Source organism: Podarcis erhardii (assembly GCF_964252035.2).
Source record: "Podarcis erhardii genome assembly, chromosome: 9".
In the NCBI taxonomy this organism is placed as follows: domain Eukaryota; kingdom Metazoa; phylum Chordata; class Lepidosauria; order Squamata; family Lacertidae; genus Podarcis; species Podarcis erhardii.
Window position 1 is genome coordinate 32,381,126 of NC_138512.1, and position 72,089 is coordinate 32,453,214.

General features: G+C 40.3%; 1 protein-coding gene and 1 long non-coding RNA gene across 5 annotated transcripts; one reads left to right on the plus strand and one right to left on the minus strand.

Annotated features, from left to right (window-relative positions):
• The first annotated feature begins 5,643 nt into the window (after positions 1-5,643).
• VEGFC (vascular endothelial growth factor C) lies at positions 5,644-47,842 on the plus strand. 3 transcript variants are annotated; one of them, XM_081875406.1, is made up of 7 exons: positions 5,644-6,497; positions 30,169-30,388; positions 35,400-35,590; positions 37,884-38,035; positions 39,258-39,367; positions 39,594-39,927; positions 45,249-47,842. In XM_081875406.1, the coding sequence occupies exons 1-7, from the start codon at positions 6,351-6,353 to the stop codon at positions 45,361-45,363; spliced, it is 1,269 nt and encodes a 422-aa protein (XP_081731532.1). In that variant the 5' UTR covers positions 5,644-6,350; the 3' UTR covers positions 45,364-47,842. The 3 variants fall into 3 exon arrangements, with proteins under 3 accessions (XP_081731532.1, XP_081731531.1, XP_081731533.1); XM_081875405.1 differs by having other exon boundaries at positions 5,645-6,497; positions 30,166-30,388; XM_081875407.1 differs by lacking the exon at positions 5,644-6,497 and adding an exon at positions 8,987-9,040.
• LOC309349495 lies at positions 40,116-45,242 on the minus strand. 2 transcript variants are annotated; one of them, XR_014159969.1, is made up of 3 exons: positions 44,589-45,242; positions 41,169-41,605; positions 40,116-40,988 (listed from the first exon to the last, which is right to left on the minus strand). It is a non-coding gene; the product is annotated as an uncharacterized lncRNA (long non-coding RNA). The 2 variants fall into 2 exon arrangements; XR_014159970.1 differs by having other exon boundaries at positions 41,133-41,605.
• Positions 47,843-72,089: the final 24,247 nt, after the last annotated feature.

A 72,089-nucleotide genomic window follows, 5' to 3' on the forward strand; every position in this document is an offset into this window, starting at 1 on the left:
GTCAGTTGCATGTTCTGCATGGAGTTGCACTTTCTTTGAAGCAGTAGGTAGGTACGTAGCTTAGGGTTGCTCCTGCATCCATATTTCTGACTGTAGGCCCAAGTGGCTTCAGTGGCTAGAATTGCCTTCTGCTAGCTGGTGTGACAGTTATGGCTGCTCCTGGTTCAGGATAGCATTGCTTGCCAGGCATTGGTAGCCTCTCAATTGAATGACTGAAATGTGCTCTATATGGAGATTCCCTTCAGTTTGGTTCAGAAGCCGCAGCTAGTGCAGAATGAAGCAGCAAGGCTACTGAAGGGGTGTGGTATTGAAAGAACGTGCCAACTATGCTGAAAAAGCTGTATTGGATGCCAGTATGCTACAAGTCCATGTTTAAGATCTTGCTATTGGCATACAAAGCCCTGAACAACTTGGATTTAGGTTACCATCAGGAACACCATAGATTATCTATCCTTGGCTGCTAACTTCAGTCCTTGGGAAAGACACTCTCAGTAGCACTGTATGCTCCCAAAGTTCATCTTATATGTCTAAGTCTAGGGCCTTTAGTGTGGTGGCACCTTCAGTCTGAAATGCATTTCTAATGAACATCAGACATGCAGCTAAAGTATTGTCATTTAGGTATCTGCTTAAAACTCATCCTTTCATCCAGGCTTTCCCTGAGGGATGATCCTGCTCTTGCAGAGGAAAATTACCGTTCAATTTTGAATGTTGCTTATCTTTCTGTGAACTGCAGAAAAGATAACAGAAAGAAGAACTCCAGTTGTGCACAGGGTTTATTGTTATCATTTATTATTTCAAATTTATTACCTGCCCTTCCTCCACACTGAAAGTCCAGGGCAGCTCACAATAATAAAAACATTCTCTTTCATGGACATACATCCTGGTCTGGTCTTTACATTTCACCTACTGTTACTCCCATTGTCCAGGAGACAATACAGTGCTTAGTTTTTGATGTGGCTGGCCTCTTTTGAGTGCGGCTGTCGACAAAACTGCAATCAAAACTCCAGTTGTGCTCATGTTTCATTCTATGAATACATGTTCTGGCTTTGGATTCCAGTTTTACTTTCCTTGATAGTCTTGATCCAAAAAGTGAACCAATGTGAAATGAATCTTATGGATAGTGAGAAACACAAATACAACTAGATTTCAATACCACCAAACAACATAATATAGTTTATAAAGTGGAAAGGGAATAAGAAAAGTGAAAAATAACTGCTGTAATCTCCTGACCTAAGGTTTGGATTTAGTGCAATGCTTAGTAATTAAGCAGATATTCTAAAGGTATTTGTGCTTGATGTCCTGTTTTTCCAATATTAGAAGTGCTAGTGGGGGTGGGAACTTTTAAGTCAGTAATTTGTATGTTTGAAGAACAGCATGGCAAGAGTTATAAAATGTTATAGGAGATGTGTTGTTATATTGACTTCAAATATTTTCTCTGTGGAATCTGGAGCTATTTATATCACTGTATGGTTCTGATTATACATGACAGAGATTGTACACGTCCTTTCAGTAAAAAGAGGTACACATCAAGCTTTTGTTTTATTGCATTTATCCAGGAGTTCTGATTCTATACTGTAGCACTATGTTAAAAAGAAGAAGAAGAAGCAAAAAGCCGGCTTTCAGGAAATTAAACCAACTTTTCAAGAAGCATACTGAAATGTGTGCAATGCTTGCATCTCTAAGGAAAACCCCTTATTTGCAGGCATTTCCATATTTGCAAGTAACAAGGTTTTAGCCTGCTCTGTGATAGAAAAATCAGGATCAGTTGCCTGCAACTCATTACAAACAATGCAAAATTGGATCAGATAGTGTCCTCAGCTGGCCTAGATATTTCTAATTGCTGAGTGCCTAACACACACAAACCTGTGGAGCCTGCTTATAGTGGTACTGTTGAAGGCCACTCTGAAAAGACATTTTAAAAGCAGACGTGGGCAACTTGTTTTGTACAAGGTAAAGTATTTTTTATTTTACTTTTTTAAAAAAGGTAAAGGACCCCTGGATGGTTAAGTTCAGTCAAAGGCAACTATGGGGTTGTGGCGCTCATCTTGTTTTCAGGCTGAGGGAGCCAGTGTTTGTCCACAGACAGCTTTCTGGTATTTTATTGCACTTTTAAATATGTAAACTAAGCCTTGAAAACTCTTTATGTATGTAACTGCAAGTAGGGGATAAAGAGGATAAAAATAATTTAAGCCTTCTTTGTACTTCCCTTTTTGCATAAGGTGCTTTTGAAGGAATGGGGTTCCAATAAGGCTACACTTTGAAATTGTGATGTCAAAAATTGTTAAATTTTTGAGCGATGATGTCTAAAAACACATTTTTAAAAAGTAAAAGATGGAATTCCACCAAGAACTTGCAGCCCACATAAAATTACCTCAGGGGCTATATGTTGCCTGTTTCTGCTTTAAAGTTTTCAAATGGAACCTTTAAAAACCTTGGCTTACCCAGATGATTAGCACTCTGTGTAGTAAACCTCAAGAAGAGTGTTACTTTTCAAAAAGTTACAAAAGAATGTTTCCAAGTGGCAATTTCTTCAGCTAGCAACAATGTAGGGAACTGCCTTAAAGAATAATGATCTGTGTTGGGGTGGAGAAGGTTAAATTTGCCATAGATGTTCATATATTGTGCCATCTGCAGCAGCAGTCAACTTGAGAACATATTAATGCTGGATGTCAGGCATTCTGAATTAACCCAACTTACTCTCAGGATCCCCTATCTAGATTCCGGATCCTGAAAATGGCATGGTGGGTCAAATGGGAATAAGGCCTAATAGGCCAAGTTTGGCCTGCAGGCTGGAGATTTCCTGCCTGTGATCTAGAAGTACCTTAACAATATTTCCCACTTAGGGAACAACTTTAGGAAACTTTTTAAATTGTCCCCTAAGGGGCAATACAATCAAAACAGTCAACAAGAATATCCTAGTCATTGTGGTACAATGTAAGCATGCTGTCTTATCTGGATTAGGATAATCATTATGAAACTCAAATGAGACTCTAGCATTATTGTGTGTAACAAAAGTAAAATAACACCAACTGCTTCTTCTTTAAGACTTTTATACTTTCAGTATTTAGTCTCATGTGTTTTGCAGTGGGAAGTCAAGGAGCACAGTACTAATTGTGTCACTAAGGTCAATAAATTTCTTCATATCCCACCCCTGCCCTTCAAGCTCATGTTTCCTTATTTCTTTGCCCATCTGACATATCCTATCATTGATGTATCCTGCTTCTGAAATGGCCTTGTGTTTCAACAACCATTTTCTGTCTTTATGCATTTGTGCGAAATGTGGCCATATCAGGTATGTCTAGACAGCACAGAGGAATGTGCTTGACAGATGTACCTTGTACGAAACACATCAATTAAAAGGCTTGGATTTTAGTAGCAGTACTTAAAGATTCTATTGACAGAACTCTTGAAAATGTTCTATTTAGGACTCACTTGTGCTAAGTGTAGTTATCACAGCATATGCAATGCTTTTTAGAAATGTGCTTATCTGGTTTTAGCAACCACAGAGCCTGTGTATTGCTGAATCCCACTTGCATTCTTAAAATAAGTTTATGCAGACCTTGCAGTGGCCTTGTGAACTATGTTGAGCACAATCATAAACTAATGTACAGTGCAGTTGCCTTTAGAGATAGGCAACATAATTTGTCCTAGCTGTAGTCGCCGAAATATTTTCAAGAGCAGCCCTACGTAGGGTGCATTGCAATGCTCAGCTTGGAGCTAAACAAAACATGAGTGAACAAACCCTTACAATCAAGGAAGGTTAGTAGCTTATATATCAGATCTAATAGTCTGCTTTCCAAATCTTTTGCCTCATAGATAAGGTGAGTTAAGAGTATATAATTATGAAGCCTGAGACATGTTGCCCTGCTAGTGTTTTCCAGCAAATTAAGATGCTTGGTTAAGTACAGCACATAGAATTTTTTTCCCAAGCATTTCAGTAAATTGTGATTTAGGTTGTAATTTTCATGCACAGGAACAAAGCTGTTTCTAGTGTGTATGTACAGTGCCATGTCTTGTAATGAGATGTTTTGTGAGCTTCATCCTTCTAGAGTATTACAGTAAATAACAGGTTGATGGTGTGTGTTTGCTTTTTGATGCTACTATAGATTTAAGGCTAATTGCATTGGAATGAGAGGTCTTTAGCTCTCCCCCCCCCATAAAATATTTGAGTAGGCCAGGGCCCCCCAAAGTTGATGGACATCGCCATTCAAATAGTGTGTGTGCACCGCATCATGTAGGTGGGACTTACCTGACCCCTCCCCAATATTTTATTTTAAGTTGGCACCCCTGCCTTTACCTCTTAAGAAATTCAGACTGGCCTTGTTGTCCTGCAGATGACAGGTGAAGACTTTTTATTATTATTCTGGCAGGCTTTTGGGAACTGACTCCTTTCAATGAAAGGGCTCTTAATGGTGTGTTGTGTGCTGTTCGTTGTTTTTTTAACTATACATATTTTTACCTTTTGTTTTAATTCCATCAATAGCTCAATTACTTTTTCACGATAACCTTTTATGTTTTTAGCTCTGCCTGTTTAATTTGTATTTGTTTCCATTTTTGTGAGCCGCCTTGATTATGCGGGGGGAGGCGGGATATAAACAAAGAATAGCCAAAGAATGAGCTGAATAGTGCTCCAAGTTTGTGGTCCCCAGCTAGTGGCAATTCAGAGGTAGCTTAGGGCCATGATGCCTAGCAGCCAGTTGCACCTAGAGATGGAAAAACTTGAAGGACAAGTTTTGATAGGAGATGAAGGAAACACAGTACAGTGGTACCTCGGGTTAAGAACTTAATTCGTTCTGGAGGTCTGTTCTTAACCTGAAACTGTTCTTAACCTGAAGCACCACTTTGGCTAATGGGGCCTCCTGCTGCTGCGCTGCCGCCGTGCAATTTCTGTTCTTATCCTGAAGCAAAGTTCTTAAACCGAGGTAATATTTCTGGGTTAGCAGAATCTGTAACCTGAAGCGTATGTAACCCGAGGTACCACTGTATTTAGGCTTCTCTCTGGACGGCAAGCGGGTAACTGCTGGCGCATTTTCTCCTATAGGCAGCGCCTTGAGTACCATTCTCCAACCATTTCTCCCACAGGGTGGGTGGAAGGAAAGTATGCATTGAGCCACCTCGGCTCGTCTGCTTATCATTTCTGCAAAAAGCCTTCCACGGCAGTGGCGTAGGGTGGGTTGTCAGCAAGTAATTTGCGCCCCCTAACCCTAAACCCCAGATGTTGCGCCCGGTGCGGCCGCCCCCCCCCCCTGCACCCCCCACGCCACGCCCCTGTTCCACGGCATCATGCGTGGAAGAAGGCACCGCAGAGCCCACAGCCAGCCCTGCGCTCACCCGCCGCTCTGCCAAAGCGCGGGAAAGCGAGGCAACAGGTCTGGAGCCTCGGGCAGCGCCGCGCGAGGCGCAGTTGCTCGAACCAAGCGCGCGCGCGCGCCTCCGGCTTTCCGGCAGGCTTCCCCGAGGGGGGCCAGCAACGCGCGCGCGCGCGCCTCCCGTCTCACATTTCCACCACGTCTTCTTTCTTGGAAAGGGCTTTTGCGAGGCGAGCGGCTACTTGTGGAAAAATGTAACCGAAGGGGAGGAAGGAGAAGAGCTGAGCAGGCGGCGACGGGCTGTGTGTGTGTGTGGAGGAAAAGGAGGGACACACACACACACCCACACCCACACCCACCCCCGTCCGTCCCGGGCGCCCTCGGTCCTTTCCTTCCTTCCTTCCCTCCCTTTCCTTCCTTCGCCAGCCACTCAGTCTCTCCAAGGTACAGGCAGAGGGCGCTTTAGCCATGCCCGCCCCCTGCGGTTGCTGCTGCTGCTGCTGCTGCCGCTGCCGCTCCGCTCCACGCGCTGAGGAGGCGCCCGCTGCCCGGCCCCTGCTGCTGCCGCCGCTGCCACTGACAGACGCCCGGGGAAGCGGCGAGGAGACGGAGCCGCGCCGCTGCCCCTCGCCGCCTTCGTCCCTCCTTGGCATATAGCCCCCGGGGGGGCTGGCGGCTGCAGAGGAAACTTCTCTCCCCCCCCTCCCCTTACTACCCTCAACTGGCCCGGGACCTCCTTCGACCTCCTCGTGCTCCTGAGGGAGCCCGCTTCGGATGTCCGGTTTCCTGGTGCCTTTTTTTTAATTATTATTTGAACCTGACCAACTCCGAGTAACTCGTCGGAGCAGGAGCGCGCGAGCGCGCGAGCGAGCGCCTGGGCCGGCGAAGGGGAGGGGGGCTCGTGCGCACCTTTCCTCTCTCCATCCTGGGGAAGTTGCCGCTTCGCTGCTGCCTGGGAGAGAGCCGCCGGGCCTGGCTCGGAGCCGCGCGGCGTTGCCCACGCGCTGCCTTCCCGGCTCCCGCCCCGCCGCGCTCTGCACAATGCACTTGCTGGGCTTCTTCTCTCTGGGTTGCTATCTGGCTGCGGGCGCGGTGGTGCTGCTGGGAGCTCGGGAGCCCGCGACGGCCGCTGCCTATGAATCCGGCCAGGGCTACTATGAAGAGGAGCCCGACGTGGGGGATGCCAAGGTAAGCAGCCCTTCCCGGCCCGGCCGCAGACCGCCGGGACTTCGCTTCGCTCCGGCTCCCCGAGCGTCATGTGACCCGAGCGCTTGGTTGGTGCAGATGCAGCGCCCCTCGAGAAGTGCGTGCATACCAGCGCTCAGAAAACCAGGGTGCTCGAAACAGAGAGGGAAAGGTGCATTCCCACCTCCCTCCACCCCTCTTCCAATGCAAGGCGGGTGGGAAGCGGTATTTCTGTCCCACCATAGGTATTTTTAGGCTGGTCAGAAATTCTCCAGATTAACATGCAATACACTGTGTGTTTATCACTTGTCTGGGATTGGTTGTTGCATTTAGGCAGAACGCTTAAGGATTCTATGAAAGTTTTGTCTTCTGAAGTTTTAGGCAGCCAATATGGCTATATGGGGGAATTATTGGTTTGTTTTTGTTGTTGCTTTTGTTTTCTTGTGTATTTTGTGTTCTCATTTTGTGTTTTTCTGTTGTGACCTGCCCGGGGATCTTCAGATGAAGGGTAGTATACAAATTTATTAAATAAATAAAACAATAATAATTGCTTCTGGGCTAAGGGTTTGGACACAATGACTTCTGGTCATTCCTGTCTTTGCGATGAGCTTATAAAGGTGATTCCTAGCATGCAGAATTAATTGGCCCCCGAGGATCAGTTGTTTATCCTGTTATCTTTTGCTTGCACAGGGCTCTAAGTACTGTACAGACAGATAAGAACTCAGAGCACCATTGCTTCCCAGGGAAGTCATGTTAGTTTACAAACTAGTCAAAGGACAGGCTTGGTCTGGGGAATGCAGTATTAGTGCCTCCCTACTAGAAGTGGTTCACTGACTGTATGCATTCCTAGCTTCTTTATCAAGGGCAAAGCTGTGGAAAGCAAGGAGGTCTGTGTCCTTGGAGTGAAACGTGTGTGTTCTCGAAACTTTCCAGTGTGATCTGACTAGCTGCTGGCTAAAATCTTTAAAAGCCTTTTGGAAGACCGGTGTGCATGGCAGTGTAACTGCAGCGTAAATCCACAAAGAGAAATAATTGCATTAGAATGTCTTCCTATTTTCTAAAGCTCTGTGGTGGTATTTATGAAAGTCGTAATTTCTAAAGAGCAACGTGGTTTCAGGAAATTAACTTGACCTTTGACGGTGCTGCCTGGATAATTCTCATTTGACAGCATTAACTTTAAACATAGGGCATACATAGTCTTTTCATGTTTGTAGAATACATGAATAACATCAGAAATAGCAAACTCAGAGGTTTTTATAGAAGATATCAGTTATGGATATGTTGTCTACCTCTGTCTGCATTATTTGCATTGCAAGGATACCATGTTTTGCAAAGGAACCTAAAACTGTTTATAAAAGAAAGTTTCTTTGCACATTGCATCTCCCTTTTAATGGGTTATTTCCACAACAATCTGGACATTTCAGACTGGTGCTGACAGTTTTAAAATATAACAGCTGATCCCCACACACTGTAGGATAAAAGCTGGCTTGCTGTGTGTCTCCCCCACCCCCAATTTCTAATGTGTGAACACAGAACAAGTCCAATTGGTAATCACTTTAATTTGATTAAAGCTAATATATGCCAATACTGTAGCAAAACTGAAAGGCAGACATATTTCTCACTTGGTTTTACCTCATGCAAATCAGTTGACAAAGGCTTATTATTATGACGACCTTTAGTTTGCAAGTTATGTTCGGTAATAATAGTTTCCACAGTGTATTGAGCATACACTCACAGGAAACAGTTTGGTGAAAGATGAATGGTGTGGAACAAAGTATGTGCTTTCTGCATTTATTGCATCTTTGAAGTCTTAAACCTCCACCACCACCTCTGTAGATACTCCACCACAGTCTGCTCTGTGTTTTACTGAAGTATCATGACTCTGTGAGAAACCTGGGACAATAAAGCAAAGGAAGTGAAGAGTATGTGAGACTGGAAAGACAATGAACAGTGGATATCGAGGAGGTTATATATTTTTGTTTTGGGGGTGAGCACCTGTGCTCCGTGTGTGTGTGTGTGTGTGTGTGTATAGGCATGCATGAGGAGGGGGAGGGAATTAAACACACATTCCAAGTTTTTATAGGACATTTTTCCCCTCTTACCTTTGCTGTCCATGAGCATGAATAATATCATTGACCTAAGTAGAACTGCTCAAGTAAGAACAGTTGGAAGGATTTGGTCCCTGTTGATCCTGTGTGGTGAAAGAATGCTAAAAGGAAATTCTTGAAGGAATTAAAATATGATTCGATAACTAAACTGTAGGTAAACATTTCAAGGAAAGTACGATTGCGGACCCACACACATTATTCCCCACCCTGGTGGGTGAAAGGCAAGACCGACAACAGGTGTAAACAAACTGCACAAGACTCCGCCCCCAACCTGCCCATGATTGGGCAGTTTAATTTTAAGGGTGGCCGGCTTTCACACCATCCCTTGCAGCCGGCCAGGGTAATTCCCCAACGGCTAGCCACCATGTGAGAACATTATGCCCCAGGGAGCTGTGAGTGATGGTGGTGGGCTGCAAATGCCGCCCACCCTGGGACCAGGTGAGCAGCCATTATGGTGTAATTTTTTTCAGTTCAGATAAAAATGAGTACTCTAGAGCCGAGTCTGACTGTTTGAAATTGTGATTTCCTTAGCTTTTCCTCGTTCAAGCCATATTTTTAGTTGAAATAGGACTGAAAATTTTGTTTCCATTTGTGTTAATAGATTCTATATTGTCTATTAGGATTTAAAGTGGTGGTGTTGAGGAAGCTTCAAGTGGACAGCAGCTTTTTTAATACAAAGATGCGTGGGTATCATGGACCTGTTTTTCTAGGTGTTATGCCATAAACTTATGGAAATAGTATAACATTGGTTGGTTTTCCTAACATTTCAAAGACATGTGGAAGAAAGGTGGCTCCTTATGCACCAGAACAGTCATGTCTTCCTATTTAACCTCTAACTTTTGGAAACCTGAGGTAGCACAAGTAGTTCTTATGGGGCTATGGTGGGAGCACAGGTGGAAGAGGAGACACTTAGCTCCTACTGTTGAGTATCTCAACTGGTGTCAAGCCAACCTGTTGGCTGTTATTCATTTTTTATACTTCCGTCCCCTTATACGTCCTTAAGAAAGCACAGAACAGTTTGACATGAAGCTTCCACTGATGGTTGATCCAGGAAACGATCAGGTCCATGCTTTATTGGCTTCAACAATGGCATAGCAACAGGTGCTTCCAGACCAATCACTGGGTGTTTTCTTTCTCACCTTAAGTTGTTCCATTCCTTTGAAGCAGAATCCCCCTCTAGCTTATTTGCATGGGTGTATGACTCCTATTGGTTTTAGGTTAAATTAAAGAAACTTTCATCCAGCTCTGTTCTGTATTAAAAGGAGGGGAAAACTGTAGGTAGTTGTTGATTTTGAGTTCTGTCTTTTCTATTGTCCTGAGTCAATCAATCAATCTCCTTTATTGGCATAATAAGAGTGTGTCATATACATGGATCAGAACACAGTACGGATAGCGAAACATAGTAGGAGGTACTTTAGGATAAAACTGTTCAGATGTCGTGAGATACAAAAGTGGCTCTTAGGACCTATGATGGTGTAATTTCATGGGTCATTCAAAAAATCTCGCACGTTCTCCACAATGTCATTCCTACAATTATTCGGGATACCCTGGAAGAGTCAGTGCGATAGATTCCCCTCCTTCAATAAGGGGGCCAGATACTTATCATACATTTTTGCATAAAATGGGCAATGAAATAAAATGTGTGTGATGGATTTGACCTGTTTTGTTCCACAAGAGCAGTAGATTTCAGTATATGGGGTTTTCAAGAATCTACCTTGCGAAACTGCAGGCAGCAAAACATTAAATCTTGTGAGGGAAGAAGCTCTGCGTCGGTGGGGCTCATAAAGGTGATGTAAAAATGGAGTATCCTGGCCAAATGAGGGTCAAATTCCTAAACCTAATGGGGAAAAGGTTTTATTGGCTGTGCTGCTAAGGGTTTGGAATTCAATCTCTAGAATTCTACTCTTGATTGTCTGGAATGCTTCCAATTGTGGGAGCATAAGCAGTGACTCGAGTGATACGCCACAGGTTCTGATTTTGCTCTCAGTGCGAGCTAACCATGCCACCAGCATATGGAAAATTGAAGAAGACAGATCAGACTTGAAATGTAGGCGGAGCCAGAATTTTATAGTGGTGAGCCACGCTGTGGTTTCCAGAAGCCCTTGGCCAGTTTCCAGACACATGGCTTCATACGGCACATAATTTAGCATTGTCCTGAGTCTTTATGGCTCACTCTGCAGAGAAGGGGATCTATTGTTTGAATAGATGTGTACACATCAAAGACTGAGAAAAACAACTGGACACATGGGTTCGCTGGCTGCGGAGCTATGCGAGTCCTGTTTGTTTGTACATACAAGAGTGTGCATAATACGAGTGTGGGGTGGCTACAGCCACACCACTGGCATGAGGACCATTGACCAAGGGTGAATGTGGCCTTCGGGCCAAAAACTGTTAGCCACCCCTGGTTTAAAGAGATTATAAAACATATAATCAAACATGTCATTCAACTTGTAATTGTTATATTACAGTGGGGCTATTTTTGACCTTGTCCTCTATGCATCTTGCATCTACTTTTCTTTGGGTTGTTGTTAATTTTGTTAGGCTAATATTGCAGTCCAAGACACTTTCCGGGAAATTAGTCTTCTTGTACCCTGTGTGATTTGTTTTTGAGTAAATATGCTCCATATTTGCCATGTGTTTACTAACAGAGTACTCTTAACCCCCTGATCCCTGGTCCTGGGTAGAGTTGAGGTATGATGGAGGTGTCTTTCCACTGACCTCTAGTGGTGGTAGGGTGGGCTCCAATATTACAGAGCTTCCTGGACTGGAGCTGACATAGCACATATACCAGCTCACCCTGCGTGGGGTAAGTGGCAAGGCTAATGATATGTCACTTAACCTGCTGCTCTGCTCTCTCCAGCCAGGGTTTAGGATATTTCTGCCTGTCTTAGGGTAAACATTTGGGGGAGTGGCAGACCTGATGGCAGGGTATAAATTGATAGACCGATAAATAAGTACCTACATTTATGATCATCTGGCCTTCAAAATCCTAAAAACTTGGAGTTGGAAGGAGGGAACCATCATCTGCTAGGAATATATATATTAGTTCACTTTTAAATTTATTATGTGTGAGTACACCTGTTCACAACTCAGTATGATGGGTTTCATATACAGAAAAGCAAAACCTGGCCAAGTATACGAGGCTTAAGACAAATACTACTCTTTTCCAACTGATTTGCTTCACTGATTATAATGGAGGATGGAATTTAGAGTGCTCTGCAGTCTCTTTCTAGAAACTGCTCTATTAGCATGCCCATGCATGGGCTTACACTTAAGGAAACTTGCTCATCCATGAAGACATAGATACTATAATGCCAGCACTAGAAGCCTTGGACCCAACCCCAGTGCAACAACATCTGTGAGCAAAGCAACATGTGGAAGTCACTGATAAGGTTGGAGCAGGACAAGCAGTGTCCCTGTAGTACAGCATACCAAGCAATATTTAAATAGTCCTGAAGGTTCTTCCTTGGTGCTCATATTTTGATGTTACTGTAGAGACAGACCATTCTATTAGCACTTTAAAAAAAATCTTAATGTTTAATATAATGTAGCTTTTATTTTACACATCTTAATTTGCAGTAACGGAGTCACATGTGAGCAGGCCAAATCATATGTGATACAACCTGTTCCGTTCCTTGCTTCTTTCCGCTTATTGTTATAAAGATTGAGAAGTAGTATTTTTAGGCTGTTTCTTGATGTAAAGTATAGAAAGTATAATCATTAATAAACTTGTGTGAGAAATAAAGGGCAGAGTAATCCTATGGAGGTCAGGGAGAGGCAGTTCCTAAACCTTTCTGGTCTTGCACTGGTCAAGGCAGAAGGTTAGGGTTGGCTTATCTTCAGTGGAAGGGAAAATAACAAGCACCAGGTCCAGGGCCACTGCAGCTTTTCATCCCATGTTGGAGATGCCAGGGAAATGGGGTGGATTTAGATTCTGTGCATCCACCCTCAGCACTCCTCTTTTCATTGTCTTCTGCCATCAGAGCAACGGTGGTGGAGCTTTCCACCACTGCAAGAAAGAGGCCCATGGCAGTGAAACTCCTCTGTCCAAGAACTCCATTTCTACCAGTGGATGGTGAGGTTCGTAGCTTCAAGTGCACCCTCAGCCATTCTGTCTGGGAGCTTAAAATAGCTGCCTTGATTAGGCTTGTTTCTGGCATGCTATACAGATAATCTATTTGTTATTTCTGTTAATCTTTGAAAATGCAAACATTGCTGAGCAGACAACCAGTGTGGAGGCTCCCAGTTTCAAATGCCAGCAAACTTCCATTAAAACATTATGGGGCAAGTTATGCTCTTAGTTATTTTAAGTATATTCATTGATTCTGTTATAATACGATCCTTCGGAAGCCAAAACGTTTGGGTCCTATGGCCAATGTGAGCAATTATATTATATTACTTTGCTTTGGAATGTTATGAGCGTTTAGAAGAACTTCTGTTCAAATGCCTGCAACTATTTGCCCTGCCTGTCCCTGATCCCTTCCCAAGGGCCCACTAACCAACTTAAATTAGTTTCCACCAAGGGCGTCTTGCAGGGGAGATGCATTTTGAGCAATTAGATGCAGTGTTTGCCAAATATAAACCCCGCTTTGGGGTGCATGTAAAGATGCTTATGCATTCATATTTCTTATTTACACCATCAGTTTCAATATTCTGTTTTATTTTCTTTGGAATGTATAGGTCACCTAGTCCAACAAAGCCCTACACTAGGAATGTGGCACTCCAGGTCTTTCTGCCTGGTGCCTAGGACTCTGCTCAAGTCCCATCCACTCCCTAGTCTGCACCACTCACTAAATATAAAAATATCGGGCTACACTTATCAGAGCAATTGCACATTGCATTAGAGCCCAGGAAATGTGAACTTTTTTCTGTGTTGCCCAGTCCAGATCACACAGTACTTTCCTAAAATCTCATTAATTAATTGTTAACCACCAAGAATTCAGGCTCTGGAATCAGTTGCACGTTTACCTCTTCTCTGTCATTCATGAACCCTTGTGAAACATCCATTATCAGTTTTTGGTTGCAACACCCTAATTGTTCCTCTCGCCAACTTATTCTTTATGATTATTATTTATTTACAGAGCATACCACTGTACATTGAAGTTACAGAATCAGATAAGAGTTAGATAATTATATAACATAGGCAGGTTCCTGCCACAAAAGGGTTTACAACTTAGAATAAATCCTTTTGTATTTCCTATACAATAACTTACACAAACATGTACACACACCAGGTTTTACCTAAAATAGCATTTCCAACTTACATCATTTCTAGGTTGCCGCATCTTTATTAGCTTTCAGAAGTTTGGTACCTAGGGCTTTCCCTGTCCTTGTGCAAAAAACCTGCTGAAACAGTACTTCCTGACTCATACTCTTTTGCCACACGAGTACCCCCTGGTGGCCATTCAAGACATAATGGCTGCATTTGAGATGCATCTTAGAGCAGAATATGGTTTTGGGAAACACTATTACTAATTGTTACACCTGTGTTTCTTATAGTAGATGTGTGCAGTGCAGATGTCGTATATGTTTGCATCTTAAAACTCTCATCTACACATACCTGGGAACAGGATAGTGGACCAGATGGACTCTTGGTCTGATCCAGCAGGGTGGTTCTCACATCCTTAAATCTAACTGTTGGGAGGGTTTTTGTCATAAGCTTTCTTATGTACTATATTTGTGATTCCACCCCCAAAAAAGTATCCTGTAAAAAAGCAGGACACTGCTTAATAACTCCAGACACCTCTGTACACATTTCAGAATGAAATTCCCTCTTGTTTTTTGGCTAAATATTGAACAGATATTTTGGCTTTATCCTTGATTTGTGTCATAGTGTAACTTTTTTACTCGTTTCATCATTCTGGAATGTAGCAGTTACAAGAGAAGTTGCTGTTTTGGTTCCAGAGAAGGGGGAGGGCAGAGAGAGAGAGAGAGAGATCCAAAACTGTTTGGATAGTTAGTTTTATTGGATCAACTGTGTTGCTAGATTGCTAGGAACCTCTACTGCATTGCACTGTGTTTCTTTGTCCAAGAAGATATAGCACAGCACAGCACAATGCAGTGGTGGCTGCCAATTCTGGCTTTCTTTCCAACTGTTGGCCAAATGTGTGTGTAACAGAGAGGGGGGGGGCAGGCTGCAAGCACAGCCATGATAGTGCTGTGCAGCGTTTATCTTGGCAGAAAGCACAGCAAAGTACTATGGTGGTTGCCAGTTTGGCTTGAAAGGGCAATATTAGGCTCCCAAAATAGGTATCAGGTGCAGTGGCTCAAATGCAGCTAGCTGGTGGCAATTGGCTAAAGAAGGTGAAATAGTTTAGAACAATGAAGCTGATATCCCTTAGTAGCAAGGTTGTTCTGTAATATTTCACTTATGCCAGTGTGGATAGTTTGCTAATTGTTGAAATTCAAAAGTATCTCTGTGTTTACAACTGAAAACTATCATAACATAAAATGGTATCCTTATTAACACAATTTCCATGTGCTATATCATGTCAGCAGTTTTTAATACTGGAGGTATTAAATAATTAATTAAATTAATTAAACTATTAATTAAGATAGTAATTACTGTTACAGGGTACTCTGTTTTGCTATCCCCTGCCCCATTTTGTGTTGGATATAGTGTAATGGGTGGTGTGTGTGTTTTTGCTGTTACAAGGCTGCCTAACTTATAACCAGGAAGTCAAACACAGTCCATTAACTGCTGTAGTTGTTACAGAAAGCAACACAGTTGAACTTAATTTATGACTGAAGCCAATATTAAAGCTACTGTGTGATAATTTAGTCTGCCTCAATTTTCGGAATCATGTCCTCTTGTTCTGCAGCCACTTGTAATATGCATCATTGTTGTTGATGCACAGCTGCAAGGATGACTCCCTGAATAGATTAAGAAACGGAGCAAGGTATGAATCGGAAATGGATGGTCAAGGGCATAAGAACCCCAACAGGAGTGCATACATCTTTTGTGTCATGATTGGGTTTGCTCAGGGAGGTGCAGTGTTTCTCTAGCCAGCATGGCGTAGTGGTTTAGAGCGGTGGACTCGTAATCTGGTGAACCGGGTTCGCGTCCCCGCTCCTCCACATGCAGCTGCTGGGTGACCTTGGGCTAGTCACACTTCTCTGAAGTCTCTCAGCCCCACTCACCTCACAGAGTGTTTGTTGTGGGGGAGGAAGGGAAAGGAGAATGTTAGCCGCTTTGAGACTCCTTAAAGGGAGTGAAAGGTGGGATATCAAGTCCAAACTCCTCCTCCTCCTCCTCCTCCTCCTCCTCCTCTTCTTCTTCTATACTGCTGTTGCAGACTGAGAATTATTCTCAGAAGTATACATCTAGTGCTCATGATTACAAAGAAGGTTTAAAAATATAAAAATACTGGATTTGCCTTATACCAAATCAGACCATTGATCTGTCTAGCTCAGTGTTGGCAGCATCTTTCTAGGATTGTAGACAGGTGTGGTGTTGTTGTTGTTATTTTTACACCTACCTAGAATCTACTGAGTCTGGGCTTTTGTGTGCAAAGCAACCAATAGTAATGTGTGTGGTGGAGCACAAAGCTTCCTTCTTAACATTGGCATCACTTCTACTTACACGGATGTGGTTGGGTGCACTGTTGGGAATGTCAGATTGGTGGCAGCATTCATGCTGTTATACTGACATGGTCCCTATCTCCCTGCCACACTGCCCCAGCTCTGTCCAGTTAAGCACTTTAACTTCTTAATTTTGCAGAATGTAAATTTATATATACACATATACAATGATTTTCATTATTTAGTGAAAATCTCAATGAACTGACCGGTATCTGAAATGTATTCTTCTGCCTGTGCATTAGGATCGTTGGCAGAGGCCCTCTTATCTGTCCCAAACTCCTCTTTTGTTGGAGGAAGGGATAGAGCCTTTTATGGATTCTGAGGTAGATCTAGGCTCTAGAGTATCTTGCCCAGGGAGTGTCATCTTGCCCCATCCACGATGACTTTCCACCATAGTATAAAAGCCTTCCCTTTTAAGAAGGCCTTCAGCGTGTGAGTAGTGGTAGGGGAACCTGTAGCCCTTCAGAGATACTCATGACATGAAGTTCACTGGGTGGCTTACAATAAATAAGGTTGCTGACTACAGTTTCAATCATCCCTGATGTTAGGCCATGCTAGCTGAGGCTAATGTAGCCCAACAATATCTAGAAAATCACAGCTGTGATAGAATAGCCAGACTTCTTTTGCTTTTACTGTGACCCTCCAGTGTTTTAGTAGTTTATATAATTTCTCTTATTTTATTTCTATTTAGCTGCCTTGGGTTTTTTAAAATAAAAGCTGGCATAGAAATGTTTAAATAAATAGTCATTTTTAGCTTTGTTCAAATGGTTAAAAAGAATGTGTGACATTCCAGCCCTTTGTGATTTTTTCTTTACCACATTAATGGAAATTTGATGTGTAAATTAATTGCATCCCGCCAACTGAGGTTACTTTTCCATTATGGTTCTCTGAGCTGAACAGGTTGCATACACCAACCCAGATGTTCAATATAAATAAAAGTTGCTTTGAAATGTTATGATTTTAAGTTCCTTTATATCACATTGTATATGTTTTGTCAGCTGACTGTTTATACTTAGCAGTACTGTGTACTTCTAAAACAACTGAAATATAGCTCAGACAAGCAGTTCCTTGCAGCTTTGATAGACATTTTGCCTTGAACTGGAAGTTCCGAAAACTGCACTGGAAAGTAAAGCCTATATCAGCTTTTCCCAAAGACATTTTTTCCATAACAGCCATTTGAGACTATAGTGCTCCTAAAACTAGAACAGAATTTATAAAACAGGCTTTTATAAATTTTTAACTTTAATTAATTATCCTTTGTCTCAAAAGATGTGAAAAATAAGAGGTAGATTTGAACTTAGTACATTAGTTTTGATAATTTGTTTTCTTTTTCTTAAGCAATAAGTCTTTGTTAATAAATCATTATCTTAAATTGCTGGAGTGTGGGTAGAATGAGATTTTAGTGATGTATGTAAGCTTAGAGCTATGTAGTTCTGACTTACCCCTTGCTGTAAACTCACTGGTTGGACCTCATCCTGAATATTGTATCTTGTTATTGACATATTGGATATCATGAACTGAAATTAAAGCAGAAAGGTGGGGGATGTTAATAAGAAAACCTTTCTCACAAGGAGTTTGGTAAGCCAGTTCTTCCTTGGCTGTGTGCTTTACCCAGGGACACAGATCTGTCCTCTCATAAAGACATAGAAACTCTCATTTTTTCACATGTGTTTATGCATAAGATATACTTTTTCTATGTGCCCTTCAAAAAGTAACATGTGGCATGATGTTGACTTACAGAGGGTAGTTGTAAGTGCTTTTGATTGTGGCTGGCAGACTTCCTTGCTTTGTTGAGAAGCTTTCACCTTTTTTAAGAAACCTATGAATCTTGACACTGTCATTGCACCATTGAAAACCCACCTCATTAAATATACAGCTAGTTTTACCATGTAGTACATCATGTTCACAAACTTTGGACAGGGTTGTTCATTCTGAGTTCCTTGTGGGTGTTTTAAATATCGGGTGCCTCTTACGAGCGTATTCAGGGTTTTGAAAAGATAAATATATCATGTCTGTACAGACCAAAAATTCATACTCCACACAAAGGAATTTTAAATGGAGAGAGCTATTCACATTATAAGAGTTTGTGAACATGAAACCTAAAACTATCTATAATATGTCTCTTGTTTTCTTTCAGCTCCTATAAATAACTGGAGATACAGAAATCCAGTTCAACAGCCTGAAAATAGAGTGAACTAATTATTTCCAGATATGGGATGAAATGTCTGGAATTTTAATGTAGATTTCTGTCATCCTATGGAACTCTGCTTTGTCACAAGGAAGATAAGATACTGACATAGATATCATTTCTTAATGACACTCATTCGTTTTGGCAAGAATATCTTATTTCTAATTATTTTTTAAAATAATTATTATGAAAATTGCACTGATTCTGGACATAACCACCCAAACCTGGCAGAATTATGGACATCTCTCTCTTTCTCTTTTTTAAGAAAAGGGAGAAGAAAAATTGTCCCACCATTAGGTGTTCCAGAGGGAGCCTCTTTAGCTACCCATTAGTTTCCCCATTGGGAAATGCTTTCCAGGAAGTGTGGCAGCCAGTGAGGCTACAGAGATCTATGCAAGGGGTGAGTGGGGGCATATTGTTGTTGTTAAAAGAAGAACACACCCCTCACCTACCTTTCATCATCAATAAAAGGTAAATGCCATACTAAATCCATTCATCTGAGAATTTCTCTCATTCTTTCTCCCACTCCACCCCCACCTTTCTAAAGAGATAGAAAAGCAGCCTATTCTTTTACTAGGGATAGATGGAGAAGAGCTTCCAAAAATCAGAAAAAAGCAACCCACTCTTTTGTTATTTAGTACCTCTGCCTTACTTCTTTAAGAGCTCGATGCTTTCTCCTAGCTAAAAATGATCCCCTCAGACATTCTGTAGAGATTTATTCTATTGCTTCTCCCTGTTCTTCTACAACATTGTTTAGGAATCTTTTCTTTGCCCTTTAATGGAAGGAAGGTTAGAAGTCTATATGAAAAATTCTGTTCTCATTTAGTTATGGTGAAAATAATAACAGTCTAGCATTCTATTTGATCTCTGAATTGCAAATTTTGGAAAAATATTCACAAATGGAATACACAGGCACATCAGATATAATCATGGGACTATATCAAACATCAAGCACTTTCTAAGAATTGCGTAAGTGATGTGATTTTTATTGCATGTTTTAAAAACATTTTAAAATGATCCTTTTGTTTTCATATTTCATGTTGTTCTGAATGCTTGTTCTCAGAAATTTTTAAACAACTAAGGTAGTTTAAGGTATTGATTATCCTGTTAAAACCCTTTAGCCAAATTACCATTTTAATCTCTCCATCTCATTTAAGCCTCACCAAAACTATAAGCGAGCACTTTGCCAGAAGCCTTTTCCCCAAACCCTTTACTGACTTATAGAAGTGCAGGTGGGTCTTCCTATACTACCCCAGGAATCTTGTCTGTTCAACCTAAGCCAAATGATTCAGCCATATTCAACAAGTCTTCAGCCACCAAGCCAATCCATCTGCCTCTCTAGTCTTCCTTTTTCTTTAACAAACCTCTTCCTTCGATGTTGTCTTCTGGCCAACTCCACAAACGCCAAGCACCAACAACCCTAACTCTCCCTCTGCTGACCAGCACTCAGCTGTTACATAAACTTATTCTGGCTCTTCTACTCCAGTCCCAGCCAATCATGCTATCCGACTGAAAATTCTAAACCTGCACCCATCAATCAAAATATGCATACACCAGACCTTCCTCACAACTGTCAGTTAAGGCCCCAGGTAACAGTTAAACAAACTTTTACCAGACCAGACATAAAACTTCCTATATCAAATACACTGCAATGCACATTGCAATAGTGTTTTCAGGTTTGGGAGTGGTTAGGGCCCAATCAGTTCTGAGTACAGGTACAAGTCCTCTGCATCAGGATCCACATAAGTTTCTCTTTCTCTCTTCTCCTGCATATCAACCCATGTCATTGCAGGGAATGAAATGTCTATGAACACCAATATCCATCTAACTGTCCCTCTCTCTACAAGTTACTTCTGCTCTGGAGCACAAATAATTTGCATGGCAGAGAGATGAGGGGCTTCCATTCCTAGAAGCTGTCTCTTACATACATTGGTCAATGGACAGCCCAGGCAACAGGATTCTATTGAGTCCTAAGGGAATCCTCTATATACAGGTATTGTATAGCCTCTTAATATTTATACATAAAAATATACATAATTATACATAATTGATCAAAGCATTTCATATGAATTATCACAGTAAACTTGCAACACTCTTGTAAGATTGCTTAATTTTATTCTTTCTTATAAAGTAGAGCCTGTGAGACATGATGAAGCACAACCAAAAAGTTCATGGTAGACCTGAGATTCACACTAGAAGCTTCCATCTCATAGCACAGGCCCCTTAGCACTCACCAGCTCTCATACAATGATGCACTGGATGCTTCGGTATTGATCCATTGCTGAAACCCGACGCATGCAATTTCAGCTCAAGAAATTGTCTCTTCAGAGACATAATTATGAACTTTTGTATCAAAATTAATTCTTTGTATATGGTGGGAGAATTTATATTTACTTTGTATTTAATTGAACACCTAGAAGTGTATTATGTTGATTCTGATAAGATTCCGTTTGGATTATTATCAGTTAGCACTAGTAGACGCATCAATGGCACAAGACAACTGAAGAAGCCCAGAAAACTATACTCAGGGAGTGTGCCATCCACCAGCCCCAACAAATTGGTCCCACCGGGGCAAAACAGCAGCCTCTCAACTGCATAGACTGCTAGGGCGAAACAGGGATAGAATGCTGACACCCTGTCTTCTTTATTACTTCATACGCTGCTTCGTTAGCACCTCACAGCTGCCGGGAACAACGCTGAACTTACCCTTTTCTTGAACCTTCTTGAACTTATTTAAAAAACAAGAAAAAAATGAAAAATCGAGTCAATAATTTGTAAGAACCTAGTAAAATCTGAAATTGCAAGTTCACTTTATTTTAGGCAGTTTGTAAGTTTTCATGGCACTTATTGTCTCTTTCTCACATATTTGATAAATGGTGTCAAATTATTTTTGAACAACTGTGTGAATGCTTGTCGCCAACGTGCTGTATGAGTTGCACTATCTTTATTAACGGCACAGATTGCACATTTCTAAAAATTCCTGAATAAGCTAAGCAAAGCAAATAAGCTAAGCAAAGAGAACAAGTGCTATGTTACATTTACTATAGACATCATTTTTGCGGCACCCATAATCTATTTTGGCATTTCATAACAGCCATGGTAGCTAGAATTCCTGGACTCATTATGTATGCCAAGCAAATGTCAGGAGGCAGGTGGCATAAATCTAATATACTAGTTGACTCAAATCTGTTTTCATGGTAATAGAGACTTCCTTTTTTCTTTGTCAAAATATTTTGAGTAATGGCTATATCTGATTGTTGTGGAAAGAAAGGAAAATATTGGTGCATTGCAGTTTTGATGTTATAAACCATTAAAGAAATATATTTTGATCTTCAAAATGTTACATTGTGGCTAACTACTAAGTTGCATTTTTAAAATACATTTGTGTCCATATGTATTTCATTTCCTCTCTCCCTTGCATTTATTTATTTTATCTATCAAAAACACTAAATCTAATCCCTTTTGGGGTTTACTATTGACATGATAATTAATTGCTCCATTTTCAAGTTCACTTTCATTTTTTTGAGAGGGGTACATTGCATCTATGCAAAGTATTTTCATCAAAATAAACTCAATAAGGGAAATTAGAACAGGTTTGTGGAAGTGACATTCACAGCAACAAGAAGTCTTAGTCATATGGAAATACAATAGAAATGTATGTAGTTTAGCAAATAAATTAGATATTATTTAATATTAGTTTGCATGTAATATCAAACTATGGCTTAGCATACATGCAAGGTTTTCCAAACTTATGTGCTCCCCCCCTCCTTTCCTCTGGTACTGCTGCAAGAAGATAGGAAGCTTTTGCTTCTGTCTTCAACTAACTGCAGTTACTCTTTGTGTCTGATAAACTCTGCTTTGTCTTAACTATAGTTCAAGGCATCATTCACCAACCTGGTGCACTCCACCTATGCTGGATGGGAGCTGTAGTCCCAAATATCTGGAGGACATCAGGCTGGTGAAGGTTTAGGGAAGGAAGGAAGCCAACTTCAAACCATAATTCATGATCGACTTGTTTCCTTAAATCATGGTTAGCTAAACTGTGGCCCTCCAGGTGCTGCTAGATTGCAACTTCCATCACACGAGGCCATTAGCCATGATGGCTGTGGCTAATGAGACAGCATCTGGAATGCCACAGGTTCACAACCTCTGCCCTAAACTGTAGTGAACACTCAGTTAACACTCTCTGTTAACACTCTCAGTTTGCACAATAAACAACAAAAGCAAAAACTTAAATATCCTTCCCGCATCTGTGCTGGAGTAGGAAAGCCTACAAGGTTTACTCAGCTCATTCCTATAGTGTCAAATGGTGGTTACCCTGTTATATTTACAGAATACATAAAATACACAGTCTTGTACAAGGAGGTCTTACAATTGGCATAAGATGAATAAAACAGAGAGTACATTCAGACAGAAAAGGAAATCTTGAATGCAAATGTTTCTGTAGTTCAGAGATTTAAGAATGAACCGTAAGCTCAAGTGATTCATATCTGTTTCTGCTTCTTCTCAACTTCACACACATGAAGGTGTATTCAACCTATATCTTGGTTGGAACTCCCTCACTTTGGGTCCCTCGGTGCTCTTTCCAGTCTCTTTTAAGGACATATTTATTCACTCAAGCCTTTGGAGGAAGTTGAAACATCAGAGTATATTGTTTTTTGAGTTTCTGAGGTTAGACTCTCTGGATTAGCTTAATTTAACTTAATCCCCCCCCCCAAAAAAAATATAGGCAGCTTATATTATCTGAAGATTTTGAAGTGATTTGCAATTATAAAAATGTAAGTACAATAAAAACTATGTCAAATGATTTACATAAGAAAAAACACAAACACAGCAGCAATATCCCTATACATAAAAACAATATCAAACAAGGTCAGAGAGCATTACAAGGCCCATGGGTGGCCCTGTGATCTAAACCACTGAGATTTTTGGATTTGCTAATCAGAAGGTTGGTGGTTCAAATCCGTATGACGGGGTGAGCTTCCATTGCTCTGTCCCAGCTTCTGCCAACCTAGCAGTTTGAAAGCACACCAGTGCAAGTAGATAAATAGGTACTGCTGCTGCAGGAAGGTAAATGGTGTTTACATGCACTTTGACTTCTGTCACGGTGTTCCATTGCACCAGAAACGGTTTAGTCATGCTGGCCACACAACCCGGAAAGCTGTCTGCAGACAAACGCCGGCTCCCTTGGCCTGAAGCAAGATGAGCGCCGCAACCCCATAGTTGCCTTTGACTGGAATTAACTGTCCAGGGGCCCTTTACCTTTAACCTTTTACAAGGCAGTATGAAATTACAATCAAACACATTATTCATATAATTACTCATACAATCTTACTATCCATCCCACACAACCACTACAGTCATTCACTACCTCAGATACTACCTATTCACACATAAACCATTCATACTCAACAGGATTACAACCCACATACAAAGGATTGCTGCCAAGCATATAGATGCAAGTTTTTCTCCCCATCTGTAAAGCACTAATAGGCTCATGCCCCATACCCACTGGGCCATCTAATACTCCTCTCCTATCTCTTACTTGAGAGTGGCCCAGTTCTGTACCAGAGCAGTATTTCACCCTGGGGGGTATCAAACTACTTGCATCCATTCAGTTCCAGGTACATAAGCACAACATGGTACTGCACAACCATTTGTTTATTTAGCAGTGCAATGAGCAAATTGGCCTGCTCCATCTTATAGTCCATTGAATACCTGCCAGTTAGCTCAGTTGGTTGGAGTGTGGTGCTTATGATGCCGGCCAACTAAATATTCCTGCATTGCAGGGGATTGGACTAGATGATCCTCAGGGCACCTTTCAGCTCTGTGATTCTATGATATCTTGTTGGCCAGCATCTCATGCTCCGGCTGCTCATCCTTGGCTGAGACCTGCAGGACAAGATCCCTTTTGCGAAGTGGGAGGGAGGGAGAATGAAAAAAAGCAAACTCGAATCAGGAGGCTAGCTGGATCTTCTTCCACTAACAAACCAACCTCACCCTCCATAATCCTTACTGCGAGTAACATGATGCTAATCCAGATATAGAATATTTAATATTATGCTAATATGTTGACATTTTAAGATTATTTGTTGTATTCTTTGGGTATGTTTTATTGTTGCTTTCAAACTTTACAAGGTCATGTGATCTTCAGAAATAGGGTGGTTAAAAAGAAAGTACAGGTAGTACTAGTAATAATATTAATCAATTTATTATGTATGATAGCCTGCTGTTACAACCAAACTGGCAAATGATACTTTGAGCAAAGCAGGGCCAAACTGTTCAGATTGGGTTTAGAAGAACAGGTGAAGACAAAAAAAAACAGGAAACATAGAAGACCAAATTCTGCCCTGTGAACTGCCCTGAGACCTGTGGGTTTAAGGTGGCATACAGAATTAATTAATTAATAATAAAGACCAAATGCAATGCAGTGCTTATTGTCAGCATACCAGTATCAGATTTCCAGCTAGTAAGTGATCCTGGATATTTTTTTTCTTGAAATGCACATTGAAGGAAGATTAGGATTAAAAGATGTCCTTATATGGCCATACTCTCCGTTCCAGTTACTTCTTGTAGATATGCCTATTTCAAAAGACACATCACAAGTATATGAGTGCATTTAGGAAAAATAATGTGCAAACAAAGTTTGCAGGAGGAAGCCTGGAGGCAAATGTAGCTTAAAAAAATAAATAAATCCCTGGCACCATGCTGCAATGCACCTTACTTTTTTCTGTGTTCAGAATGATCCTAAGGAAAAAATCACCATAAAACTTTCAAGAAATGCTGAAAAGATCCAGGAGTGACACTTCCTTTTTGAGTAGCTTTGTATCCAAGGCTGGATCCAGATGGTACCTTTCTATGCTGGTCCTACATGGTATCTGGGGGTATTCCAGCCTTACACAGTTTTGCTTATATTGTACATGCAATGGCAAGAAACCCTGCATAAGATGTGAGCTACCTGTATATCATCTGATTATAATAATTATATTCTACAGTTTGCCGGATTTGCTTTCAGCTATAAAGTAGGGAAATTACATATCTTTACAGAGAGGGGAATATATGATGTGACTATGCAGGTAGAATGAGATGCTGTATTTCTGATTTAGGTCTACTAGGTTGAAGATATTAGCATATCTCATTTCTCTATTTTCTTATTTTGGGTGTGCAAGTAAACATGGTGTTCAATTAAAGTTTTCCACAAACTCTTTATTTGGTTTGTATGATGGGCAGAGCTTTAAATTACGGAAAATTGAAGAAATTTTTAAAATGAATTCAGCTGTTTCTTAAGTCATTTTGGTTATTACATGCAGGAAGCACAGTGACCACATAATATATTCAATGTGAGAACTTATTAACATCTGGAATTGGACTTTTTAGCCATTGTAAATTAGCAACTGACACACAGTGACCTTTTATAATATTTCTAGTGTCTGCCTAGAAGTTTCTCTCTGCGTAAAATGTTAGAAATTCTCATGGAAATATTTCATCTTAACTTGCTTCTTGAACTTTTTTACATGTTACACAAGAACCATATTTAACTGTTCTCAACTTAAGACCAGACTATTCTGTTTATATACTGGATTTGATAAATCATGCAGCTTATAGCACATTTAAGTGGAACACTTAAACAGAATTAGTTCTTGACTGAAACTTTGCACACACCCATAATATTTATAACCCTGAATTATAAAGAAAGATATGTTATTTGAAATATCAAAATGTTGGACTAGACAGTCATGAAATAAAAATAAAACATATTAAAATATTTCAATTTTACCTTTTGCATGTTCCTTTACAGTGAAAATACTGGTAATTTGAACTGAAATAGTAAAATAAAACTGAATTTCTCACATTTTTTCTTCAGAAAACATTTTTCTTTGAACACTGAAAAGTAAGATTACAAATAAAGTGCCAATTTTTAATAGTGAAATGTTATTATTAAATAGCTACCTGTTAATGGAATGTAAATAGAAACATTGCCTAGCTTATGTTTCAATGTGCAGGATACGTAGCACTTTCCATTACAGGACAGTGCTGTTGGAGAGGAAGGTTTAGAAGAGAGATTCTTACTCTCTTGTAGCAAAATGGCAATGTCTCCAACACATTAAAACTTTGTTAGATTTTATATCTGCCCTCATCCATCTTAAAACAAATGTTCCCCATTAAAATACTTAGGCTAGAATAAGTCACAAACACCTAGCTTTGCAAACAAGTGAAGATCTTGATGCAGATTATACAGTAAACCACTCTCCATCCATTGGCAGTAAGATAAAGAAAAGGTTCCAACTGAGTTAAAAGGAAAGAACTTGATTTCCTTACAAAAAGTATTATATAATATTTGGGTTAGCAATGATGTAGGCTGTAAAATCTCATTTAGAGAGATTTTATTCACTTGGTTTTCCTTCAGCTGGAAGCCATGGCTGCATGCCTCCTTGTTCAGATCTTGTATGGTGTGGAGATTACAAATGCCTATGTTAAAACCAGTTTTCTCCTTCATCTAATAGCCTTTGTATCATCAGAGTGAAGGTATTTTAAAGTGAATGTATATATAAGCAGCAGTCTCAATATTTGCAGCAGATGGTACATTTACAAGAAGAAAGAAAATCCAATAACATTCGTGATCATTTCTAGAAGTACACATTTCAGAACTGACTTGTGAAATACTTGGTTTTGCTTGTGGGAGTCTTTGATACTAATTTGTGTGGGAGGGGCAGATCCGTTCTAAATGGCCTGTGGATTGCAAGTTAAAATGTCATTGAAATGGCAAAAATATTTTTTCACTGTGCCATTCCTGATTATAAGGTGACCTGCAGGCTTGTGAAGTCCACAATGTTTCCACAGACATAGGGCCTTCTACAGCAAAAGACAAATCTAATAAAATGTCTTCCTTTTTATGTTTATGCTTGGCTTATCACTACCTTTACATTCCTTCTTACTTTTTGAGATGTTATTTATGCACTGAATTATTGGGAGTGATGTTAATGTCTTAATTTATGTTGTCATTATTGACTATTCTTTTCACTATTTTTGAACTGAGCCATTTGTTGGCTTGGCAATCCTTTATGTAGGTTTTTTCTTCATGGCCTACTATGCTTAAATTTGAAATATTTGTTAGAACAAGGCAACATGACAAAGTAGGTGGTCTTCCGATTAATATTTCTGTTCAGATCTGTAAACTATACAAGGGTTGTTTAACAGTTCTGAATCCATGCCTTATGACATTATTCCATTTGTTTTGGAATAAAGTTCAGCATTTGCATTGGAACTTATTGCATGTTACTCATGGACTAAGGCGGGGGTGGATTTTCTCCAGAATTGCTCCTTAATATTTGCTTACTTCACATACTTTGATCGTCTCTTGTTAAACATTTGGGCTATAGTTTACTTCTGTTTAGTCAAAAGTTCTAGTTATTACCATTCGAACACATGCCAGAGAAAGAATGTTGCTTATTAATTTATAGCATTTTATAAACAGTGGTAAGAAGTGAGATGAGCAACATTCATTTGAGATGTGGTCCACTAAATTATCACAAATTAAAATGTTATATAGTAAATAAGGATATTATCATAATGAAAATATAATACAACTATGTGAAAGATAATAATTTAATTGATGAAGAACAGATGCTTCCCTTTTATTAACACAGGCTACTATTTAAAGGTTTAAACAGCACTTGCATTCCGCCTTCTGTCTCACCACTACAAGGCACTTTACCTCCCAAGTATGTGTCTCTGTAGGCAAGGAGAAGACCAGGCATATAGCTTGAGTTTTGAATTGTAATTGGGGAATAATATGTGGCAGTACATTTTTCACAGAAAACATTCCATTTCTAAAAATGCATTGTTACATAAAATTGTTAATAACATAATGATTGGATAAAATGGTTGTCAAAATTTTGCAGTTTCAAAATTGGGGTGGCATTGGAAGTTCAGAGCCAGCAGTGCAGTACTGCTCCCTTTCAGGACATGATTTTCAGGTTTTCCCTTTGTCTGTGACTAAGCCAGCAACCAAGCCTGCTTCTCAGGCCTTCCTTTTCTTCTCCAATGCCCTTCTTCTAACATTGTTGTCTTCTTCTGGTAGACTCCACAAACACCAAGCACCAACAGCTATAATTCTGTCTCTGCTAACCAGCAGCCAACCATATAAACACATCTTTTGGCCTCTCTTAATACATTTCCATTAACCAATTTGTCCTGCATACAAGTAAATGAACACAAAGGTTTATAGACATCACTTTTCCATTAAAAGCTCTCACAACAAATCCTTGAAAATGAAATGTGCTGACAACTATGATCACTATAAATCCATTAAGTTGTATTATTGCATGTCACACCATCAATTATGAGTTGCAGGCTCAGCCAAGTATTAAGTACTTTGACCTTTATAATTAATAATGGGCACCAGGGATGACTTAAAGAAAAAAGCCATGGTGTGAAAGTATAAACTACATTTAGTTTGTACTGCTAGATTGAGCAGATGCTTGAGCATTTATTTCATTAAGCAACTGAGGATTTATTTTTTTTACAGTTGCTGGGGTGTGTTTTTTTGGTAACAATATATACAATGAATATGCTTTCCCCAATTATTCATGCAAAATAAACTTCCTTGCACCTGAAGTAGCTTAAATCTCATTCTAAGCTCAGCCAGCAGGGCTATTATATTATGACAAGATAGAATAAAGGAGAATTTCATGTGACTGAAATTCCTTTAGGGTGAAGGCATTAAATATTTGAGACCATTACCTTGAAAAAAGTATGTTGTTAATTCCCCCCCACACACGTTAATTGCATGACATACTTCAAATTCAAAAAGACTGCTTCAACATAATCCAGAAGGTGTATTGTAAATGTGTGCTCTTAAAAACTATATACACACACACACACACACACACACACACACACACAAACAGTGGTATCTCTGGTTATTCATTCCGGAGGTCCGTTCTTAACCTGAAACCGTTCTTAACCTGAGGTACCACTTTAGCTAATGAGGCCTTCCACTGCCGCCGACATGCGATTTCTGTTCTCATCCTGGGGCAAAGTTCTTAACCCGAGGTACTACTTCCAGGCTAGAGGAGTCTGTAACCCGAAGTGTTTGTAACCCCAGGTACCACTGTATTAAAAGTATACAATGATATAGTAATAGAAAATGGAACAATGAAATTCAGAAAAGATCATTCACCTGCTTTTATTTCTTCCTCCCCTTGCTGCATTTTTCACTGCATTGCCTCTCTATCTATCTATCTATCTATCTATCTCTCTCTCTCTATCTCTCTCTGGTTCTTAGTTAATTTTAAAATGTTCCTTTTCATCAGATTAAAGTGCACTGTTTTTACTTTATGCTAAATCATTGTCATAGTGGGACACAAAATCAATGTTTGAAGGCTCTATAAGTTTAGCTGACATTGCCTGCCTTGTTTCTAAAAAAGGGTGCATAGAATTGCAGCATAAGTGATATTGAACAAAGAATCTGTGTTTGTAGCTTATTCATGTTTGCCTAAAACTAGTTTTGGTGTTAGTGTTCATTTGTAAGTGTCCCCAATGGCAGTTAGTTTGGACCAGTAAAGGCAATATACTGGGCTAACAAAGTCAATATATTGTTTCCTCCTTGTACTTTCATAACAGCCTTAACAAAACTAAGAAGGTAGGTAGTTAGACAGACTTGAATGCATTTTTGATAATGAAGTCTCTATAGGGAAAGAGACTTCCTTACTTGCCAGTGATCATATTACTGTAATATATATATAAAAACATTTGTATAATGTGGAAAGTAATTATTTTTGCTCTTTTTTAGCAGACTCATGCAAGTAAAGAGTTGGAAGAGCAGTTGCGATCTGTATCCAGTGTGGATGAACTCATGACAGTACTTTATCCAGAATACTGGAAAATGTTCAAATGTCAGTTGAGGAAAGGGAGCTGGCAACACAATAGGGAACAGTCCAGCTTTGATGCAAGATCAGAGGATTCAAATCCAGTAAAATTTGCTGCGGCACATTACAATCCCGAGATCTTGAAAAGTAAGTGTTGAAAATTTAATGTCCACCAGATACTGTAAATCAGTTTTTTTAAATTTAAATGCTGAAAACAAAACTGCTAAAATGTTATGTTAAAGCATAATTTAGCATAGTCAGAACCTCAAACCCTCACTAATAACAAGAAATTCCATAACTGTTTGCAGCTTTTTGAGCTACCATATTTTTCTGTGTATAAAATGCCCACATGTATAAGGCAACCCCCCCTTTTAAACCCAAAATCATGAAATCAGTATTTTAAACATCAAACAAAACAACTTTGATATTTTATTAAATATTCAAAGCACTGGTACCAGCGTAGCAACCCCCAGTGGTGGGGTCTGTGCATGCATGTGTTGGCAGCAGTGGCACATGCCCCACCAACACCCAAGATCATCCAAAATTGTTCAGCTTTTGGGGGGAGGAAAAAACCTCCCTGTGCATTCACCATCCATGTATAAGAAAAACCCATTTTTGACTTTTCTTTCCTTTTTGCAAAAAACATTGTCCTATACACAGAAAAATATGGTACATAGTGGAAAATAGGTGAGGTTTGCAGGTTTTTTCCAAGACCAAGATCAGCAACCTAGGCATGGCAGACAGAGGAAAATCTAAGCTAGGAAAAAGGAGGGCAGACCAAATGTGAAGTACAGATGTGCTCATCTGGCAGTTTGTCTGACAAATTATTCAGACCAAAGAAGCAGGGAGTATTATCTGCTGATATCTAGGAGTCATTTGATTCACATGATTGAACAGGTGTAACTCCTGATGCAGTCTCTGGATGTAACAGCTTAATAGAGCAATCCTAACTCCCTGCCGCCGCTGCCATGTGTGTTCTTGGTGGTAGCAGTTAAAGGAAATAGGGCTGTCAGATAGGGCCCTATTCATGCTCCAGTTGCAGGCTGGCACAGCAATTGGGCCCACTGGCAGGGATACTACCAGCAGTTTCGTGGACGGAAGTGGGAGGTTGCACTTTTAGGAGGCCAGCTGATGTAGCACAACCACCCAACCACCCAGTCCAACATTAAGGGGTTAAAATTGCAGCCTTAGTTTTGCGTCCCAGTCCTAGACTAAGAGGAGGAATTAGCATCCCATTCCAGTTTGGATAGCTAGCTTTAGACTTGTGGAAAGTTACAACAAGGAAGCCTTTATCTGGAAATAGGTCTGGATCTATAGTACTTTCATTCTAGCCCCGTTTTTTTGTAGTCTCTGTGCAGGCACATATATGGGTTCTGCAGCTGAGCAAAGCACCATTTGGAAACTTTCTAGAGCTCATGGCCAGAAGCTGGTGTCATGCCCACCCCCACCCATTCATCAGAAGATGTTTTCTAATCATGCTTGCCTTGAGTATGTGCCTTCCCACTCATTTCTCTTTTGACTACCACAAAGGCAACAAAATGGAAAATTTTCTCAGGAAATTGCTCTTCATTGAATTCTGTTAAGTCCTTCCTTTCACCCGATTTTAGTTTTTTTAAAAAAAGCTTCCTTTATGCTTTTGCTTTCTAACTTTTTTAAAAAATAATCACTAGCTACATTTATATTTGGTAGTATTGTCCTTGCATTTTGTCCCCATGCACCTGTGGTGCAGCTGATCTCTCTTAAGAAGTGTTGAAATTGTGGGAGGAAGATTCCCACCTCTGATAGCAGTTATTATCCTGCTTTAAACAGCTTGCTATCTGATCAGTTTAGGAAGCTAAACAGTTGATTCCTGTTCATTGCCAAAACTGCACTAAGCAAGCTCATAGGAATTGCTGTTCTTATCTCTGTGGAATGGGCTTTGCAGACCACAAAAAGTATGGTACCCAAGACTTCCTACATAGAGACAACATATCTGTCCCCAATCTCAGTTTATCCACTGTCCCTACTAACCTTCAGACCCAGGTGTCAGTTCATCAGTCTCTGCTTAGCAATAGACTTAAGGACAAAGACTGAAAAGGAAAGAATTGAGCCCATAGAATTGGTTTCATCCAAAAAAAGGTTTCCTGTTCATGAATCAAAGGGAAAGCAGCATTACAATTATACTACTATCAACCTAAACCACTTGCCTCAACACAAGTAGCAAGCCCTGCACCACTTCCAAGTTTGACCTTGCTGAAACTCCTACCGACCTGCTGACTGCTCTTGTTCAGAACATCTCATCTTGAACCCTAACTCTGGACCCTGAGACTACAGCTTCAGCTTCAATATCAGTGCCACTTCCTGCAACAGTATCCTATTTTATTCCTTCAATTCTAAAAACTTCCAGTACTGGTGGTATTGGCTTCAACATCATCATTCCCTATTCCCTATTAATATTGGAATCAATTTTGGAAAAAGACAAGGCTGACACAAACTTGTTCAAGTCCTTGAACCTTTGATATCTGCTTCAGTCTCTAGGGTTATCCCCTGATGGACCTTTTCACCATCTCTAAATACCATTAATTCTGCAGCAGAGCAGATCAAGATCCCCACCACTGAAAGAACCTCTCTATATATCTTCCTGCGCTTTTCCATCATTCCAAGAGTGCTACATATGGTGTCACTCAATGGGACAAACTGCATCCCCATTGACCTTAGTGCACCAAAATACACTAATGATGAGCCTAACAGCCTGAATATACAGCTTCCTTAGGGATCTCTAAAATGATATTCTTCCATGAGGCAATCCTATACAATGAAATAGATTCAATTCTTATTACTATTGCAAACTCCACTAATCATACTTCAGATTATCTGCTCAACCTGCTGTTCAGGTTTTAGCTATTCTTAACATCTGGGTTCTTCATTACACCATCCTATAGAAGTAATGTTAAGTGTCTGGTCATTCATTTGTTACATTTTCCTTTAAAGGTCTTAACAGTTTACAATTCTCAGTATCAGTGTCCAGTCCTGGAGTTTCCTTCAGTTCTTACTCTGCTGGTGTGAGCTTCCCTGAATTCATTTCAGCTTCAGGATGTGTTCTTCTTCAGAATCTTTTTTGGTGAACACATGTTGGCAAGGACACTTGGTGAACAATGTGCTCTGCATTTTTATTCAACTTATTTGAATGGCGACAGAGAAAGTTTGTGGTTTGTCCTCCTTTAGATTGTTTCACATTTTCTTCTCCAAAGGGACTTGATGGTTCCAGTCTTGTGGATTAATTGTTCCAGTCTTGCCTGTACATAGATGATTGGAGGGGTTTTAGTTTTCTATCTGGACAGAACAGTTGCTTTTTACAACAACATAAGCATATTTTTTTCTTGCTATGAGAATCTGAAAAGGGCCTTTTGTGTTTCTTCCCATTAGCGTTCATTTCCCCAGATGCTGCTACCTTTTTTCTAGGGTATTTCGTTACATTAAGACGGATGGCGCCTTGTACGCCTCCTTCTGGCAGCTCTTGCAGCCAAGCTGGTCCCAAGCATATTGTTCTGCTTTCCTTTGGACTCTATCAGCGAGGCCGAGAGAGGGCTCTTGTCGTCTGGGCAGCCCAGGGTATCCATCCACAATGCCCAGGCTTGCGCCCCAGGTAGGTCACTTCAGTGCTGCTATTGCAGCAGTTTGACTTCACCCCCAGAAGTCCATTCCATTGTCTCTTGAGACAGATGGATGCCAACAATATTACCAGAACTCTGCAAAGTGGCTATATTGTTCTACCTTTCCACTTTAATAAAGCATTATGTGTTGGAAGTGAAAATAACCTCTCACTCAATCTTTGGGAGAGCTCTTCTGGACAACTCCCCCCCCCCCCCATAATAACACCAGTGCTTCCTTCCATGTATGTTGGCTGCTAGTCTTCCATATGTGTAGCTGCACAGAATCTATGAAGAAGAAAAACACGTTGCTTACCTGTAACTGATGTTCTTCAAGTGATCATCTGTGAAGTCACAATCCACCCTCCTTTCCCACTGCAGGTGCCTCCTTTCTTTTGGTGGGATATTCTCACAACAATCATGAAGAAACTGAATAGAAGTGCACGTACTGCCCCTTCAGGCATATGTAAAAGAGATATATCTCCCTTTTGAGGGTTAGGGGCATGAGCATCAGCTCTCAGGCCTGAGTTCTAGAAAGTTCCAGGATGGTGCTCTGCACAGACACAGATCCCCTTTTTGTGACTACATATATGACCACTCAAACAACATCTGTTAAAGGTAAGCAACATCAGTTTTCTTCTCTTCTGTAGATTTTTTTCCAGCTAGGTTTTCTCACAACTATTGGAACCTTGCTAAGGAACCATTCAATAATCATTTATAAGTGCTAGAAACCTACGAGCAAATATTTGGTTGGTTATTTCAAGCCAGTAGGTGATTCCTCACCTCTAATGCTCCAAGGCATATCTACCTCCACCCTCTGCCATTCCATCTGTCAGATTTTCTTTCCTTCTCAGAATCCTCCTTTTTGGCCTTCCCTTAATTTATTTGACTTGCCTTCTGATACTCTTTCATTGGTCTCTAGCTGCCATACCTCTCTCTCCTTTATTGCTCCTGTTTCTTCTTCCTATTCTTCCCTAAATCCATTTGCAAGCCCCACCCCTTGCTTGCTCTGCCCTTCTTTAGATCCCCAGTGCCTTTTCTAGAGACTATTCTAGCCTGTTCCACAAAGCATTTGCACCAGTGGCTCAAGCATACCTAAGGACTTATCCTCACTTACCTTTTGTCCTGCTGTGTCCAGGTCCATGCTTTAAAGCTCCATCTCCAAGTGCTCTTCTTTCGCCCTGGAGTTATCCCCACACAAAAACCCCCACTTTTAAAGCCGAAGCACAACAAATGACAATCCAGGTTTTCCACAATTCAGCTTTAAAGAGCGGGTTTGCACGGGGAAAGCTCTGGAGGTTAGTGTGGATAAGCCCTGGTAATAAGACTACTGTTAGAGAACTAGCATTAAAGAACTCTGATATTTTTGTTGTTGTTGCTGCTGCTGTGTTTGCTTTTTACAGAACTCAGTTTCTATATAAACATGGTCCATTTAATAAGCAAGTTTTAACTACTTTCAGGGGAATCTGATTTTGATCTATTAAGAAAACCTGTGTTATAACTTATGAGCTTTCCCTGTAACTTGGCAGGTATTGATAATGAGTGGAGAAAAACTCAATGCATGCCACGTGAGGTATGTGTAGATGTGGGGAAAGAGTATGGAGCAACAACAAACACCTTCTTTAAACCTCCATGTGTGTCCATCTACAGATGTGGAGGTTGCTGCAATAGTGAAGGGCTGCAGTGTATGAATATCAGCACAAGCTTCATCAGTAAAACGGTAGGTTGTTATCTAAGCCACATTCTGGGTTTGTTTTAAGCTCTCAGTGTCTGCATGTGATTGAAATATGCACTGAAATCTGCTTTAAAAGGAATACATTGTTCTGTTGTTTACATTGTAAAATATAATATGAATGCATTTGTTGTAGAACTATAAGAATCCCAACATTCTGTTCCGATCTCCCAGCACTATATCATTATTTTGGGACAAACGAGAGCCTAATTTTATTATTAGTTAATACTAACACACAAGCAATAAGCAGGACCACACTGAGTAGCCCCTTCCTCTGGCTACCATGTGACCAAGCAAACACTTAAAGGAAAGGGGAAGCCTTCAAACATACATTTCTGTATGTTTTCATTTTGTGCACAGTTTCCCAGCATGGTCCCACTTCCCCACATGTTAGTATTAATTGTGAGAAGAATGTCCAAATATGGCCAATAATGTGACATTATTAACATCATTCGCCTTGTATGGCTGGTTTTTTTGTCACTAGGCAATTAATTGCTGTTTTCTTTGGGACTCAGATAATGGTGGCTGCTTTCAAACATGATGGAACGCAAACGGTTTGCAGAGAGATGTTAAAAATCCTCATCAACACCCCTGCTAATTGATCGGCACAATCTTTTTCCACTATTTCCAGCACCCCACCTGGGCTAGCAGCTTTGCTGGGATTCACCCCCCACAATGCAGCTTTCACTTGATGGTCATATAAAACAAGTGGCTGTGAATTTGTAGGCTGGCAAACAGGAGCCAAGATATCGGCTCTTTCTGCCTCATAGCGGGTGAAGTAGATGTTCAGCTCCTCTGCCAACATATCATTGGCCATGACCATGTTCGTCATATTGCCTTTATAGTTGGTTAGGTGCTGCAATCCTTGCCACACTTGTTTCGTATTGTTCTCAGCTAAGCAGTTCTCAACCTTGAGTTTGTATTGTTGCTTTGCCACCTTGATGCCTTTCCTAAGCTTTATTCTTGCCTCTCTATATGTCTCTATGCTCCCTGCCTTAAAGGCAGTATCCCAGGCTTTCAGGAGTGACCTAACTTCAGCAGTCATCTAGGGTTTGCTGTTCCCAAAAACTCTAATGCTCCCTTCTGTCATTACATTGTTGGTGCACACTTTAATATAGGAAAGTACAGCATCTGTGTATCTGTGCAGATCTTGATGTTCAAACACACTCCAATCAGTACTTTCAAAACAGTCCTGGAGCTGACTAAGAGCCCCCTCTGGCCAGATTCTAACTGTTTTTATAGCTGGCTGAATTCTTCTAAGGGGGATGTACTTCGGACATAAAAAGAGTGAGGAATGGTCAGATGAACCTAAGTGGGGGAGGGAGATTGCCCTGTATACCTGCTTCAGATTAGAGTATACACGGTCCAAGATATTAATCTCTCTAATGGGTGATTTCTGTTCAAACTTAGGAAAAAAGTCCCCCACCACAACCAGGGCACCCTCTGGATGTATTTGCTGCTGCATGGAGATGACGTCATATAATTTAGTTATGTTTGCTATTTGCAATAGGAAGAAAGCCATGTTAGTATGACCAAAAAATGGGACCCAGGGCAAAGAGGGACTTGCTTAGTTGTCAGTAGCTTCTACTGAGTACAATGGAATTAAGTACAACAATTGAAAAGGGATAAAACCTGTTTCCTTTGGAGCAAACATCAATTCAAGTTTTCCAGGGATTGACATTTGCTCCAATTGAGCTTTAAATGGTGGGTTTTCATGGGGAAGGCTCCAGAGCAAAAAAAGCATGTAGAGCGTGTTGCAGTAGTCCAAGCAGAAGATAACCAGGGCATGCACCACTCTGGCAAGACAGTCCATGTGCAGGTAGGGTCTCAGCCTGCATACCAGATGGAGCTGGTAGACAGCTGCCCTGGACACAGAATTGACCTGGGCCTCCATGAACAGCTATGACACCCAGGCTGCGCACCTGGTCCTTTAGGGGCACAGTTACCCCATTCAGGACCAGGGAGTCCCCCATACCCACCCACCAACTGTCCCCAAAGAACAGTATTTCTGTCTTGTCAGGATTCAACCTCAATCTGTTAGCTGCCATCCATCCTCCAACCACCTCCAGACATTCACTGCCTTCACTGGTTCCGATTTAAAAGAGAGATAGATTTATTTATTGTATTTATATACTGTTCTTTCTCCCAAAGGAGCCCAGAGCATCAAACACATCCACAGGTTTATTTAAGCATTCTGAAACAGTTTAAGTAATTAAAACATTTTAAGAACATTATAAGCAGCATGCTAACACATTGCTCTCATTTTTGCTTTTTTGTGTAGTTATTTGAAATAACTGTGCCACTGTCTCATGGTCCCAAACCTGTAACAATCAGTTTCGCGAATCATACATCCTGCCGATGCATGTCCAAACTTGATGTCTACAGACAAGTTCATTCAATCATTAGACGTTCCTTGTCAGTTACACAAACACAGTAAGTATTAGATTTGCATATTTCTTACTCTGTTTTAAAAACTCTAGAATACAAAGCAGGTTACTGGTGACAAGTGTATTATAAAGTTATACAAAATTTTAGGAAATCTTATTTAGTTGATTTTTTAAAAAAAATTCAGAAGACCAAGGGTATGCCATCATTAGCTTTATGCAAAAAATCATGCAGATTCATGTTTCAGAGTGTGAACCTAACAACAAAAAGTGTGGTTTATCAGTTTGAGTCATGAAAGGACTGCAACAATTCAGATATTTAGTCAAGCTAGTTTTTAAATTAAATAAACAATTGTTTTGATATTAATAAGTATTCTCAACCTAAATTATGAATAGTCTTCCACAACCATTTGCCAGAGTATTGAATACTGAATAAGGATCATGGAATGTGGCAGGGAATTCATTTTTCAACTTTAAGCAACAATACAATATATTTTAGTTATTGTGAATTGCATGTAAATTCAAAGGGTTATAAATCAATTTGAAGTCTGAGGTGTGCTCTTTCAGACTGTGCTTGCTTAATTCTTTTAATCGTTATTTCAAAACATACTGAGTTGTATACAGAAGAATGGGGAAAAAAAACACAAAAATCATAAAACAGTTTGTGGGGAATTTTCCAGAGGAGACATTTTGTATATGTTAGAGCTCATTACCCTGAGTGGTTTAATGTATGAAAATTGAGTTTAAACCACAGACTTACTGGATTAATTGATGCAATAGGCATTTCCCAATGTTCCACTATGGCCCTCTGGACTTTGCAGGGGGTTTTAGGATGTGGCATGTATTGGGTGGAAATGGAATGGCAGCGAACAATGCCACTTCACTTTATAACAAATGCATACTGTAATAGGCAATACTAATTCTGTAAATCCTGATTCATACTAGTAGCCATTGATAGCTCTTACCTTTCCTGAATTTGTTCAGTACCCCTTTAAAACCATTCAAGCTGATGTTCATATCTATTTCTTGTAGAGTTCAACTATGCACTGTGAGAAGTACTTCCTTTTGTCTGTCCTAAATCTCCCACTCTTCAGCTTAATTAGATGACCCTGGGTTCTGGTATTATGAGGAAGGAAGAAAAATCTCTCTCTATCCAATGTGAATGCAATCAAATATATCTTAGGTTGCATTTGTCCGCATCTGTGACCCATGCACAAAAACTCTTGTCTTGCATTTTCAGTGTACTAAATAATGCAATGTTTTATCCCTAGGTGTCATGTGGCAAACAAAACTTGCCCAAAAAATCATATCTGGAATAATCAGATTTGCAGATGTCTGGCTCAGCATGACTTCAGTTTTTCTTCTTACCTTGGGGATACCGGTAAGCAAATATGCTCCAGAAGTTGCATTCACTTAACGTGGCATTATTCAAGCAAAATAAAAATTATATCCACATAAACTTTTTTAAATGTAGAACTCTCTAATCCTTTATAGCTTCAGTGATTTAGACATGGGTATGAAAAATGTGAAACTAGCAGATATGTTTCACTTTTTGCAATGCCTGAAGCAAAATTTATTTATTTTCCTAATGTTTGCTGTGTTTATAGACACTGCTGAAGGATACCATGATATCTGTGGACCTAATAAGGAGCTTGATGAAGAAACCTGCCAGTGTGTCTGTAAAGGGGGAGTGAGGCCTTCCAGCTGTGGACCTCACAAAGAACTGGATAGAGCATCATGCCAGTGTACATGTAAGAATAAACTGCTGCCTAGCTCATGTGGACCCAGCAAGGATTTTGATGAAGAAAAGTGCCAATGTGTATGTAAAAGAACATGTCCTAAACATCAGCCACTAAATTCTGCAAAGTGTATTTGTGAATGTGTAGAATCTCCAAACAAGTGCTTTTTGAAAGGAAAAAGATTTAATCACCAGACATGCAGGTAAGCAAAACAACTGAAATACTTTGTCTTGCAACTTCTATTAAATTATCGTATTTTTCGCTCTATAGGACGCACCGCACCATAGGAGGGGGAGAACAGGGGGAAAAAAATTCTTGTTCTCCCCCTCTAAAACAAGGTGCATTCACCCGAAGCCTCTGGAGCATGGCGGGAGTTCCCGCTGGGCTCCGGAGGCTTCAGGTTCCTATTGAGCTGCTCTTTGGGGCTGGCGGGGGAAGTGCTGCTTCCCTCCACTGCCAGCCTCAAAGATCCCCGAAGCCTTTGGAGCGCAGTGGGAACTCATGCTGTGTTCCAAAGGCTTGAGGCTTCGGGGACAGCCTTTATAGCCTCCGCAGGGCAGCGGGGTGAAGGCACCCCGCTGCCCTGCGGAGGCTTTGCACAGGTAACCCCAAGCTAGAACAGCAAGACGGAGTGCTGCGCAGCGCCCCGTCTCCCTGTTCTGGCTTTGGGCTTAGCCGCGCAGCCTGCATTCGCTCTAGGATGCACACACATTTCCCCTTAATTTTTGGAGGGGGAAAAATGCGCCCTATACAGCAAAAAATACAGTAGATGTTATTTTTGTCCTGCTAAAAGACATTGGTTACAGTTTCTCAAATTTTCTAATAATCATGCTACATATTTGATCTTTAGCAGTTGTCTGATGCTTATCTAGTACTTTACTAGTCTGGAGATAAAACATGTTACTTGTCATACAGAATGGACTATCTGAACAGAAAGTGTGTTTGACACTAGTCATGTATGTTTACATTGGCCATGTAATCCATCTTTGAGAATATTACTGTATAACAACTGCATCATTGATGAAACAGATGTTTGCAAAAGCAGAGCTCTGAACAATGCTGTTCTTCCCTCCACTAAATAATCTCATTTTCTTCAGCACATACCATATAGCATTGATTTCAGATATCATCCCTAAAAAAATTATGGAAGTCACCTAATAGTTGTTATTTACAGTGTCATCTAGGACCTGGAGAAAAGTGTATTATTAAGATTATACAGCAAGTTTTAAGCTTTTTCAAGGGGAAACACCATATAGTCTCCAGCTCTGACAAACATCAGAGAGCAGTTACAGATAGGTAGCCGTGTTGGTCTGCCATAGTCAAAACAAAATAAAAAAATTCCTTCCAGTAGCACCTTAAAGACCAACTAAGTTAGTTCTTGGTATGAGCTTTCGTGTGCATGCACACTTCTTCAGATACACAGAGAGCAGTTAGACAATGTACAATCTACAGGCCATATCCAGCCCAGCAAGGTTATTCTCCTTAAGCCAATTAAAGACTTGCTAGAAAAATGATATTATTGGAAGACCTACCACAATATGGTTATGGGGATTAATTTAATAGGAAGAAACTTCAGGAGTAAACTCATAGTTGAACAATTACTCCATTATGGATTATTTCCCATTATAATCTAATTTTAAATATGTTCTCTAGGATTATGTGTGCACCAAGTAGTTTTGTTTCCAGTAGGTGTTGTGTAACTTGAGATTTAGAATTGTGTATTATATACAAATGAGTTGAACAAGTGTGACAAGTTATTTTAACAAAGCTCACCACAAAATGGAACAGGTCGGCCCAGGATGTTTCTTCCTCATTCTTTGCAGATTTCCTCATAGCTGTGCTAATTTGTTGCAAGAATTGGCTCCAGTGTAACTATAATCCTGTTACAAACATATAATACAGTATCGAATTAGTATAGAATACAATCTCCTGTTTCAAACACAACCTTTTGGTACATATTGAACACACATTTCTCTGCACGTGCCATCCTTAGCTGTATTTGGAAATCCTAATAATTATACTAGCAAAATTACATCCTAGTAGATTTAAAATCCATCTTACATCCTGTTCCTGTCCTTAAAACCCAGATGTCACTGTTCAGATGAAGGTTCACACACACACTGTGGTTAAATGAATGCGCTGTAAGAACTTATTCCTCTTTAACTTCTGTATGGTTCATGCAGAGAAGAGCCACAACACTGTAACTCCAGCACAGTTTGTTCATATGAAGAGCATTATCTATCATTTTTCTTCCCAGTAGTTATCTGCCTACTATATATACAGTGGTGCCCCGCAAGACGAACGCCTCGCAAGACGGAAAACCCGCTAGACCAGTGTTTCCCAACCTTGGGCCTCCAGATGTTTTTGGCCTACAACTCCCATCATCCCTAGCTAGCAAGACCAGTGGTCAGGGATGATGGGAATTGTAGTTCAAAAACAGCTGGAGGCCCAAGGTTGGGAAACACTGCGCTAGACGAAAGGGTTTTCCGTTTTGGAGGCGCTTCGCAAAACGAATTTCCCTATGGGCTTGCTTCGCAAGACGAAAATGTCTTGCGAGTTCCTGCGGGGTTTTTCCCCTTCCCCCCCTTTTCCTAAGCCCTAAGCCGCTTATCAGCTGATCCGCTAAAAGCCGCTAAACCGCTAATAGCGCTAATCCGCTAAGCTATCAATGGGCTTGCTTCGCAAGACGAAAAAACCGCTATACGAGGAGCCTCACAGAACGGATTAATTTCGTCTTGTGAGGCACCACTGTATTACTTTTACTATAGAAAGCAGAGCCAAGAGCAACCTAGAATAAGCCACACAACTGAATGTGATTCTACTGTGAGGAAAACAGCATGATATTGTCCAATGTACAAAAAAGTATGGCACATCTCCCTGAATAACCTCTGCAAAAGTAGCTAAGGCTGTTTGCATATTTTCCCAAAGAGGGATATGCTCACATGGGTTTTACATAGAATGCCTGAACCCCAATAATGTTTATTAGGATGGGAACTGTTGGTGCTGCCATTACTCTGCTTCTGTCACTGATGTGTTTTGGACATTGAAACAGGATAAAACAGATTCTCCCATTTAAATGTTGATAAATTTCCTCATTTTGCAAAACGGTTTCCCCTAATGCAGTTCTGTATGTTGCTTTCACTAATATATATGCATTTTAATGAATATTCTCCTACATACTTAAAAGTCACCACCTCAAAAACAGACAGGGGTCCAGAACTGAATATTGGCACTGTTATGTACTGAGTTGAATAGGATCCAAAAGGCAACAGTCTGATTGGTCCACAGGAGCCACCCAGTCATGTGGGGCCCATTGTGTAAATTATGTATATAAAGCAGACATTCCTCCTCACCACTATGAGCTGAATAAAGAGCATGAAATCCACTCTCAACTCAGAGTATATTTCAGGCACTAGAGAGTAATGTGCATGTATAATCAACAGAAGGCTGAAGGAAGGAAGTGGCTCAGGGTGTCAAGGGGTAGAGAATTAGACTTAGAGGGCATGTACCTTGAGATGTATGCCCTCAACACTGTTCCCCACCCCATACACACACACAATGATACTTCTGCCACTAAAAGCAGGCGGGCACTTGCCTGGAAAAGAAATACAGCAAGGTGGGCTGGGTTTACCTTGAAGAGCATGTGCTCCGTGAATACAATAGTAATAATCTTATTACTTATACCCCACCCATCTGGCTCAGTTTCCCCAGCCACTCTGGGCAGCTTACAGCATATAAAAAACTTGTAAAAACATAAGACATTTAAAATTTCCCAATATAGGGTGCCTTCAGATGTCTTCTAAAAGTCACATTTCCAGAGCAAACCCAACCAGGGCAGTTCCAGCTCAGGAAATGGGGGTTGTCCCCAGAGCTGGGTCCCCAGAGGTAGGTGTACCAATCTACTTTTAAAAATCCAGATACAGAAGCACTTTTCTGCGTTCAAGTTAGATTGGAGCAGGGAAAGGCATGTAGGGACAGAGACGAAAGAGAGTGTCCTCCCTCTGTCCAGGAAGGTCCCCCCCCCCTGTGGATTTTGTTGTGCAGACATCTAATATTTTATTTGTAAACTGAAATGCATAAGCTATTAATCAGGAGGAACGTTAATTGAGATCATTAAACTATCTTTTATAAAAACAGAGACAATTTTTAAAACAAATTTAAAATATATCTGTGTTGAAACTTGAAACGTATACTTTTCGCTCTTGATTTGCTGCCAGTGTTTGAAATAGCAAAAGACTAGTGCTTTGTCTACATTACACACCAGAGGCTATTTGGCACTATCAGTGTGAGGTTATGTTAGGTCAACCTGTTTTAAAAACAACCATAAGAAATTATCATGCTATGACAAACTTGTTTATAGCCTTTGTCCTGCAATCCCTGTAGAAACAAATTATCCACTGATGCAAAATATTTATCTTCTAAGCATGAAGTGTTGGTTAGTAAAGTACTTTTTTACTTCCCTGACTGAAGTGCTATAAATTACTGATGTCTTTCCATCCCATTTTCAATTCATAATGTTATACATATAAGCCTCTGAACCTGCACATTGCTTCCACTGATGTTACAGGAACTCTACATGAGCAAAACAGGCTTGAGTAATTTTAAAATTAGACTATTTCAGAGAGAAATTCTTGGAATTTTTTTTTAAAGAAAGAAAATAACTCCGATCTGTAAGGTAGTTCATTACAGACAAATTGTTCAGACTAGAAGATATTGCAATTAGAAACTCAGTACCAGAAAAAGTTAGTAGTTGTGTAAATAGCTAGAACGTTTTCAAATATTTGAAAGTTGTTACATAGTTATAGTCACTTGATAGTAATTATTAGCACTGTGCACAGAAGAAGTATTTGCTTCAGAACCCACCTCAGCGAGTCAGATATGCGATTGCCTCATCTTGATGGTTCATATTGACATCACACTTCACCTTGGATCCAAGGCATCATTAACACCACTAGAAGAGCAACAACAGAACAGTTCACAATTCAGTTACAACAAGCGACAATAAAATAAATATTCATCCTGCATGAAAATCCAGAAAAGACCAGGGCAAACCACCATGTCTTTCATTGGTGCCAGGCAGTTGGGGGGGGGGCAGAACAGTAGCTGAATTTTATTTATTTTTAAAGCACTGAAACAGCTTCTGATATGTTCTATTCCTATTCCGAAAGCAACATGACTAAGTAAAAAGAGAGCCCTGGTAAATCCATTCCGTCACTGGATGCTAGAAACTATCATTCACAGAACTACACCTACCTCTTCCTTGCTCCTCTCTGTGTGGTGTTTTCCATTTAAGGAGAGCTTACAAGAGAGAGAGAAGCCGCTGTAGGTGGAGCACTTATTAAGACTTATAACTGTATCCACAGTATCCAGTTCTGTTTGCCAGCCACTTGAATCCACGCACCTTACAGAGAATCCTTGCATAGATTAATTGCTTTTTTCCAAGAGCACATTGTAGATTTCAGAATAGGCAGAATAATTTCTCATGTCAGTTTTACAACTGTTTTTCCCCCCAACTTCTTTCAGCTGCTACAGACCACCGTGTACAGTTCGAACGAAACGCTGTGAACCTGGATTTTATTACAGTGAAGAAGTTTGCCGTTGTGTGCCAACATATTGGAAAAGACCACTTATTAATTAGTGAAGAAGATACCATCTGACTAATTGGTGTACATTTTTCCTGTGTTTTTTTTAAAAAAAGACTGCTAACATTTTGGATTTACTGTGCAAAAGAGACATCATAGGACTATTGGACACAGACTCATTTGTGCTCTTAAGACGTGTGGAAAGCAAATGTAGAAAACAAAACCTGGGATTTTCTTCATTATAAAGAACTCAATAAGAACTTGATTTTTTTTTTCTAATGACCAAACAGCCTACATTTTCTTCCTTGTGATTTTTTAAAAAGATAATAACTATATAATTTATTTCCATTAAAAATATTGTACTGCATTCTTGTTTATAGCAGTAACAATTGTTAAATCTCACTGTGATCAATATTTTTATATTATGCAAAATATGTTTTAAATAAAATGAAATTGTATTATATGCTGCTGACCATGTTCACTGTACTATCTCATTAATTAATATCTATGGCTGCAATTGGGGGAGATGAATGGCAACTTTAAGTATTCTACTGGAATCCAGATAAAATGAAGACTGCTAGAGGCAGCAATACATAATTATTATAACACTGAACATGTAAAAACTTATATTTTGAGCAATGAAACTTCAGAGTTTGACCTTATGCTATTTAGAGTCTATTCACCAGTCTAAGAGCAAACTTGGTTGTCCTTTGCCAATCAGTGAAATGGGACCAAATACAGAGACAGAATTTGACACACTCAAAGGACTCTCGAAGTATGCAGGAAAATGTTACTTATTTAAAAAGAGACCACCCCTCTCCAGAAAAAAAACACCTTCCCAATAGGGGTTGCACATGTGCAAAATCCTCCCATAGGAACAGAATATTTGAAACAGCTCAGTGCCCTATTGGTGATGGGGGAAAATGGGACTAGAGTGCTAGAGTAACAGAACAGTCTGCACACAAACACACTTCAGCAGGACAAAACCCCACTCTCCCAAACTGTAGGAAGAAGATGCTTAACATATTTTCTCTCTGTACTGCTCAGCCTTGCCTACAACACTATAATCCAAAGATTCAGGCTAGCTGTACAGCTTGCTGCACACCCACCATTGACCCGATATGGCATGGAGAGGAGGTCCAACCTCCCTCAACGCCATTTGGGCTAACAGAACAGTTTGTTGCCCTACCACTGTAGCATGCAGGTTTGAGGCTGGCGATACAGCATTAGTGGGTTTGTAAACCACTCCCCTTTTAAGTTGGAGGCCATCCCCTTGGCTCTACTTCTCTCCCTAGAAGTATTGCCCCCAAGAATCTTTGGGTAAATTTTGCACTCTGAACATCTATATATCTAATGCTGTCATGGTGCATCTTTTAACACAAAAACCTTAAGAGTATTGTATGAAACAGACAATTCAGTAGTCAATTATGTATGCAAAACATCTTCCAAAGGAAGCATCTGATTACATAATGTAACATAATCACCTGATCCACAGATTCCTTGTAGGCAAAAAGCATTGCCATTGCCAGTAACTTCCATTAAGGAGGCAACTCCACAAACTCAAAGGGGCCTGCATATGAAGTTTGTAAGCCCGTACTTGGCTGGAAATCCATGTGCACATTGCACTGCACAGTGGGCTCTGGATCAGAGTGAATTATTTATACTTGTGTCCTCAGTACACTTTGGTGGCACAGCTCTGCTGAGGTAATTGTACAAGCCTACTTGTACAAGAAATGGGCTGCAAACTTTCATAACTTTATGAAAGCAGTGCTTGCATTCTCTTCTGAATTTTTCTCAGATTTTAGTTTCTCTGTTTCCTGTGTCTGAAAGAGCTGCATCATTGCATTACTAATCCAATATTAGTTCAAAGAGGACTTTCAGACACTGTAGAAATCCCTGTGTATATACAGTTTACTCTTGCTCAGTCTTTCTCTTCCTATCTGCTATACCATTCACACACAAAAGTATTTGAAATACTGTGTGCAACCTTTTGATAATGCATTTGTGCATCATCATGAACACAGGAATGTGCATATTTCTATTTTGTTTGTAGTGTTCCTTACAACAGGAATGTCTATAAATAAGTAGTGCTGTTTTTAAAAAAATCATTGAGAACATCCAAGAACTTAAGATTTTGGCACCAAATGCCATTACAAAATCTGTAAGCTTTTGACAGCAAAAGTACTTCTTCAACAGCTGTCGCCGGAAGGAAGAATGTAGTTCTGGAAAGCCAGTTGTGGATAGTCAACACACCATCTGTGACCCTTGCTTTATATACCTGCACCCTGATCCAGTTCTACTTGTTGATAAATATATATAATTCACTTACTATATTTTTTATATGAACCTTCTTCCCAAAGGAGGAACTGCTATATTAGCAAATATAGATATTTGCTAATGTTGTAATTAGGGGTGCAGATTTGTTTCACTTGCTGAAATAGACCCATGGTTTTTAATTGTTGCAGATACGGACTCATGCAGACAATCAAATTCTAAAAAAATAAAACTGCTGTTTCAGAACATGGTTGTAAGGTTTTTTTTAAAAAAAGGTAAAGGTAAAGGACTCCTGGACAGTTAAGACCAGTCAAAGGCAACTATGGGGTGCGGCGCTCATCTCGCTTTTCAGGCCGAGGGAACCGGTGTTGGTCCAGACAGCTTTCCAGGTCATGCAGCCAGACTAAACCACTTCTAGTGCACAGAGGACCGTGACGAGTGCAGAGAGCATGAAAATGGTGTTTACCTTCCTGCCACAGTGGTACCTATTTACTTGCACTGGTATGCTTTTGAACTACTGGGTTGGCAGAAGCTGGGACAGAGCAGTGGGAGTTCACCCTGTCATGCAGATTTGAACTGCCAACCTTTCGATTGGCAAGCCCAAGAGGCTCAGTCGTTTGGACCACAGTGCCACCTGCGTCCCTAACATGGCAGTATCCAATCATGTCCATCCATAGATGGAATGGGAGAAGGTGACAATTTTGGATTAACCTCCCATACACTTGCAGTTCCCCGTGTCTCCCTAAATCTTCTGCAAAGGTTTGGAAGACTTAAAGCAGATTCAGAGGTGAGGGAGAACTGCTGAAAAACACCTCTCTCATCAATAAGGCTGGTGGATTATTTCTGTCAGCAGACAGACACCACAGGATACCATCCACTATTGCTTTGCATGGATTACCTGGAGACAAACATGTATAAACACTGTAAACAAGTAGAAGCAATACATACATTTACCAGTTCTAAAATTAAGTCAAAATTCTTCACATAAAATTAGAAGAAAGGTGAAGCTGAACAGTCAACCTACAGGAAAACAAATAAAACTGGGGAAATCCACTTATCTCTAGTTTGTCTTGGAAAAATATATTGCTATATATATCAACTATCTTTGTTTTGTATGGCATGCAACCTTTGTATCAGTATCTTGTGTATGTTAGAACCAGATTTCCAAATAAACAATCACTGAAATTTCCTTCTGCATTCTTTTACCCATTGGTTGTTGTTACAGAAGTTTTTTAGGTAATAAGCGGAAAGTTTAAATGGGCCATTGAGAACTATTAACATTGCATGGAACAGGGAATGTCGGCTATTTGAACCATTCAAACAAATATATTTCTCTTCCATTCTCTTTATTTCTTAACACTGCCCATTTAGTTTAAGAATCTGCCTAACGTCATATAATTAAGTGAAAGACCTAATCTCCCTCCCATGTCAGTGTAAATCACTGAAAACAATGTTATGCTTGTACTCTAGGGACTCTTAACTACAAATTGTGCTGAACATGTTTCAAAGTTGTTGTGTAATAAAAAATATGGGTCCAATACTATTAAGCCTGTTTTAACAAAAGAAAATTAATAAAGGTTTTCAGCTGACAGTACACTGAAAAGGGGGGAGGAAATGATATTAAGGCCAACATCTTGCATTTCAAAAAGGATTTACAAAACTGAGCATTGCTCCTTTTACTCTTCCAATAACCTCTAGAACTTATATACTGTCATCTTTTCAAACTCAGGAACCACCTCTAACCCAAGCCAACAAGATAGGACTTCAGGATTTTCAAAAACCATATACAGTGTCCCATTCCTTCTTTCTGTTCATCCTCTCTCTCTTTCTCCACAAAAGAATATAGAGGTGATGAAATGCTTTGCCCTGGACTAGTAGGATGATCCCACTTAGCGGCTTCATGTAGATGTTAAACAGCACAGGGGATAAAACTGAACCTTGAGGAAAGTCACATCAAAGCCTCCATGGAATCTAAGAGCACTCCCCAGGCATCACCTTCTGGAAACAACCATCCAAGTAGGACCAGAACCACTACAAAGTGATACCAACTACCCCTAACAGCCACTCCAGAAAAATACCAATGGTATTGAAATCTACTGACACACCAATGAGAATTAACAGGGACACATTCCCCCTGTCTATCTCCAGACAGGGAATCATACAGGGCAACCAAAGCAGTTTCCGTGCCAAAACCCTGATTGAAACGGATCTAGAAAGTAAGTTTCCTCCAAGAAATCTTCTGCAAGCAAAGCAGTTCCTCTACCACTTGGTTATGGTCCTTCTCTTGTCCACAGCCTGATCATCTCAACTAAACTAATTCAATCTTCGCTTCCCTGGCTTTCTCAAATTGGCCTTCTCATGTTTATTCAGCACTCAACTCCAAAACCATTCACCTCTCTAACTTCTCTAGGTGGTGCCCCACGTTAAATTCCCATACTGGCTTCGTTTCCACTCCTGGATCAGTACAAATTTTTTATCCTTATCAAAGACCACCAAGGCCTTGCTACCCCTTTCTTTCTGCTCTTTTATCCTGTGTCAAACTTCAGAATGCAGAGATAGATGATGATGATGATAGATAGATAGATAGATAGATAGATAGATAGATAGATAGACAGATATAGATAAGATAGCTTTAACATACCATGCACACTGACAGTATTATATTGAGAGACAGAGAGAGAGAAACATGGGCACAGCTTATAAGGCCACTTCATGGAACAGCACCCTGCATACACAGCCCAAAATGTTATTGTGTTTCTATTACAAAAATAAAACATTTTTCTAACATGGAGGGAAATTTAATATGCAAAATAGTACATTGGTTTTCTGGGCTTGATCATCTTCTGTTTCCATTAGAGTTAGCGGTCAACACAACAAAGGCACATTTTGCCAGCGTTAACCACACATTCATATAAAAGACACCACAGTCTTACCCATACTTGGAGATAGGAAATGACTGTGGTGTCTCAGATATTGCTTTGTGGGAACTACTGGCAAATGGTGATTTCTTATAACTACGCGCTCACATGGATGCTTCGATTGGGTGCTAAGGATTAAATTAGACATTGTTTGGTCCTGCTCCAGGACTTCTCACTTACTAAGCCAGTTTAAAATAGACTTTAAAAAGAAAAGTTACATGCAGGATTTCTGATAATGGAAGTTATGGAAAGCTCAGTGCTCACTGTCATGTCAAAACCCATTCACAAACTTCACACACATTTTCTGGTATTAGTGGAAGACACAAAAATGCAGCCATTCAGAGAGTCTTGAAAAAATCCAGATGTTTCCATTTTTACCACTGTCATTGGAATACATACCGTATTTTTCGCACCATAGGACGCACTTTTCCCTCTTCAAAAATGAAGGGGGAATGTGTGTGCGTCCTATGGAGCGAAGACAGCATAGCCCCGCGACCCTCTGCCGGCTGGAGAGGTGACGCACGGCTATGGCAGCAGCCTCTTTAGCCGTGCACCATCTCTCCAGCTGGGAGAGCGCACGCGGGTCTAAAGAAGCCCCCCGCGACTCTCTCCCGGCTGGAGAGGTGACACGCAGCTATGGCAGGAGCCTCTATAGCCGCGTGCCTTTGCGCTGCTCCCCGACCTGCTCTTTGGGGCTGGTGGTGGGCTTCCCCCCGCCAGCCCCAAAGAGCAGGTCGAAAGGAACCTGAAGCCTGGAGAGGGAGAGGGGTCGGTGCGCACCGACCCCTCTCGCTCTCCAGGCTTCCAAGGTAGCCGCCTGAAGGCGTCTGAACGGCACCTTGTTTTAGAGGGGGAAAACAAGAGGGGGGAAATTCTCCCCCTCTCTGCGCAGCGCCTCCTGCCACTTCGCTGAAGGGGCACTGGGCAGAGAGGGAGAATTTTTTTTTCTTGTTCTCCCCCCTCTAAAACAAGGTGCGTACTATTGTCTGGTGCGTCCTATGGTGCGAAAAATACGGTACATACTTCTGAAGCATCTCATTCACTGAATTCTGCTTCAGTATGTCCCTTCTTTGAGAAGTAACAAGCTAGCACTTGGTTTCCAAAGAAACCATACATGTATTCTCATATACTCAGTGAAATACCGGTATGTGATACCCTGAAACAGTGCAGGTCATTACGTGGATTGTCGAATTGTGTTCCAGAAACATTGCTATAAAAAGGGCCAAGTGTCAAACAGTCCTAAACATCCTTTCCAGGTCTCTTTTGCTGTTTTGCATGCTAGGTTTTTGACATTAATTCAACTATTGCTACACTTCAAAACTCTGAAAGGATAGAGCTGGTTACTGTCATGTACAAACTGAAAGGGAAAACTCCGTGATTCTTGGAAAGAAGTCAAAACGATATTTTAAATGTTCTAGTTGAAGACAAAGCCTTCTTTGTTTTATATTGTGATTCTTCAGAAATAAATTCAACTCCAGAAACAATATTTCATTTGTATGTGGTTGATAAGCACAACTATCACACGTATAAAATTTACTTATTCATCAAGTTATTTTAGCTCTGCACTGGAATATTTTCAATATCAATATGATATTAATAGGATCAATCTCATTTGGTGGCAAAAGTGTTTTATGAAAGGTGTCCTTTGATTTCTGTTAACAACCATATTCTCCTTCCTATCCTGGCTCCCAGCTTTTAAAAATGTGAGGCTGTATTTCTGCCGATAATTAAAAGGTATTAAATGACTTGCAAAAACTATTGGCTTTGGCTAATTAAGAGACAAATACACTGAAGGATCCAGGAATAAAAGTCACAAGGAAGTCTTTGGTAGTTAGGCAAATTAAGCACTGCCTCCACCCTTTTACTCACCAGGGCAGATTCTTGATGAGCATCTGAATCCCAGATATGGGAATAATAATTGAGGGTTGGGGTTTTCAATCACTTCTGCTAAGACTGTACAATGAGCAAAAAAAGACTGTAATGTGCCCCGGGAGGTCTGCAGATATCTGGGCTGCTCTGCTCATTGCTTTTATGCATGACAATCAAAGAAGACATTCCTAAAATAGTTTATTCCATTATTTTGCCATTCCATGGGAACACAGGAAGTTGCCTTACTCCCGGGCAAACAATTGGTCCATTAAACACAGTAGTATCAATTCTACACTGACGACATTGACTGGCAGCAGTTATTCAGGAGCATTTCCTGCCCTAACCAGATGCCCTAGATTGCAACTGGGAACTTCTGCATGGAAAATGCATGCCCTGCAACAGAGCTATGAGCCTTTCCATGCTTGGTGCAACAGAATATAGTCAGGTACTAAAGAAACATGGTGTACTTACTTCTAGAACATGGATATGAAAAAATGTTTTTTGTTTTATTTTTACAAATACATCTAAGCCTTTGGCTAATAGAATAAACAATACCATCGAAGCAATCTTATGCAGCTTCATAACAAATACTGTACTGACTGCACCACAGCACTGAAATTCAAATCGTCAGTTTCCCCAAATCTTGACATCCTGAAGATTAAGACTGTTTACAACAGAAGTGTAAATTTCTTTAAGTTTGTATTGTTCAAAAGCACAAAACAGCATTTTCACTTCACAACAAAGATAGGTTGAGAGCTAGTGGTTGCCCAGTACTACCCAATATGCTTCATTGTGTCTATAAAGGTTTTTAATCTGTGTTTCCCATATTCGAACCCAACAATCTGATTGTTAAACCATACAGCAATGGAACGGTACAGAACAACTCTGAACATTGTTAAATACATGCATGCATGTGTGCGCACGCACGCACGCACACGCGCGCGCACACACACACACACACACACACACACACACTTAAAGCTGCTAATATGTTTTGGAAGAATTGGCTCATATCAACAAGCAAATGCATTTTCTGTGACTCTTTCAACAGTGCATATGTTTGTACAATCAATTACATTTTGCAGGCAGCACTCAAGAATTCTTCTGCCACTAGTCTCTCTCAAGCAAGGACACTTTCTGGCAAGTCTTCTAATTGTTTTGGCCTAATGCAGCTATAAATTTCAATCTAGCAGTCTTGCTATTTACTTTACTAGACCTTACGTACTCAGAGCTAAATGTCACAATATTAATTTCAGCTTTTTGTAGCAAGTAAATAATGTACAGGGATTTTTTTTTAACCCTTGCATATTTCTACACCATAATAACTGCAGGAAAAAAACACTGATTCTTAAGCAGCCAACCAGCACTATAGACAAAATAGATAAGCTCAGGCTACCTTGGAATCATTTTTAAAAGGGCTACTGTGTCTATACAAGTTTTGTAAATCTTCTGAGCTCAACAAAGCCAGAGGGTAGTGACTGTAATAATTAACATCCTTGTTCAGTATTACAGTATCAGATTGGTACTAAATGAACCAGTTAGACAAAAGCTGTATATTATATATACAATTTTCTCAGGTTTTTTTTTTAATTTCAAATGCAGCCTTGAAAAGCTACAAACAGAGAAGGGTGGCCTACTTAACCATTATCCTGTTGGCTGCTGTCTCCCTTAAAATCCTTCCAAGAGCTTTTCTATTGAAATCCATGGTCTCCCAAAGTTGTTTCCAGTTTGTAAAATATAATGAGGGCGGAAATTGAACGCAACAGTGTGTAGCATCTATTGACAGCCTTACTTCACTACATCATTGTTATCTAGCACAAGTGGCCTCTGCAGTCATCTTTGAGAAAATAATAATGTGGAAATGTGGTTGTTGTTGGTAGATGCTAGGGTTGGGCAGATTAATCTATTTCCAATTTCTGCCATGTATTGATTCATAAGTCCATTTTTCCCCATTTTCCCATTAATCTATATTTCAGTGGCATGAAAATTCATATTAAAATTGTGTTTGATTTGATTATATATGTTATCTATATATCTATATGCATATTTTAAATGCATTTCAGTACTTTTTTTGAGATGAGAACTGTATTGCAAAATTAAGAGAAGTGTGGAATCCAAGCCAATGAACACATTAAACCAGAGAGTGTAGATCAGGTCAGTTCATATCCAGTGTTAGAAACTGAGATATGAAAGCTAGGAGCTAGATGGCACTTTAAACCTAGGTTAGGGGCGCAACAACAGAACATCTAGGTGCACTTTTTTATAACAAGAATGTTACAAAGCTGAACTACAAATGAATGAACTGCAGCTAAAATCCTATGTTCATTTTTCACCTGGTCTAGTCCTCATCTGAAAACTTCGAAAAACAAAACCATGCTTCCCCTGCCCGCCACCCTAATATTCTTAAGAGGATCCCTTCTGCAGTCTTCATAGAGTAGCTGAAAGAGGGGAGGCAGAAAAAGGTCCTCCTTCCCTCCACCTGGCAGACAAGTCCTGGATTATCGCTACACCCACTTTCTTTGATATAAACATATCTTTCTGGCACCACAATTAACACATATTAAAGGCCTATACAACTGATGGCAGAGACACCTACCTTGAGTGTTCAGTTTACAAACCTAAGACTTAAGGGTCCTTCAATGATCCGACTCCAAAATTTGTTTTGATATGCACTACTTAAACCATCATAACTAACTGGCTAGCATATTTCAAATTAAAAGCACATCATACATTAAAAGTACATTAAACAAGGCAATTAAAACCTAAACAAAACATGTTGGGTTTCAAAGAAAAGAAAGGAAAAAGTTTTCAGGTCCTCAATCCACACATATTTTACTTGGGAGGAGGCCCCATTAAACTTGCTTGGGATTTACTTCTGAGTAACAGTGGCAATTTTAATCTGAAATCTTAGGTGCAGTACTGCACCCAGAGCTCAGAAACAGCTTGAGTTTATAAAGCTCCCTGTTGCAAAAGATGCCTAGAACAATGGGAGTTTTGAATCAGAATCTGTTCATATCAGAATTGACATTTTCCTGGAGCATCCATAGTAGTTATTGTGTGTCTGTGTTTTCATTCTCTTTCCAACGCAAGTATCATTTTCAGCTTTGAAGTGCCAAACACCTCTCAGCAGATACCTAAGGCATGGTCTGTATCTGGAATTTCTTCAAACAGCTTTCTTATGTCAGCTGCTCCATGTAACTTTCCCTTCTGTGTGCAGAGAATTTCTATCCCTTCAATATCTAGTAGTATTGTGGGAATGACAGGCAACTGGGCAACCTAGATAGTGAGCAACTCTTGATTTTATGGCTACAAGTGTGGAGCAACAGTCATAGTGAGGCTGCTTCAGGAAGCCATGATTATATGACCACAACATATAGACCCGCTGTATAATAAACAGCTATTCAATGGGATGCCTAAGAGGGCTGAAATATCATTTAAGCCAGCTGTTGTGCACAGCAGAGCAATAACCCCAAAGGAACCTCTATTATAGTTGAATTTCTGAAAACACCTTGTTTACTATTGATTTAGAATTTGCCTTAGTTTAAAGCAGCAGCAGAGTGCAACAACTTGTGACCATATTTCCAACTTTTCAGAATTTTGTAATAATGGCAGCCTGCAGAGCATGAAGAACAGAATCACAAACATACAGAGTATTGTTGTGAGAGTTAGCAATGCAGGACAGAGAAACCTGCACGACTACTTCTGCATGCAAGGTAAAGGTAAAGGGACCCCTGACCATTAAGTCTAGTCATGGCCGACTCTGGGGTTGCGGCACTCATCTCGCTTTTTTTGGCCAAGGGAGCTGGCGTACAGCTTCCGGGTCATGTGGCCAGCATGACTAAGCCACTTCTGGCAAACCAGAGCAGCACACGGAAATGCTATTTACCTTCCCACCAGAGTGGTGCCTATTTATCTACTTGCACTGGTGTGCTTTTGAACTGCTAGGTTGGGCAGGAGCTGGGACCAAACAATGGGAGCTCACCCCGTCGCAGGAATTCGAACCGCCAACCTTCTGATTGGCAAGTCCTAGGCTCTGTGGCAGAGACATCACCTTGCCAACAAAGATCCGTATAGTTAAAGCCATGGTTTTCCCAGTAGTGATGTATGGAAGTGAGAGCTGGACCATAAAGAAGGCTGATCGCCGAAGAATGGATGCTTTTGAATTATGGTGCTGGAGGAGACTCTTGAGAGTCCCATGGACTGCAAGAAGATCAAACGCATCCATTCTTAAGGAAATCAGCCCTGAGTGCTCACTGGAAGGACAGATCCTAAAGCTGAGGCTCCAGTACTTTGGCCACCGCATGAGAAGAGAAGACTCCCTGGAAAAGACCCTGATGCTGGGAAAGATGGAGGGCACAAGGAGAAGGGGACGACAGAGTACGAGATGGTTGGACAATGTTCTCAAAACTACAAAAGTGAGTCTGACCAAACTGCGGGAGGCAGTGGAAGACAGGAGTGCGTGGCGTGCTCTGGTCCATGGGGTCACGAAGAGTCAGACACGACTAAACGACTAAACAACAACAACAGGCTCTGTGGTTTAACTCACAGTGCCACCTGCGTCCCTAAGGTACAGGGTGATTTATACCAGGTTAGTCTGTGAAGTTTGAGAAGTCCTGAATAGGACTGTTATTAAATTTGGTTAGTTTATTTATATTGTTTTATACAATATTGCCTAGACTGATTTTTATTATTTATCTTTTGTTATTATGAATTGACAAGGGATATTTTTTGAAGAAGCCATAATCATTGTCATTAATAGCCTTCATTTGTTCACACATTAGCCCAAAGGAGTAATGAATCCTAGACGGAACATATGCCTATCAATGTTTGATTTTTATTCCAGCTCAGCCTTCTTGCGATCGCAATGCTTGGCCATACCTCCATTGTTCTACCAAATTGCGTTTGCTGAATTTTCTGTGTGAAAATGGCACAAGGAATCTGATAACTGAATCTTCTGACCATTTTGGTCATTTTGAGAAAGCCCTTGGAATCCCCAGAGAGATCCAAAGAACAATCAAGCTTTGCAACAAGGAAGTAAAAAAAGGAAGTGCCAACCCAGTGGAAATTTATTTATTACATGTTTGAAGACTGCTGAAATAACAAAGCATCTAGCTCTGGAGGCAAACAGAGCATACACCAAAGAAGTGGAAAACCTAACTTTAAGATTGGAAGCTTTATTCAAGTAAGTGTTCAAAATGCTTGCTTTTTCTCAAGTCCCCATTAAAATAAAGAGGAAGAAAAGTGCAACATGCTAATATGAATCACATTTATTATCTATGAGCAAGTCTCCTTGACTCTCTGCCTATCAGGAAATTTACTCAATGTCATTATGCAGGTCAAAGGTCCTTCAAACTTTCTAACCCATTCGTCATGATTCTGAGTTGTTGGAAAACCAAAATCCCTAATACAAAGTGTTAATGGGGTTGTCATACGTCCAGAATTTCCCGGACATACCCAGGATTAGGCAGTTGGAAACAGTGCCAGGGCAGAAATCACTTAAATGTCCCTGGAAATACGGACGCATGGGAACCCATGTCGGCAGTGTAGATTTTGGCTGATTTCCTCAAAAATAGAAACCAAAACTTTTTCAAATTTTTGAAATACGGCAACCCTAGTTAAAATAAGAATTTCAACTGTTTGGATTGTAGGCAAGGTATTGCTACCAGTCTTGCAAATAATCCCACAAAAGTTACAAACCTGCTAAATAAATAAATAAGTAGCTAGCCAGCCTCCTGGGGTCTGCCAGAGGAGGGGGGGGGAGAGAGAGAGTGCTCCATCCCTACTGTGTGTGCAAGATTCCCACCTCTGGCAGCTCACTTCATTTCCATTCTGGGTGCAGAGGAGGGACCAAGCATTTTTGTCAGCTTCAGTGGCTATTGGACATGCCTGAAAAATAGAGAACAGCTAGCTGCAGATTTAATGGCTGACTGCAAAGCTATGCAGCAGTTTTGAAGGTCTACACCAAGCTGCATTTCCTTTGATCCGTAAGGATTTCATGAACTCTAGACCTGAGAAACAGAAGTAGTTCTGGTTTAATTCAGTTTGTCTATGACTGTTCAGGAGACTTCAGACTTAAGAAGAAAGGCATCAAAGTGTGGATGATGAGCTTTCCTTTATTTTCCTCCTTTTTTGTGCTTCCAGTATAGTTTGCTACATAAAAACTAGAGCATCTCTCCAATGTGCACCAGAATATGCCACAGACGTACAGCTCACATATTTCTACATAATATTGTACCTTTATATGTTCCAGCAGACGAGAGAACAAAAAGCAAAACCAGTCAAAGATCTCTCACACTTCCTCTGTTCTCCGTAACATTCAATGCCTTTTTATACCTTCTAATATGTTTATTATCTTTTTTTAAAAAAGAATATCTAAAAAACAATCCTCCTTCCTAATCAAAGTTGTTGATGTTTAGGCATGTTGGGTGCCTCAAACAGCACTAACAAATATCTGCCTGTCAGCTAAACTGAGTATTTCCAAACTCTCTGAATGCCAGCTTTATCCCATTCTGTCCCACACCACCACATATCACCAACGTTCATTACACTCCCTATGATACCTTTCACTCACATAAAGCTGTGAGTGAAATCTAATAGAAAGAACAGAGTGCACACTATGATCATGTGCCCATGTATAAACACAGCTGCTAGAGAACTCAATATGACAAAGAGGTCTGTGATAAGGAAGCTGCTAAAGGATACAGAGGATGATAAAATGTTTTACTTCAGCGGGAATGTTTCCTTCACATGCCAAATAGATCAGGTGGGATGATCAAGGAAAGCCCCAGCTGAAGTGGGAAAAGGACAATGCCCTGATGGAGTTATTGTGCAGGTGGGGGTATTCATCCCGGGCAAACAGCTTTTGGCCTCCCACTTGCCTCCAAGTTGTAAATGATTGAAGAATCTGTTCAGAAAAAGAGAGACTACAGAAGATTGCCACTTTTCATATGAGTTTCCAAAACGTTTGACCAATCAAATTATCCCTCTCTGCGTCAAAATGAAGAAGACAATAAAAATCTGCATTGGCACCTCACTGCTTTTTCAATTTTCTCCAGGCAATTGGCATTGCATCCATCTAGAACTCTCACACACTGTTGAAAAAGATCTCTGTTTAGCATCTGCTGCTATGCTGGAAGACCAGTGCAATTTATTATTGTAGACATGATTACCAGAAAACGTGAGATAACCTTTTAGTTGAATATTTTGGCCTTGTTGGGTTATAGCTTGTAACATATATAGCGTAGAAAAGAGCATAAATATTCCAGGTAATTTAAAAAAGATAACTGTCTGGATTGAACTAAGGTCTATCCATTCTAGCATTGAGTTTCCAACAGCAGCAAGCCAGATGCTTCTTCAAGGTCACAAGCAGGTCATGAAGGTGGTGATCATATCCTGTTGATTGTGTCCAGCATCTGGTACTGAGAAATATATCTTGGAGAAATATATCTTGGAGACTCCATTTAGCCATCATGGCTAATTACTATTGATAGATATACCCTTCATAAATTTGTCTAATCTTTTTAAAAGCCATCTAACTTATCACCACATCTTTGCAGTTGTGAATTTCAAGATATAATTATGTTTTAGAACTTATTTAGTCCAGACTGAGCCTAACTAATTAACTTCATTAACTGAGCCAGAATTCTAGTATCTTTCTTTCAGAGTGAGCCAAAATTTCTCAGATGATGTTTTTCTGAGAAAACTTCAGAGTTTTCTTTTTCTCACCCCAAGCAGAAAAAGACCACATTGTAGAATTTTCTCCAAATATTCTACTACACCATTTTTGTGGCATCTCTCTTTACCATCCTTATAATTTTATCACACAGCACTCTTTCTATGTTGTGTGTGGCCAGCAGTAGTTTTAAACAGTAGTTTAATGTAAACCCTCTAGTCTAGAACTTCAAAGAATTATCTCAGTGCATGTCCCAGAACCCTATTGTCATGCTTTCTGGGTGCTCAAAGAAACTCGGTATATGCTTAGTATTACTGCCAATAAACTGAGTTAAAGGGAAGCTAATATTTTGTAATGATATAATGCAAACTAAACAGGTGTGTTTCCAATTTTTTTATTATAATACTACATTTTCATTCACACGACTCCAATTAGGATTACAGCACCACCTAGTGTGTTGCAATACTGTCCTTTGCTCTCTAAATTTATGTCTTCTCCATTTCTTGTAAAATATACATCCAGAAATAGGTGCTTCTTTTTCTAGCAACCATAAACCTGCCTTAAAAAAAGAAACAGGAAGAATACAAACTTCATAATTTGACTTTAGAGTGAAAATGCTCTAAGATTGACCTAGAAATTGAAGGAAGAAACATTCAGAACCCCGCAGAGATTAGAAAGTGTTTCCAGAGATATTTTAAAAAATTATATACTCAAGGGCCGCAAGATGAGGTTGAGATTAAACAATTTTTGGGGAAAAATGGACTAACAAAATTGTCACAAGAAAACAGATTAATCCTGAACAATAAAATAACACAACAAGAGATTGAACAAGCCATTCAGAACATGCAATTGGGCAAATCTCCAGGGCCAGACGGCCTGACCTCCAAGTATTATAAGACATTAAAAGACTATTTGATTCAACCATTGATGGAGGTCAGCAACGAAATTATGGAGGGAAAGAGGGCGCCGGAATCGTGGAAGGAAGCTTTTATCACATTGATACCAAAATCTGAAACTGAAAAGACACAACTCAAAAACTATCGTCCCATCTCCCTTCTAAATGTGGATTACAAAATATTTGCTGACGTTTTGGCAAGCAGACTTAAAAGAGTTTTAAATGAAGTAATTCATAAAGATCAGGCAGGCTTTCTCCCAGGTAGACACATGTTTGCTAACACAAGGAACATTATTGACATTTTAGAACTTTTGCAAACAGACATAAATACAAAAGCAGTGTTAATTTTTATAGATGCGGAGAAGGCCTTTGATAATATCTCTTGGAAATTTATGAAGGGAAATCTAAAAGAAATGGGAGTGGGACGGGGTTTTGAGAATGGAATTGATGCAATATATTCAGAACAAAAGGCAAAACTGATAGTTAACAATGTGGTTACAGAAGAGTTTAAAATTGAAAAAAGGAACACGACAAGGCTGCCCGATTTCCCCTCTGTTATTTATTTCGGTTCTGGAGGTGCTCTTGAATATGATCAGAGGGGACCGGTTGGTGCAAGGGATTCAGGTCAGAGCGAAACAATATAAACTTAAAGCTTTTGCAGATGACCTAGTTTTGACTCTGCAGGAGCCAGAACCTAGTACGAAAAGAGTATTGCAATTGATTCAAGACTTTGGTCGGGTGGCGGGATTTAAACTAAATAAACAGAAAACTAAGGTGCTGGGAAAAAATTTGACAGACATAGAGTCAGAATGGTTTCAGAGAGAAACAGAATTAACTATGGTAAAAAAAGTAAAGTACCTAGGGCTAAACATAACAGCAAAAAATCTGAGTCTATTTAAGGATAATTATGAAAAATGTTGGTCTGAAATTAAGAGAGACTTAGACAGTTGGACAAAATTGAAGCTTTCTTTGTTAGGCCGAATTGCTGCTATTAAGATGAATGTATTGCCAAAGATGTTGTTTTTGTTTCAAACATTGCAAATTGTGGACAAGACGGAGTGCTTCCGGAAGTGGCAGAGAGATATTTCTAAATTTGTCTGTTAAGATATTAACTGATGCGAAAGAAAGAGGGGGCTTTGCCCTGCCAGACTTAAAGCTGTACTATGAAGCCGCAGCTTTCTGCTGGCTAAAAGACTGGCTACTTCTCGAGGACACTGACGTACTGGATCTGGAAGGTTTTAACAACGCTTTTGGTTGGCATGCATACTTATGGTATGACAAGGTTAAGATCAATAAGGCCTTTAAGAACCATATTGTCAGGAAAGCAGTATTTAATGTCTGGACAAAATACAAAGACTTATTGGAAAATAAAACTCCAAGGTGGCTTTCACCTCTGGAAGCTAAGGCTCGAAAAAGACCCAATATGGAGGCCAAATGGCCAAAATATGGGGAAATACTATAAAAAGATGGAGACAATTGGAAATTGCAGAGTTTGGATAAATTAAAGGATAAAGTGCGAGACTGGTTACACTACACTCAGATTAAAGAAGTCTTTAAAAATGATAAAAAGTTAGGGTTCCAGGTGGAGAAATCGAAATTGGAAACAGAACTGTTAGAACCAAAGATTAAGGTACTTTCAAGAATGTATAACTTGCTGTTAAAATGGAATACACAAGACGAAATGGTTAAATCAGCTATGATAAAGTGGGCACAGGACATTGGGTATAATATTATGTTTGAGGACTGGAAAAGGTTGTGGACCACTGGGATGAACTTCACTGCATGTAATGCTTTGAAGGAAAATGTAATGAAAATGATATATAGATGGTACATGACCCCAGTTAAACTTGCTAAGATATACCATTTGTCTGATAATAAATGTTGGAAATGTAAAGAAAATGAGGGAACATTCTTTCACCTCTGGTGGACTTGCCCTAGGGTGAAGGCCTTCTGGGAAATGATATATAATGAGCTGAAAAAGGTATTTAAGTATACCTTCACCAAGAAACCAGAGGCCTTCCTTCTGGGCATTGTCGGCCAGAAGGTGTTAAAGAAGGACCGAACATTTTTCATGTATGCAACAACGGCAGCAAGGATACTCATCGCTAAAAATTGGAAGACTCAAGAACTACCCACACTGGAAGAGTGGCAGATGCAACTGATGGACTATATGGAACTAGCCGAGATGACTGGCAGAATCCGAGACCTGGGAGAGGAGAGAGTCGAAGAAGACTGGAAGAAATTCAAGATTTATTTAAAAAAATACTGTAATTTGGTTGAATGCTAAGAAAGGATGCTAGATCATAAATAATTGTGCACCACTAAATTAGTGAGAATTAAGATGATAAGTAAATTTGAGGAAAAATTATAAACCTTTTGGAGAATTTATAGATTATATTTAAATGAATTTGACATAAGAGTGTAAACAAGATAATAAATTGCTGGCAAGAATTGGCAATGATGCAAATGGGAGCGGGAGGTGCGAGGAAGTCCAAAGATGTTATGAAAAGATGTTATGATATATGTTATACTGTTTTTTATTTTTGCATTTAAGTTTGAAAAATCCAAATAAAATATTATATATAAAAAAAGAAAATGCTCTAAGATTGTTTCAGAAACTAAACTGAGGGCCAAGCTACACATGAAGTTAATCACATGGTTTGTCTCTGAGTCCGCCATTTTTCTTTCAGAAATAGCTAGCACTGGCCTTGATTCATATTGGGACCCAAGCATGGAGGAAAGGCAATTTGCATGGGAGAAACGTCCTATTGCCCCCTCCTCACAAGGTCCTGAGGGTGCTCAGGCTACTCCTAATCTGCTATTTACATTTTTTTAAATGTGCATGCTAATTGCTTTCACGCATTTTAACATCATGTCTAGTTAGCCCTAAATTGCACCATACTATTTCCCCCCATTCTTTCCAGACAGAAGTCCATGCTTTAACTCTCTGTGTCCAAACTTCTTCTTCTTCCTCTTCTTTTTGCCCCAAGCTTTCTCCACAGAAACCCACTCTTTAAAGCTGAATTGGTGCAGTCATCAATTCAGATTTTTCACCGATTGACATTTGCTGCGATTGAGCTTTAAAAAGGGGGTTTTCACAGGGAAAGCTCCGGAGCAACAACAAAAAGGGGGGGCGGACTTGGACATGGAGCTTAAAATTGCAGACAGTGCCTGGAAAAAGCAGAAGAAAGGTGTATGTGGACAAGCCTTCTGTTTAGCAATTCCACAGGAATTCTTTGTAAGAAATGGGAATGTGACATTTTTCACTTCATTGGCAAGTACAATAAGATGCCTTTAGTAAGATCTAGTACTCTTTACTGCCTCTGTATTTTTTCAAGTGAAACACTGCACTAAAAATGTGTTGACGTAGGATAAAATACTATGAGTCAAGGTCAAGGAAACAATAACATCCTTACTGCCCATTATACTTGCTCAGGGCAGTTGGTTTTAATAACCTTGGATATCGTCATAGCAAAGATAAAGATCTCTTGGATAGTGTGAAGGAGGAACTGCCTTCCCTTTAGAGCTCTAAATATTCAAAGTTGGATCCACTGACTATAGGAAGCAATTCAAGTTGTTTGGAGGCCAGTTCATAGGTGGGTGAAACTGGCTGCCCTACATGCAAAAAGGAAAAAGGGGTTGCCTTCCTGTCTTCACACATATAAACCACATGTGAGAGCCCTTCAGAGGGCCCAAGCATGGGAGATGTATGCGAATACAGCGGGCCCACTATACCAGTAGTCTAGGAGTACCTAACCTGGGTAGGGAGACATTACTGAAAACATAAAAACTGAGGTTAAATTTTAGGTCATGTTTGTTAAATCTATTCGGGATGCCCAGATCTCACAATATATTGTGAGTTTTGCTGGAGTCAATCAAAAGGAAATTGGCACCAGTGCTGGTGGCAGAGGGGGCACAGCAGCATTGCTGGCAGAGCTGAGTAGTACAGTGGCAGTGCCAGCTGAGGTGAGGGGCCCAGAAGCAGAGCAGTAGGGCAGGTCTGCACTTCCCATTTTGCTTCAAGCAGTGAAACCAGGTGCGCTGCCCCTGTATATTACATGCCACATTTCAAAGCCATATTGAAAGGGATGTTTAAAACGTATTTGCCCCTGCCTTGGTTTTCATTTAATTATTTGGCAGGGGCAGTTGTTTGTTTGTTTGTTTTGTTTTGGTCAAGACACTCTGAGTCACCTGTGACAAGAAAAAGCATCTAAAAAATATAATGAATAATAGTTTCAAATTTCAGAGAAGTGTGAAATTTCAAAGGATGCATACTTCTTAGTTTCCATCTTGTTTTGAAAAGTGTGAATTAGCTGTGCTCAATTTTAAATGTGAACAAAATCTAATTTCTCCCCCATCCGTAAGATAACAACATGCCTGGGAGTATGAGGAATGGGATGCCACCATGTGTTCAGCCAAAGAGCAATTGGGGACACTGCCTTTTACAGAGGTGAGCACAACACAAACAGAACCAACATCTGTGTAGAAGGCAGAATCTGCAGTTGCTTTTCGGCTGAACATACTGAAGCCAGCTAGTGGTGTTTTCACCCCACCCCACCCCGTCCACGGCTCGGTATACAAAGACATGTTCCATGAACAAGCTTAGTGTTATGCCATTATTACTATATAGTCCTTTTCATAATGACTAGGGAGAAATGAAGAAAGCAAAAATGATGAGAGCAGGGCAATCAGTAATTAACTAGATTTTTGTCAGAAGTTGGCTGGTTTCGAACATTCCCTTAGGCTCTAGTGCATGGAAATCCAACATGCAGGCCTCAAAGCCTTTTTTGGAAGCCCTCAGCAACCTTTGATTCCCCTCCCCCACCCCACCCTTGTGCTGCCTTCCCAAAGTTGGGTAAGCGAGGCACTGGGCTTTGGGAAGGAGGCGTGAGGGCTCTGACAACATCCTAGATTCCTCCTGTCTTCTTCCCAAAGCCCAGCTTTGAGGAGGAGATGGGAGGGATCTAAGACCCTGCCAGAGCCTCATGTTTCCTTCCCAAAGCCTGGTGCCTCACTTAGCAAGCTTTGGGAAGGCAACACAAGGGCTTGTGGGGGCATCAAATTTTGGCCTCCCGCCTGCCCCCCTTCACACGCATGACAAGGCAGTGTGTGGTCCGCGGGTTCCATGTCAAAGTGCTCTTGCAGCCCACTTGGTATGAAAAGTTGGACCGCCCTGCTCTAGAGACTATTCAAAGTCTGGCAATCAAAACTGTTATTTTTGTGAACAAACTGAAATATAATTTATGTGGAAAAGCTGAGTCCTTATAAAAATACTCCTGCACTGTAAAATCTAGCTATGTTTTGGAAGTTTTATTTACAGTTCTTGAGGTCATTGAAGTTTTATTTTGGGGAAGTTGAAGGGTCGTGCACACACACGCAAATACATATTTTATTCCCGTGAAAACACAGACACAAATAAATTAACCATAAAGCAGTAATCAGGGGTCAGGGCACATAAAAGTAAATTAAGCCTATAAGATTATTTTTAAAATGAAGGTTTTGCTAAAAGATGCCACTACAATGCAGCACACTTGAAAACTCCCAAGCTTGAAAACTGCCAAACCCTTTTTCTCATGCATGCTCTGCAAACAAATTTTGAAGCCGTGTCAGTTTCCTGGAAGACTGTCAGTCCCTTAAATTTTATGATATATTTTAACATTGAAATAGCACAGTAAGATACATTGTTCTTTCTCATTTGATGCCTGTCCCTTGCAAGCCATCCAGTGTGTATTGTATGCATGCTTTGCAGTTATGCATGGTAAAAATGTACTTAGACAGCAATTCTGTACACACTTACCTAGGACTAAGTCTGATGGCACAGAATGGGGCTGACTTCTGAATAGATGTGTACAGGAATACACTACTATTAGTCCCTTTGATTACACAGGAGGTTTCGCTTTTGTTTATTTAGCTTTGATTCACTGCCTACTCTATCGTCATGCCAAAAACAAACTGTTTCAGTAAGTCACTACTAGTCAACGTGGTGCCCTCCAGATGTTGTGGAATACAACATGTGAAGGTTTTGTAGAACCATGAAATCCAGTTTTGTGGAAGCTTAATTTAAGGTTACAATTACGGATTGGTGTAGAAGAAATAAATGCAGAATAGTTCCATGCCTCCTAAAGCCTTTGTGTCTGAGCTAGAAATGGGTTTGTATTTAAGCACGATACTTTAAATATTTATTGTCTTTAAAGTCGGACATTTACTCAGTTATATTACTACTTCCTAGCCTCATATTATTGTTATTCTTCTTGTTGTCATTTACCCTTCCATGCCATCAGAATGTAGGAATGTTCACCATCTCTCTGGAGGAGGGATAAGATTCCTTATAGGACTTAGCACACAAACCCCAATTTGGATGTCTGCATATTCAAGATACAGGTAGGTAGCCGTGTTGGTCTGCCATAGTCAAAACAAAATAAAAAAATTCCTTCCAGTAGCACCTTAAAGACCAACTAAGTTAGTTCTTGGTATGTATCTGAAGAAGTGTGCATGCACACGAAAGCTCATACCAAGAACTAACTTAGTTGGTCTTTAAGGTGCTACTGGAAGGAATTTTTTTATTTTGTTTTGCACATTCAAGACCTCATCTTTAAATATAAGCCACATACAAATAATTCGATAACTGATTCTGTCGAACTGCCTAAGGTAAAGGGTAAAGGCACCCCTGACCGTTAGGTCCAGTCATGGCCAACTCTGGGGTTGTGGCGCTCATCTCGCTTTTTTGGCCGAGGGCGCCGGCGTACAGCTTCCGGGTCATGTGGCCAGCATGACTAAGCCACTTCTGGCAAACCAGAGCAGCGCACAGAAACGCCGTTTACCTTCCTGCTGGAGCGTTACCTATTTATCTACTTGCACTATGACGTGCTTTCGAACCGCTAGGTTGACAGGAGCAGGGACCAGGCAACGGGAGCTCACCCCGTCGCGGGGATTCGAACCGCTGACCTTCTGATCAGCAAATCCTAAGCTCTGTGGTTTAACCCACAGCGCCACCCATGTCCCTTTTGTCAAACTGCCTAAATATGCACAAAAGCTACTTGAGCTATTTTGAAAAGGCTGTGATTAAGTTAGCTCACAGTAAAGTCTTGATAGTCTTGACTGAAATTCAAAATATTGTGTGAAAATGTTTTGGACACATTTTCAAGATTCCACAGTAATTTTCTTTAACTGGCTTACACTGCAATCCTATGCATGTTCACTCAGCATCAGGTACTACTGATTTCAGCTGAGCTTATTTCCAGGTAAGCGTGGATAAGGCTGCGCCTGTAGAATAATAGAAGGGGGGGGGGAATTGTAGTCCAAAAACAGCTTAAGGTCTCTTTCGCCTGGAGATCTCCAAGTGAACAAGAACCCATCATCCTCCCCATTATTCCCTTACCATGAAGGCAGGAGGCACCGTTCTTATTTTGACTAGTTTCAGAATAATGATATCCCATTATAGAGCATTGTTTTAAAACCAGCTTGTGCAAGGACAGTGCCTCACTTTAGGGAATTGTGACATTAAAAAAAAAAAGTGGCTGGGAGCCTGGGGGTGTTGCAGCACTGGCAGAAAATTTTGCCCCATGCTTTGCTATTCTGAAAATCCCTGAAATACCCTGATGTCACACCCCAAGCATGGGATTGTGGAATGGGGTGGGGAACATTTCACTTTAACGTTAAATTTGAAATATGTGGTCCTGAGTATGCCACCGTTCATTAAAAAGTGCTTTGCTGGGTCCAACTGCCTTTTATCCATTTGTCTTTTAGAGTATCCTAGTCAGCACTCCTTATTATAGTTAAAAACTCATTTGAGTCTAATGGGAGTATTGCAAGCAAGAAATGTTGCGCAGGGCCCATCATCTAGGAAAAGTGTATGATGAATAGGATATCCTGCCTCCTCCCTATCACGTAATTGCCTACCTAAACAAATAAAAGTGCAATATGATTTACACTCCTTAAGGTTAATTAGAATCCTTTCCATATTTCCTTTCACATGAGAAGACACATTATAAACATTTTAAAATGAACGGTTAGGGTGTGTTCACTTCAGGCTTTTGAAACAAAATCAGGACCTCTGCAAAATATCACTGCACTAATAAAATACTATCCATTTAACAACCATTATGCCAGAGGACCTGAAAGTTAAAGCACAACATGATTTCAAGCATAAGGTTATTTTAAAAAATTGATTCAATAGAGTCACAATTTCAAATTGGATGGCTATGCTGCAAAAACTGTATGTGTTGGATGAATTAATCTGGTGCCTTTTCAATCATATGAATAAGAGAGAGAGCATGTGATGAGTGCAAGAATGAGACAGGGAGTTTGCTACATAAACATGCAGTTCCTGAAAAAAAGAAAATTAGATTTTAATTGATGCTTGCTTGCTTGCTTGCTTGCTTGGCAGTACTTAGCATACTTATGTCAATATGAGAAAACTATTAGTTGCCTGGTCTTTGATCAGCAATTCTCACATAGGCTGTGTTGCAAGGAGTCCTGGAAAAGTCAAACAATGACCTGTGAGATGTAGCTTTGGGGATGGGTGTTGATGAAAAGGTTTCCTTGTATTATTTTCATTGTGTTTCCTGCTTGCCTCTTCATTACTGATTTAGCTATGAGCCAGAAAATACAGAGTATTTTTTAAAGAAACTATCTTAAGAAATTATTTCCTTTGTAACTTGAAGGTGCTGTATGGTAGCTTGCAAGAAAAATGGACCTCCGTGAACAGGCTATTAAGGGCCAAACACTGATTTCATTAATCCTATAGATTTTTTTAAAAAAAGTTACTTTGATTGCACATCAGTAAAAACAGACATGATCTGCATAGTTCTTTAGAAACACAAAAACTCATGCAAAGTATGTGTATTTTAAAAGGTCTTTCAAAACAGTACAGATTTTGTTTCCAGATAAAAATCCACTGGTTATGGCCCAGTAGAGCCTATAGCTCCGTGGTAGGTTCAATCCTCTGCATCTCCCATTAAATAGTCAGAGTAGACAATGCTGAGCAGAGGCACCAGGTTGCCCCCAGATTGAGGGGATCTGGCGTGCATCCCGTGCATGTGATGTCCCATCATCTAGAAGAGGCCAAGCTCTCTGGAGAAGCTGGCCACTGATGCTGTGCTGCATGTCCCACTCCCTCAATACTGAGGGCACCCAGCCCCATTACAATGCATTTTCAGGGGCTGAAGACACCCCAGTCCCCTAGAGTTGGCACACCTGATGCTGGGCTTGATGGACAAATTATCTGGCCTGGTGTGAGGCAACTTTCTATATATAATACAGCAGTGTGTCCTAGTCTTATTGCTGAGCTACAATGTGTAGAGCTCAGTGGAGTGGGAGGCCAATCAAACAGAAGAGTCTCTGAGGTGAACTTACCTGAAATGCAGAGTCAGCATCCAAAGTCAGGACCAGTCTGAGGGCTGGGCAAACAGCAATCTGTGTGGTCAGACAGTCCAGGGGCCAGTGAATCCAATAATACTGGATAGGGGTCATGAAGAGGAGGAAGCAGCAAGGTAAGGCCAAGAACTACAAGCATTGTTAGCAGCATCTGACTGCTGCTGGAAGCTCTGCTTAAGAAGGCTGACACCAGCTGGTTCTCATCAGTGCCTTCTCCTCTTTGTCCTTAAAGGCTGATCAGCTGCAGGTGAAGTCACTCAACCTTCTCCCCCATCAGGCTGCTGTTCAGCAGGCAAAGCTGACTCCTGGCCCATAACACCATAGCTCAGTGGTAGAGTACATGCTTTGCAGGCGGGCTCAATTCTTGGCATCTCTAGGTAGGCCTGGGAAAGGCCATTGTGCAGAAACCTAGATAGCCATTGGTACAGATGAGTCATACACAGTACAAGACATTTTCCTACCTGAAAGAAAGGAAAGGTGGTCCTGTCCATCCATTCCCCCATTCCATGTACAGACTGACAGGTGAATCTTACTTCCACATTGGATCCAGGGTCCTCCACTATATCTGAAGGCAGAAGGCAAGCTTAAAGAATGCAGAGCAGGCCGCATATCAACCTCTCTCTGCTACTCAGTCACTGCTTAGCTGGGGAATGTGAACATCTACGAAACAATAATTCAAGTGATTGCTGGGTTTCTCTCTGTGTTTTTTTAAAAGGAGGATCCTGACTGCAATTGCTCTAAGGATATTAAATAACCTCCTATATTAATTTTGGGACAGCTCTGTTTCTGGAATGTTCCCAAGGTTGTAATAGTTCAGTCCGTACAGCATAAGCCTCAACCTCAGGGTCATGGATTCGAGACCACACTGGACAAAAGATTCCTGCATTGCAGGGAGTTGAACTTGATGACCCTCGTGGTCCTTTCCTAACTTTCCTACAATGATTCTGTGACCTGGGGCTCCTGAGTGGGCACCGTGATCCTGTATTCTTGCTGCTGTTCATTCCATTTTCAGCACTAACTGGAGCAGGTAGTTCTCCTGCTCCCCTTGTTCTCCCGCTCCCCTTGCCAAATATATGGAGCTACTCAGGAGTGGGGCATCAGGGAAGGCTCAGTCACCACTGTCTTGGCTATAGCCAGGGCAAGGCCCTGAATGCTCCTGAACATGTTTTAGTTCTAATAAACCACAGAAGCTTGAGTGTTTTTGATCATGTGTGGTAGTAGTAACCATCTCTGGCCAGTACTAAATGAGCCTCTGCCAGCTCCCCACCATTAAACTAACTTCACAAAAGGGACACCCAACAGAGGTCCTATAGAAGTCTCAGCTCTTGCAGCATGCAGACCATAAACATTCACAGAGGTTTCTAGAAGCTAATACACAATAATGTCATTTAGTCACACTAGTTACAGATGTAGAGCCGCATGTGCAGCCTGTAGGAGACATCCCATAAACTACTGTTTGGGGGCAAAATTCAGACTAGGATCCAAACTGTGCAAAAAAACCTATCCCCTGAATCTATGGATTCAGAATTCCATTCAGAATGCCTACATCATGGTTTCCACACCTTTTTGAATCAGTTTTAGTACTGGTTAAAAACAAAACAAAAAGACGAAATGCTCATGAACATTCCCTAAGAATATATTTAATTTAGCAATGAAAATAATATTTCTTCAACATTTTGTTAAAGTGATGCGAAATGTAAAAGCAATACAGTTTAAATCATCTTCACTTTATTGTATTTTCTCATGTTAAATACAAACTTCTTTTTCCCATTAAGTCAG

What these genes read in the sequence shown, in the direction of transcription:
- VEGFC (XM_081875405.1), top strand. Translation starts at nt 6,351, where the DNA reads ATGCACTTGCTGGGCTTCTTCTCTCTGGGTTGCTATCTGGCTGCGGGC. An exon ending in CCGACGTGGGGGATGCCAAG is followed by an intron (nt 6,498 to 30,165) that starts GTAAGCAGCCCT and finishes GCTCTTTTTTAG; the next exon opens with CAGACTCATGCAAGTAAAGA. An exon ending in CAAGCTTCATCAGTAAAACG is followed by an intron (nt 35,591 to 37,883) that starts GTAGGTTGTTAT and finishes TTTTTTGTGTAG; the next exon opens with TTATTTGAAATAACTGTGCC.